Source organism: Lolium perenne, chromosome 1, assembly GCF_019359855.2.
Source record: "Lolium perenne isolate Kyuss_39 chromosome 1, Kyuss_2.0, whole genome shotgun sequence".
Taxonomy (NCBI): Eukaryota; Viridiplantae; Streptophyta; class Magnoliopsida; order Poales; family Poaceae; genus Lolium; species Lolium perenne.
In genome coordinates this window covers 240,411,432-240,483,230 of record NC_067244.2, presented here as the reverse complement: position 1 = coordinate 240,483,230, position 71,799 = coordinate 240,411,432, and the positions used below count along the sequence as shown (strand labels likewise).

The following is a 71,799-nucleotide window of genomic DNA, read 5'->3' as shown; positions in this document are numbered from 1 at the left end:
GTGACAGCAAAGAAATCTGTTTCTGTGCAGTAATCCAAATCTAGTATGAACTTTTCTATCAACGACTTTACTTGGCACAACAAAACACTAAACTAAGATAAGGAGAGGTTGCTACAGTAGTAAACAACTTCCAAGACACAAAATAAAAACAAAGTACTGTAGGTAAAAACATGGGTTGTCTCCCATAAGCGCTTTTCTTTAACGCCTTTCAGCTAGGCGCAGAAAGTGTGTATCAAGTATTATCAAGAGACGAAGTGTCAACATCATAATTTGTTCTAATAATAGAATCAAAAGGTAACTTCATTCTCTTTCTAGGGAAGTGTTCCATACCTTTCTTGAGAGGAAATTGATATTTTATATTACCTTCCTTCATATCAATGATAGCACCAACAGTTCGAAGAAAAGGTCTTCCCAATATAATGGGACAAGATGCATTGCATTCAATATCCAAGACAACAAAATCAACGGGGACAAGGTTATTGTTAACGGTAATGCGAACATTATCAACTTTCCCCAAAGGTTTCTTTGTAGAATGATCAGCAAGATTAACATCCAAATAACAATTTTTCAGCGGTGGCAAGTCAAGCATATTATAAATTTTCTTAGGCATAACGGAAATACTTGCACCAAGATCACATAAAGCATTACAATCAAAATCTTTAACCTTCATCTTAATGATGGGCTCCCAACCATCGTCTAGCTTTTTAGGAATAGAGGCTTCGCGCTCTAGTTTCTCTTCTCTAGCTTTTATGAGAGTATTTGTAATATGTTGCGTGAAAGCCAAATTTATAGCACTAGCATTAGGACTTTTAGCAAGTTTTTGCAAGAACTTTATAACTTCAGAGATGTGGCAATCCTCAAAATTCAAACCATTATAATCTAAAGCAATGGGATCATCATCCCCAATGTTGGAAAAAATTTCAGCAGTTTTATCACAGGCAGTTTCAGCAGTTTTAGCAGTTTCAGGTAGTTTCTCGCGCTTTGCATTAGAAGTGGAAACATTGCTAACACCAATTCTTTTATTATTAATAGTAGGAGGTGCAGCAACATGTGTAGCATTAGCATTACTAGTGGTGGTAATAGTCCAAACTTTAGCTACATTCTTCTCTTTAGCTAGTTTTTCATTTTCTTCTCTATCCCACCTAGCACGCAGTTCAGCCATTAGTCTTATATTCTCATTAATTCTAACTTGGATGGCATTTGTTGTAGTAACAATTTTATTATGATGATTTTCATTAGGCATAACTTTCGATTTCAAAAGATCAACATCGGCAGCAAGACTATCGACTTTAGAAGCAAGTATATCAATTTTCCCAAGCTTTTCTTCAACAGATTTGTTAAAAGCAGTTTGTGTACTAATAAATTCTTTAAGCATGGCTTCAAGTCCAGGGGGTATGTTCCTATTATTATTGTAAGAATTCCCATAAGAATTACCATAGCCGTTGCTATTATTATAAGGATATGGCCTATAGTTATTACTAGAATTGTTCCGATAAGCATTGTTGTTGAAATTATTATTTTTAATGAAGTTCACATCAACATGTTCTTCTTGTGCAACCAATGAAGCTAATGGAACATTATTAGGATCAATATTAGTCCTATCATTCACAAGCATAGACATAATAGCATCAATCTTATCACTCAAGGAAGAGGTTTCTTCGACAGAATTTACCTTCTTACCTTGTGGAGCTCTTTCCGTGTGCCATTCAGAGTAGTTGATCATCATATTATCAAGAAGCTTTGTTGCTTCACCAAGAGTGATGGACATAAAGGTACCTCCAGCAGCTGAATCCAATAAATTCCGTGAAGAAAAATTTAGTCATGCATAGAAGGTTTGGATGATCATCCAAGTAGTCAGTCCATGGGTTGGGCAATTTTTAACCAGACATTTCATTCTTTCCCATGCTTGTGCAACATGTTCAGTATATAATTGTTTAAAATTCATTATGCTACTCCTCAAAGATATAATTTTAGCAGGGGGATAATATCTACCAATAAAAGCATCCTTGCATTTAGTCCATGAATCAATACTATTCTTAGGCAGAGATAGCAACCAATCTTTAGCTCTTCCTCTTAATGAGAAAGGGAACAATTTTAATTTTATAATGTCACCATCTACATCTTTATATTTTTGCATTTCACATAGTTCAACAAAATTATTAAGATGGGCAGCAGCATCATCAGAACTAACACCAGAAAATTGCTCTCGCATAACAAGATTCAGTAAAGCAGGTTTAATTTCAAAGAATTCTGCTGTAGTAGCAGGTGGAGCAATAGGTGTGCATAAGAAATCATTATTATTTGTGGTTGTGAAGTCACACAACTTAGTATTTTCAGGGGTAGCCATTTTAGCAACAGTAAATAAAGCAAACTAGATAAAGTAAATGCAAGTAACTAATTTTTTTTGTGTTTTTGATATAGTAAACAAGATAGCAAGTAAAGTAAAACTAGCAACTAATTTTTTTGTATTTTGATTTAGTGCAGCAAACAAAGTAGTAAATAAAACTAAGCAAGACAAAAAACAAAGTAAAGAGATTGGGAAGTGGAGACTCCCCTTGCAGCGTGTCTTGATCTCCCCGGCAACGGCGCCAGAAATTTGCTTGATGCGTGTGGTTGACACGTCCGTTGGGAACCCCAAGAGGAAGGTCTGATGCGCACAGCGGCAAGTTTCCCTCAGTAAGAAACCAAGGTTTAATCGAACCAGTAGGAGTCAAGAAGCACGTTGAAGGTTGATGGCGGCGGGATGTAGTGCGGCGCAACACCAGAGATTCCGGCGCCAACGTGGAACCTGCACAACACAACCAAAGTACTTTGCCCCAACGAAATAGTGAGGTTGTCAATCTCACCGGCTTGCTGTAACAAAGGATTAACCGTATTGTGTGGAAGATGATTGTTTGCAGAAAACAGTAGAACAATATTGCAGTAGATTGTATTTCAGTATAGAGAATTGGACCGGGGTCCACAGTTCACTAGAGGTGTCTCTCCCATAAGATAAACAGCATGTTGGGTGAACAAATTACAGTTGGGCAATTGACAAATAAAGAGGGCATGACCATGCACATACATATTATGATGAGTATAGTGAGATTTAATTGGGCATTACGACAAAGTACATAGACCGCTATCCAGCATGCATCTATGCCTAAAAAGTCCACCTTCAGGTTATCATCCGAACCCCCTCCAGTATTAAGTTGCTAACAACAGACAATTGCATTAAGTATTGCGCGTAATGTAATCGGTGACTACATCCTTGAACATAGCACCAATGTTTTATCCCTAGTGGCAACAGACATCCATAATCTTAGAGATTTCTGTCACTTCCCAGTTCACGGAGACATGAACCCACTATCGAGCATAAATACTCCCTCTTGGAGTTACAAGCATCTACTTGGCCAGAGCATCTACTAGTAACGGAGAGCATGCAAGATCATAAACAACACATAGACATAACTTTGATAATCAACATAACAAGTATTCTCTATTCATCGGATCCCAACAAACGCAACATATAGAATTACAGATAGATGATCTTGATAATGTTAGGCAGCTCACAAGACCCGACAATTAAGCACAATGGGGAGAAGACAACCATCTAGCTACTGCTATGGACCCATAGTCCAGGGGTAGACTACTCACACATCACTCCGGAGGCGACCATGGCGGCGTAGAGTCCTCCGGGAGATGATTCCCCTCTCCGGCAGGGTGCCGGAGGCGATCTCCTGAATCCCCCGAGATGGGATTGGCGGCGGCGGCGTCTCTGGAAGGTTTTCCGTATCGTGGCTCTCGGTACTGGGGGTTTCGCGACGGAGGCTTTAAGTAGGCGGAACGGCAGGTCAGGAGGCGGCACGAGGGGCCCACACCACAGGGCCGCGCGGCCAAGGGGGGGCCGCACCGCCCTAGGGTGTGGCCACCTCGTGGCCCCACTTCGTCTCCTCTTCGGTCTTCTGGAAGCTTCGTGGCAAAATAGGACCCTGGGCGTTGATTTCGTCTAATTCCGAGAATATTTCGTTACTAGGATTTCTGAAACCAAAAACAGCAAAAAACGAATCGGCACTTCGGCATCTTGTTAATAGGTTAGTTCCAGAAAATGCACGAATATGACATAAAGTGTGCATAAAACATGTAGATAACATAAATAATGTGGCATGGAACATAAGAAATTATCGATACGTTGGAGACGTATCACAGCTCAGGAAAACGAACAGAGTCCTAGACGGACGCGTCGCAGTTAGTCAGTTCGGGTCGCTCCCGGATCGTGGGCTATCTGTAACCAACTCGAAACGTTCGTGCGACGTGGGCGTGGCCCACGTTGCCTAGGGTTTCCCGAGCCTATATAATCTCTTGCCCGGCTACCACAGAAATATACTGAATACACGAGTTAGGGTTCCCACCTCTCTCTCTGCTTGCGCCGCCATCGTAGCCTACTCCATCCCGCTCGCCGGCGTGCATCGGCGAACGGGAGAGCAGGTCTCCGGAACCACTCATCCTTGCGATCCTGTACGGGAGAGGGCGAATTAGGTTTTTGGGAAGCGCTCTGTGACAAGGTATCAACTTGTCAATGCCTATGGATTGTAGGCTAGGGTTTAATTGGAAGTAGAGGGTAAGTAGATCTCGAAGGTTTCAGCCGAAAAATACTCGACGATTATGAAAACTAGGATTTGTAAACAATGATTCGATGATCTCCTCGTCCCTCGACTCCCCCTTTATATAGGAGGCGGAGCCGAGGGATTCGTGCTGTACAAGTTACAGAGTCCGGGATGGTTTCTAATTCATCCCGTAAGATTACAAATAACACTTCCTATTACAACTCTAGCTTTCCTTAATAACATCTTGGGCTTCCGAATCTTCTTATTCTTCGGGTAGTGGGCCTTCAGTAAACCCCGGGTACTATCTTCGGCAGGCCCATTTGGGATGCCTATGTCAGTAGCCCCCGAGATTTTGCTTGAATCGTAGGGTCAAGGAAAATCTCCACTGTTTATTTTTATTCGACAGCTTTAACTTTTCTCTATTTTTCCTCATTGACATCTATATTGTACAGGGATAATGGTAATTGGGGCTAGTTCATCTGACGGATCAGGTACTAGTTAACTGCTCTAGTGGCAATCCGCAAAAACCTACTTCAAAATCACGTCCCTGGACATGATCTCGGGATACCGGTGTAAACTTCGACAGGTGCCGCTTAAGGTCTTACCATTCTGTCGAGTCCCAGTAAAGTTTATCGGGTACCTAACGCGTCCGTTAGGATTTTTCTTCGTATCTGTTGATACGGATAAAAGTAGCAGAGCGCAGTCTTCGGCGATGCCACGCCCAGCAGAACGGATCTGGGGTCTTACCTTCGCAAACTTGCGGCATTCAGAAATTTATCGCAACTTTGGCGTTCTGAGAATATATTGTCGAGTGCTTCTTCGGCTGTTTGAATGGCACATTTTATCGAGTCAAAGATGATTTATATTGCTCTCCCGATGGGAGTATATGTAGAGTTAATTATAACAGCGTTCCCGATGGGAGTAGCCCCCGAGGCTACAACCAAGGACTTGTACTTGGGTGTAGGCTCCACGCCTTATGCCGACATATTTCCTTTTTTTCTCCTGAAGTTTTATAATTTCTCGGGTGCGCGAACAGCGCTCCCGATGGGAGTAGCCCCCGAGGCTATGAACAAATATTTGTATTTGGTCATAGGCTCACGCCATTTCTATTTTGTCTTTCTAGATCTTTTTCTTTTTTCCAAAGTAGCCCCCGAGCATTTGATCAGAAACTTGTATTTGATCAAAGGCTCAATCATTATTTTTCCGTGTCGCCTTTTATGAAGCTGTTGAGTCGAATTTTTTCTTCTATCAAGATGACGTTGTTGCTGACGATAGCCACGATTGCCTGTCAAAAATTTGCGACAAGCCTTTTCTCGCTGCCATGTGGGCCCAATTAATCCACTATCTTGACACGTCGTGCAAGTGGGGGACACACGTCCTCCGCTTTTCCTGGCGCACGCACCGTAACTTCCGCAACGTTGAATTACTTTTTTACCCTTGATGCCACGTGGCTATCATCTGTCACACATTTTCCTTATCCAACGGTTCGTCGTTTCACCGCACCCCTATATAAGTTCGTCTTCTTCCTCCTTGGACACTTCCGCCCGCGCCGTCTTCCTTCTCTCAGCTGCAAATTTCTCCTGCGATCCACAGCTTCCTAAGCTCTTTGCCTCCCTGCTGTGAATCCTGCTCCATTGTTGATGCCACCTCGTCGCTTGACAAGGCATAGCACGCCGGAGTCCTCCATGGCCGCCGTGGATCTTGGAACGGCGGAGTGGGAAAGATCCAAAATTTCCACTCAAGACGTCAATATGCTGAAGAAGCTGGGGATCAGCAAGAAACCCAAGGCATTGTGCTTCCCCAGTGAGGAGAGCTACCCAACCCCTCCAATGGGGTACCGGGTAAGTTTTATCGACCACCTCATCCGCGGTCTTTCCGCCCCTATTCATCCTTTTCTCCGCGGACTTCTCTTTGTCTATGGTTTGCAACTCCACCACCTCACGCCGAATTCAATCCTCCACATCTCCATTTTCATCACTTTGTGCGAGGCCTTCCTTGGCGTCCAGCCTAACTGGGCGCTATGGAAGCGCATTTTCTTCTGCCGCCGCAATGGCTCGCCCAATGTCGCCTATAATATAGGCGGCGTTGTAATTTCTGTTCGACCCACTGTCGACTACTTCGACGTCAAGCTTCCTGACTCAGTTCAAGGATGGCGCAAGAAGTGGTTGTACATTCAGGAGGAGAACCATGGATGTGCGGAGGACAACATCCCTCCTTTTGATGGCGCCGAAAAAATCTTTCGCCGCCGCTCATGGGACGCAGAGGCCACCGAAGAAGAAAGGGCGTCGACTGAAACCTTGATGGCTCGTATCCACGAGTTGCAAAATACTCGTGGTAAAGAATTATCGGGTATTCAAATCACTGCATACTTTCTTAGGACTAGGGTGCAGCCGCTTCAGGCTCGCAAACATCCTCTCTGGAAATATGCCGGCGACAAGGACGTAGATCGGCTGTCGGTGAATTTGGAGGTCAAGGATTTAGAGAGACTTGTCCGAAAAATTTCATCTCTCAGCAAAAAAGATGCTGTCCCTTCTTCTTGTCGAGTGACGCCATTCAGCGCCGCCAATCCACTTCCCGAGGTAATCTTTGTCTATTGTCTTGTTGTTGCTTTGCTATATTTTTGTAACTTTATTTCTGATATCGGTCCCTGTTTTTATTTTGCACAGAATCATCCAGACCTTGTCTCGCTTCCTCCTCTCCCTGAAGGTGGAGAAGTCGAAGAAAGGGCCATTGTCACTGATGACAATCAGGAAGCTCCATCTTTTGTGAATGAACCCGTGGATTCTCGAAAATCTGCGGGTTCTTCCGAAGGTACTGCGTCGGCACAATCTCCTCCTCCCGCTGTCTCCCCGAAAGGCAAAAGGAAGAGGAATGATGTCAAAGATTCCGGCACTTCCAAAGCCGAAGAAGTTGATCCTTCACATCAGAAGGCAGCTTATGATCCTTATCTTGAATCCCTCGTCAGCTCGTAAGTCATTTTTATTTCTCCTTATTCTGTACTCGAAATATTTGTCTTGTCTTGCTTTTTTTTTATGCTGTCGATTCTTATTCACAGTGATGACGAGGAAGAAATACCAACTGTTGACGTGGCTCCTCGGACGAGCACGTCACATACTTTACTTGCCTCGGATACACTAGTTGAAGGAGAAGAATCCTCGCCTCCTCAACGAAACGTCGTCACCACTACTCCGCCATCAAGCCCCCTTGCTCCTTCGCCAAAAAAGACAAGGGTTGAAACGATCATTGAGCCTGCTCCTCAGTTGGGTGGCTCTTCTACTCTGCTTTTGGATGATGTAAGTTATTTTTAATTTCTTGCCGATATCTATATTTCTTCTATTTGCTTTTTGACGCCTTCACTTTTTTTTTATACCGATGTTTCTCTTTCTTTGTTCTTCTTTGGCAGCCTATGATCAAAGAGCTTATCTGCATCGGCTCCCAATTCATTGGGTACCGTGAGTATGCCAGCAGAACCGAAGGTAATAACTTTTTTGCTGTCGTTGTTTTTGACTTCTTGCTCCTGTCATTTGTCGCAACTTTTTTGACCTTTCTTTTTTATTTCGACAGAGAAACTTGCAGAGGCCAACAATCGTGCCGACGCACTTGCTCAAAAACTGGAGCAAAGTGAAGCGGCCCGCAAGAAAGCCGAACTTGTTGCTAGCGAAGCCAAAGCAGAGGCTGATGAAGCCAAAGCAAAAGCTGCTAGTGTCGAGGAACTGCAGAAGAAACTTGAAGATGCTGAAACTGCTTTAAACGAGCACAAAGCCGCACAGGCCACTCGTGAGCAGGGGATCATCAAGCGCCTGAAATCGCAAAGTCGACGCATTCAGGGTAATGTTATCGATCCCTTCTATTTTTTATGGGACCTGCTTTTTCCTTGCTTTTGACCGGCGTTGATTCCCTTTTGCAGGTCAAACAAACCAAGAGTTTGAGCTAGAGAATCCCGACAATGATCCTCTCCTAGACGCACTTTCTTATCTGGAGCTTCATGGATCCGAAATTCGTGAAGGCGTGGCGAATGCTGACGCGGGACTGTCGACGCTGTTCCCCTACTTCTTCCCGAAGAAAGAGGAGCCCAAGACTTTCCTTGCCCTTGCCCAGAGCTTCAATTCATCAGAGGATCTTGGACTGAAGATGCGCCAGGAAAACATGAAGATTCTTTGTCGAAATCTTGTTGCCACAGTCGCTGACAGCCAACAAACTGTTGATTGGATGAAGGTTGGCGACACCGATCAGATAGAGCAGTCAAGATGGAGGTCGTTGATTAAGGCAGCCAAGCCCAATACGAAGAAAATCCTGGCCTATCTCGGGATCAAACCAGCTTCAACTCCTAGCTCATCAAGGCCGGAGGTCTAGTTGCATGCCTCTTTGTTTTTTCTTTCTCTGTTTCTTTTGCCCTTGTCGCCAATTTAGCTGTGGCGACAATTATCCTGGTAGTCCTTTAGGAGAAACTTCTTTTGTAATGCCTATGTAAATATTTCTAGAAATTAATGAAATTCCCTCTGGCACTATCATTGATCCTGGCGCTTTCTTTTCCAGTTAATATTTGACAACTATTCGACCAATCCTTGCTCTGCCGATGCTTCTCCTGCTTCTTCCTTCTCGAAGAAAATGCTAATCGATGATAACCCCCTCGAAGGTTCTTCAAGCAAACATTCGTCAGAAGATTTGCAAGAACTTCGACAGCAACTTCAATCCATGAAGAAACAAACTCTTGCGATGATGGAACAGTCTCGGAAAGCATCCGAACAAGAAAAACTTGCTCTCCAACAAGCCAAAGAGGCTATGGCTGCCAAGGATACTGTTGTATTGGAAGCAAAAGGAGCCACTACCCGAGAAAATAGCATGCTCGAGCTAATGTTGGAGGCTAGCACTGATATGTTAGGTATGTTTTTTCCAACCTCGCAATGCCTCCTCTTTGTTTTGCTGTGCCCCCCTTTCAATTTCTTGCCTTGTCGCTTAATAGGCTCGGTTCTTGATGCTGCCGCCGAAGATCTAAGAGTGAACGAGAGAACAAATCTTCTCGTCAATCTTTCCCTTAACCACGGCTCTTTATTCTGGGCCTCCCCTGAACGAACCCAGCAAATTGTCAGGTTTCAAGATCGTGCTTGCCAAGTGCGCGAATTTCTCAATTTTTGAATGACAACATTAACCCTTGTTTACAAAACTTTGTTTCCTCGGAATGAAATTCCCAAGACTCTTCCTGAATTGCTGGAGGTTTTCAGAGATGCTCCCCGCATTCATAATTTTGTGCGAGCTCAGTTGACTGCTGGAGCAAGGTTCGCCATGATTATGATAAATATTTGCCATCCAAAATTAGACCTGACGAAGATTGTTGCTGATTGCCTGGCCAAGAAATCGCGGCGAAAAAATGATATTGACTCAATCAATGAGATGGTAACTCCTGTGGCTGGGTCGATGATAGATGAACTTCTTCGGATGGACTCAGAATTCTTCGTCAAGGGGTCCTATGCTGAGCATAAAACAACCAGAGGCTTGTCCATAGATAGTATTTTAGGTTTTGACTGATTTGTACTATATTGGACAACATTATGTCTGTATCTTTTTTGATTTCCGAAGAAATTTGTTGTATATTGTAAACTGCTCTATATTGTTGGAGCCCCCGAGCCTTCTGGCTAGAGTTGTACTGTTTTTTCCATCTCGAAGACTTTTCCTCTTGCCGTGAGGAGATATCCTTACTTTTTTCACCGAATAGGTTGTAAACCTTCGAGTATCTTTATGTTGAAGTTCTATATTTTTGTTGCGAGGTATCTTGGACCAAAGCAATAAGTTTTTTGACGTGTACACTATGTTTATAATTTTATTAGCTTCCGATATTTGGCGAGGTATTTAGTGTACCAAGGCGAAATATTTTGGTAAGTCTAATATGTCTATATTGTACGTATTTTGAATCTTGAAGGCGTTGAGCCCCCGAGCGTGTCGAAGAATAAGAAATATATCTTCACTATCTTTATTATATTGCAGCACCGCGAGCCCGCCTCATTAAAAACCTTTCCGGCTCCACTCGGTGCCCCGAAAAGGAAAAGAGTGCGTCTGAAAACTCGCGGGCGTTTCAGTACATTGTATTTTTACAGAGAAGGACTATATTTCGACTCTAAGCGTAGAACCGCCTGAGCTGTGCTACGTTCCAGGGGTTTTTCTCGGGAACCCCTGTCTTCTTGTCTTTTATCCTGTACGCTCCTCCTTCAATTACTTCCGTTATGACGTAGGGGCCAAGCCATGGCGACTCGAGTTTTTCAGTGCGCTCTTGATTGAGTCGCAAAACTAAGTCTCCGACTTGAAAAGATCTTGGTCTCAAACGTCGACTGTGGTAATTTTTCAGGTCCTGCTGATATTTGGTTACCCTTGATAATACTTCGTCTCGAGCTTCGTCGAGTGCGTCGACGTCGTCTTCCAATGCTTTCCTGGAAGCTTCTTCATTATACTCTGTGACTCTGGGGGAGTCGTGCTCTATTTTTATTGGCAGTACTGCCTCTGCTCCATGGACAAGGAAAAACGGGGTCTCCTGTGTCGCTGTATTTGGTGTTGTTCGGATGCTCCATAACACACTTGGTAGTTCTTCTGGCCAGGTATGTCGAGCTTTTTCCAGTGGTCCTAATAGGCGTTTCTTGATGCCATTGCAGATGATGCCATTGGCTTTCTCGACTTGACCATTGGTTTGAGGATGTGCAACTGACGCGAAGTGCAATTTGGTGCCTACCTCTGCACAGTACGCCTTGAACTCCTTTGACGTAAAGTTGCTGCCATTGTCTGTGACGATGCTATGAGGTACTCCAAATCGAAAAACGATGCCCTTCATGAATTTTATTGCTGATGCTGCATCTGGTGAATTTATCGGCTTTGCTTCTATCCACTTGGTGAATTTGTCGACAGCAACCAGCAAGTACTCATATCCTCCTGGCGAAGCTTTGTGCAATTTGCCCACCATATCAAGTCCCCATTGGGCAAAGGGCCACGACAATGGTATTGGTGTTAATTCCGCCGCTGGAGAGTGAGGTTTGGCGGCGAATCTTTGACACGCGTCGCAAGTTCTTACTATTTCCTTGGCGTCCTCGATTGCTGTCAACCAGTAGAATCCTGCCCGAAAAACCTTGGCTGCAATAGCTCGACTACTTGCGTGGTGGCCACATATTCCTTCGTGTACATCCTTCAGAATTATTCTTCCTTCTTCGGGTGTGACACACCTTTGCAGGACGCCTGAAATACTTCGCTTGTATAATTCCCCTTTGATCACCGTGAAAGCTTTGGATCGTCGAATCACTCGCCTTGCCTCAACTGGATCATCGGGTATTTCTTTCCTGAGGATGTATGATATATATGCTTGCATCCAAGGAATTTGTACCATCATCACAAGCTCTTGGTCCTCTTCATCCTCCATGGTTTCTTTGAGGGGTGTCGAAGTTTTCTCTTCTTTTGCTTTTTTCTGCACCTTTTTTGGCTTTGTGGATCTCTCCGCTATTTCTTCCCAAAATACTCCTGGCGGGATTGGGAGGCACTGCGACCTGATGTTTGCGAGAACGTCGGCTTCATCATTGCTCAATCTACTGATGTGATTTACCTCGCATCCATCAAACAGCTTCTCGAGCTCATTGTACACCTCCTTGTATGCCATCATGCTATCATTGACGGCGTCACATTGGTTCATAACTTGCTGAGCCACCAATTGTGAGTCGCCAAAGATTTTTAGTCGAGTTGCACCGCAAGCTTTCGCCATCTTCATCCCATGTATGAGGGCTTCATATTCTGCTTCATTGTTGGATGCGTTAGGGAATGTCATCCGAAGGACGTATTTCAACTTGTCGCCTTCAGGTGATATAAGTACTACTCCTACGCCAGCTCCTTCTACTCTCTTGGACCCATCGAAGTTCATGGTCCAGGTTCTCGACAAATCTGGGGGTCCCGTATTTTGTAGCTCCATCCACTCTGCAATGAAATCTGGCAGAACTTGCGACTTGATTGCTTTTCTTTTTTCATACGTGATGTCCCGAGGGGAAAGTTCTATTCCCCAAAGGGAGACACGCCCTGTAGCTTCTGGATTGTTCAGTATATTTGAGAGAGGTGCTTCATTGACTACTATTATCGGGTGTGCCGAAAAATAGTGGCGCAACTTCCTTGCCGTTGCAATTACTCCATATGCTAGTTTTTGGTACTGCGGGTACCGCTGTTTAGAAGGCGATAAAACTTCACTGATGAAATATACTGGCCTTTGCACTCCATGGAGTTTTCCTTCTTCTTCTCTTTCGACAACTAGCGCCGTGCTAACCACTTGGGGCGTGGCTGCAATATACAGCAGGAGAGGTTCCTTTTCCTTCGGTGCCACCAAAATTGGTGGTGTCGAGATTGTGCGCTTCAAATCCTCGAAAGCTCTGTCGGCCTCTTCGTTCCACTGAAATTTATCTCCTTGCTTTATTAAAGCGTAAAATGGTAACGCTTTTTCTCCCAGCCTGATGATGAATCTGCTCAAAGCTGCGACTCGCCCAGTTAGCTGCTGTATTTCTTTCAACTTTGTTGGCTTCCTCATTGTTACGATAGCTTGTATTTTATCGGGATTTGCTTCAATCCCTCTTGGTGAAACTAGAAACCCCAGAAGTTCTCCTGCTGGGACGCCAAAAGAACACTTCGTCGGGTTCAGTTTGAGGCGGAATTTGTCAAGGTTGTCAAAGGTTTCCTTGAGATCCTCGATCAGCGTTGCCCCCTTTTTCGATGTTATGACGACATCGTCGATGTATACTTGCACGTTTTTCCCAATCTGTGTCGCCAAACACTTCTGCATCATCCTCTGATATGTTGCTCCCGCATTTTTTAGACCAAAGGGCATTGTTCTGTAGCAAAACACGCCGTAAGGTGTAATAAACGCTGTCTTTACTTCATCTTCTTCTTTCAATCTGATCTGGTTATAACCAGAATATGCGTCCAGGAAGGAAAGACGTTCACATCCAGCCGTGGAGTCGATAATTTGATCGATCCTCGGGAGGGGAAAGTGATCCTTTGGACAATGTTTATTGAGACACGTAAAGTCGACGCACATGCGAAGGACCTTAGTGTTTTTCTTCGGCACCAACACAGGATTTGCTACCCATGTGGCTTCTGTAAATATTTCTTTGATAAAACCAGCTTCTCTTAGCCGATCGATTTCTCGATAAAGATGGCTTTGCGGTTTGGTTCGAAAACGCCGCAAAGGTTGTTTGATTGGTCTCGCTAATGGATCCAAGTTTAGGTGGTGCTCGGCAAGTTCCCTGGGTACTCCTGGCATGTCAGCTGGACACCATGCGAAGATTTTCTAGTTCTCACGGAGGAACTCGACGAGCGCGCTTTCCTATGCGAGGTCCATGTCGTTTGCGATGGGCGTCGTCTTTTTCGGGTCTGTCGGGTGAATCTGCACCTCCTTAGAATTTTTCTCGGTGTTGAAAGTTGATTCTTTATTTGGCCTTCCAACGTCTGGCAGTACATCATAATCAGTCATACTCCGTGACGCCAGATACTCAGCTTGCATCCCGAAAGTCTCTGATATCCGATGAAAATACTTATCGCATTTATCGGCTAAGGCGAAGCTTCCTTTGACTGTGATTGGTCCCTTTGGTCCAGGCAGCCTCCACAACAAGTATGTATAGTGTGGCACCGCCATGAATCTGGCATATGCTGGTCGTCCCAACAGAGCGTGGTACTGCGACGGAAAATCCACGACTTCAAATTCTAGCCTCTCGATTCTATAATTCTCTCGGGTTCCAAATTGAACGTCGAGATTGATCTTCCCCAATGGATAGCTTGGTTTCTCCGGTGTGATACCGTGGAACCTTGTGTCTGTTGGCTTCAAGTTTGCTAGGGATATGTTCATCTTCCTCAATGTATCTGCGTACATAAGGTTTAAGCTGCTGCCGCCATCTATGAACACTCGAGAGACATCAAATCCCGCAATAACTGCTGGTAAAATAAGTGCTGACTGCCCTGGTCGAGGAACTTGCTGCGGATGATCTGCTATGGTGAAGCCAATATCTTGCCCTGACCAGTTAAGATACTCGACTGTTGGTGGAGGCATTTTTTCTGCCATGAACACCTGTCGTGAGATTACTTTCTGAGCTCTATTGGATGGCCTTCCCTTCTGAATCATCGACACCGCTCCGTTGGAGTTAGGATCAACATAAGGTGGTGGTGGAGGTGCTGCCGCTATTCTGAGCTGATGTCGATTGTCGTCTGTAATCGCGGGGGGCGGTGGTAAGTGAATCTCACTCCTGGGTTCTCGAGGATTTCTCTGTGCTGCCCGAGCGTTAGCGTGCTCTGCCCACCTTAGCATTGCCTGGAAATTGCGACAATCTTTCTGCAGATGTCCTGACTGTCTTTTTCCATTGCTGTCGAGGAAAAAATGCATCTGACACGGCCCATTCATCATCTCTTCAGGGGACACGAAAGGCCTCGGGAACCTAGGACCGCTATTTTGCCTGTTGTTTCGAGAATCGTCTCTATTATCGCCTCGCTGCTCATTGCTTCTCTGATAATCATCTCTGTTATTTCCTCCTGTGTTTGCCCGAAATCCTGCCGAAATTTGTCCTGGAGCATCATAATTCGGGTACTGCCGAGGAAATCGTCGCCTCGGTTGATAATTTCGACCACGGTCCTCCTCTGGAGACCTGTGTCGTTTGTTGTGGACAGCATCTTCTCCATCTGCCCATCTGTTTGCTATTTCCATTAACGCGGATACTGTCTTTGGGTTGGTCCTTCCCAAGTCCTCGACAAAATCTCCACGCCTGATTCCTGCGACAAACGCATCTATCGCTCTCTCGTCAGATATATTTTCTGCCGAGTTTTTGATGATGTTCCACCTTTGGATGTATTTTCTCATTGGCTCGTCCGGCTTTTGTCGACATGCTCTCAACTCCTCCAATGACGCAGGTTTCTTGCATGTGGACCGGAAGTTCTTGACGAACACATCCTCGAAGCTTTCCCAGCTGTCGATAGATCCTGGGGCAAGTTTCTTTATCCAAGATCATGCGGCTCCACTCAGATGCACCTGGATGCTTTGCATAGCTGTTGCTCTGGTTCCTCCTGTGAGCTTTACTGTCTCGAGATAATCAACTAGCCAATCCTCTGGATCTTGAAGGCCGTCGAATTTATTGAATTTCTCGGGTAACTTGAATCCTGAAGGGACTCGAGTTTTTCGGACTCTCCTCGTGAAGCACGGCAAGCCACACATATCTTCGTCGTTAAGCTCTGGGGATTGCCGATGTTCCCTTCTGCTTTGCCGCGCTCTATCGACCCTTGCTTGTGCTGCCGTGTCTCTTGCTCCGCTTGGTCCTTCAGGGGCTGCCGCTGTTGCTGCTGCAGGTCGTGGACTATTTTGCCTTGCCGCTCCTTCGGGAGGCGTTGATACAAACGCTGTCCCCATAGCTCCCACTCCTGCTATTGCCATATTGTATAGTGTTTCCCTTGGATCGCCTGGAGGTGGTTTAGATGCGAGGATAAAAGCATGTGTCGCCATATACCCAGCCTCTGGTGTCTTAGGGATGATGTTTCCTCTTGTATCTATCGACATAAAGGACATGTCAAGGTTTTGGACCAAATGCTCTCTTTCTGCTTCGGGTATATGTTGCAACCTTGATCTTGCTCTGTTCCGAGCCTCCCTGTGGCTATCATCCGAAGTTCTAGATTGTCGACTTAGATCTGCCCTTCTCCTGCTGGATGCAGAAGCTGCCTCCTTTCTCCTGTTTAACTCAGCTGTCTGTTTTTCCAATTCTCTAGCAGCTCGTGCGAGCCTATATTGATATGCTTGCAATTCCTCTGGCGTAGCTGTGGTGGCCATTGGTTCTGAGCCGTCCATAGCTCTCGCGGCTCTATCCCACGCTGCTTGCGAGAGTTGAACTCTGTCTCGCGGCTGTGGCTCGACGTACTTATTGCCCAGACCTCGTCGCAGATCGGAGGGATCGACGTATGGATTTCCCAGATCGTCGAAAGCCTCAGATGTTTCCTCTTGGTCTTCAATGGCATAAATTTGATGATATTTTGTATTCAGATCTATGTTGGGTTTGGTGACACCATCGTTGAGATTGATGAAGACCTTGCCCACTGTAATAGATTTGTCGATGAAGTCATAACTGTCGACACTGCTTGAGTCATCGCTTATATATGAGTCCGCAGATGACTCAAACGACATGTCGCTGAAGATCTTGGCGAGTTTTTCTCTTGCCCTGGTGCTGACGTATCGTGTCGACGAAGTTTCTTCTTCTCCTGATTCGGTTGACGATGTATAGCTTGAAAAATCAGAATCGACCGCCGACGATCCCGACGAAATCGGAATTTCGACACGATACGATCCTTCCTTCTCGACGCAAAAGCGAAACCTTCCGAATGTCATCTCCATAGGCTCCGCCAGATACGCATATGCATCCAAACGGGAGGGTGGGTGAGGAACAAAATCGACAGGACCAGCAGTGATCTGTTTACCTCGATCCATTGCGTTGCTTGCAGTTGATGATGTCAAAGATCTTGAACGTGCCATCGAGATCAGATCCTTACGCCTCTAGTCCCCACAGTCGGCGCCAATTGACAAGGTATCAACTTGTCAATGACTATGGATTGTAGGCTAGGGTTTAATTGGAAGTAGAGGGTAAGTAGATCTCGAAGGTTTCAGCCGAAAAATACTCGATGATTATGAAAACTAGGATTTGTAAACAATGATTCGATGATCTCCTCGTCCCTCAACTCCCCCTTTATATAGGAGGCGGAGCCGAGGGATTCGTGCTGTACAAGTTACAGAGTCCGGGATGGTTTCGAATTCATCCCGTAAGATTACAAATAACACTTCCTATTACAACTCTAGCTTTCCTTAATAACATCTTGGGCTTCCGAATCTTCTTATTCTTCGGGTAGTGGGCCTTCAGTAAATCCCGGGTACTATCTTCGGCAGGCCCATTTGGGATGCCTATGTCACTCTGCGCGACTGCTCAAGCTCTTCATCACGGGTCGCCTTCCGTCCAAGTCGGGCGGTGCTGCCTACCGTCGTCTTCAACGCCGTCTACTTCGGCCCGTCGTCCCCGTCGTCAACAACGTTGTCATCAACAACGTTACTGCCGCGACATCTTCTGCTACACCTCCACCGCCACCTCCACCAGATCGGTACGTGCGACATATCTCGATCTGTTTAGCGATGGATGTTGTACTGTTTGCTCACATCGTTCATGTTGATCACTACATCTAGTATGTTCGAGTTTCACATGTTAGTAGTTACTGTTGTCATGCTTAATATTCTGGAATTAATCATGGAAATTGTGCCTAATTATCCAACAATCCAAAAACCTAATTGTAGGCAATTTCCTGAGTTAACAATGGCTGGTTTTGCTGATGCACTGAGGCCGGATAAGTTTACAGGTGTGCACTTTAAGAGGTGGCAGTATAAGGCCATGCTCTGGCTTACTCATCTGAAAGTGTTCGAAGTTACTGATGGTTTACCTGAAGGAACTATATCTGACCAAGATCAGAACAAGTTCAAGGAAAACAATAATCTCTTCGTCGGATGCGTTCTAAGTATTCTTGCTGATCGTCTGTGTGATGTGTATATGCACATAACAGATGGTAAAGAGCTCTAGGATGCACTGAATGCTAAGTTCGGTGCAACCGATGCAGGCAGTGAACTGTACATCATGGAGAGCTTCCATGACATCAGGATGGTTAACAACCGTTCTGTAGTCGAACAAGCTCATGAGATACAGTGCATTGCGAAAGAGCTTGAACTCCTTAAGTGTGCCTTACCTGACAAGTTTGTGGCTGGATGCATCATCGCTAAGTTGCCCCCTTCATGGAGGAACTTTGCCACAACTCTCAAACACAAGAGACAGGAGATATCAGTTGAAAATCTGATAGCATCTCTTGATGTTGAGGAGAAAGCTCGGGCTAAGGATAATACTGAGAAAGGAGAGGGTCAGTCTAGCGCCAACATGGTGCAGAAGAAACCCTGCAGCAAGAACAAAGGGAATAACAAGCCCTCCTTCAATAAGCCTATGAAGACTACAACCTTCAAGAAGAAGATGATAAACAAAGCAGATCTGAGCTGCTTTACATGTGGAGAGACTGGCCACTTTTCTAAGGATTGTCCAGAGAGGGCAGACCGCAAGAAAAAGGCGAGGCAAGTCAACACGGTGACCGCTAGCAATGCTGATGGGTACGGTAATCTCTTTACTGTTCTTTCGGTATTTCCATCTCCATGTTGGTGGATTGATACAGGTGCTAATGTTCATGTGTGTGCTGACATATCCATGTTCACTTCTTACCAGGTCGCCCGGGATTCTTCCGTCTTGATGGGGAATGGGTCACATGCTTCTGTTCGTGGTGTTGGCACGGTAGATCTGAAGTTCACTTCGGGGAAGATCGTGCAGCTGAGGAACGTGCAGCATGTCCCTACTATGAACAAGAATCTCGTTAGCGGCTCCCTTCTATGCAGAGATGGGTTTAAGGTTGTTTTAGAGTCGAATAAAGTAGTTGTTTCCAAGTTTGGACAATTTATTGGTAAAGGCTATGAGTGCGGAGGCTTGTTCCACTTTTCGCTTTCTGATTTCAGTAATAAGTCTGTGAACCATATATGTGGAAATGTTAGTGATGATACCAGTGTTTGGCATTCTCGTTTATGTCACATTAATTTTGGTTTAGTGTCTCGGCTATCCAGTTTAAGTTTAATTCCGAATTTCACCATTGCCAAAGGTTCTAAGTGCCATAGTTGTGTGCAATCAAAGCAACCTCGGAAGCCTCACAAGGCGGCCGAGGAGAGAAACTTGGCACCTCTAGAACTCATACATTCTGATCTATGCGATATGAATGGTGTGTTGACAAAAGGTGGAAAGAGATATTTCATGACATTGATTGATGATGCGACTAGATTTTGCTATGTTTATTTGTTGCGAACTAAAGATGAAGCTTTAGACTACTTTAAAATTTATAAGGCCGAAGTTGAAAATCAACTAGAGAGAAAGATCAAACGTCTTAGGTCAGATCGTGGTGGCGAATATTTTCCTAAAATCTTTGATGAATTCTGTGAGGAACATGGCATTATTCATGAGAGGACGCCTCCCTATTCACCCCAATCAAACGGGGTTGCCGAGAGGAAAAACCGCACGCTGACTGACTTGGTGAATTCCATGTTAGCCACTGCTGGTTTATCAAAGGCATGGTGGGGGGAGGCTTTGTTGACTTCATGTCATGTCCTGAATAGAGTTCCTAACAAGAATAAAGATAAAACCCCTTACGAGAAGTGGGCTGGGAGAAAACCATCACTTTCGTATTTGCGCACATGGGGATGTTTGGCGAAAGTCAATATTCCAATTACTAAGAAGCGCAAACTTGGACCAAAGACAGTGGATTGTATCTTTCTAGGTTATGCTCCTCGGAGTGTAGGATATAGATTTTTAGTAGTTCAATCCGAGGTACATGATATGCATGTTGATACTATTATGGAATCTCGTGATGCAACATTTTTTGAGAATATGTTTCCTATGAAAGATATGCATAGCATTGCTAGAATTTCTACTGAGATAATTCCTGAGTCCAGTACATCTAATGAGTATTTTGAACAATCACATGAGAATGTTACTGAGAAGGATGACAATGAAGCTCCTAAACGGAGCAAGAGACGAAGGATTGAAAAATCCTTTGGTGATGATTTCATTGTGTACCTTGTGGATGATACTCCCACGTCCATTGCAGAGGCATATGCATCTCCAGATGCGGATGACTGGAAAGAAGCTGTCCATAACGAGATGGACTCGATCCTTTCTAATGGAACTTGGGAGCTATCAGAACGACCCCATGGATGCAAGCCTGTGGGCTGCAAATGGGTGTTCAAGAAGAAGCTAAGACCTGATGGTACTATTGAAAAGTACAAGGTGCGGCTTGTAGCGAAAGGCTACACACAGAGAGAAGGCGAAGATTACTTCGACACCTATTCACACAATCGCTAGACTTACCACCATTCGAGTACTACTATCCATGGCTGCCTCCTATGGTCTTATCGTTCATCAAATGGACGTAAAGACAGCTTTCCTTAATGGAGAGTTGGAAGAGGAAATCTATATGGATCAACTTTGATGGGTTTGTAGTAAAAGGTGAAGAAAGAAAGGTGTGCAAGTTGCTGAAATCTTTATATGGCCTGAAACAAGCACCTAAGCAATGGCATGAGAAGTTTGACAGAACTTTAACTTCTGTAGGCTTTGTTGTCAATGAGGCTGACAAGTGTGTTTACTATCGCTATGGTGGGGACGAAGGTGTTATACTATGTTTGTATGTGGATGATATTCTGATCTTTGGTACAAACATGAGAGTAATACACGAGGTCAAGTCTTTCTTGTCAAAGAGTTTTGATATGAAAGATCTGGGAGAAGCTGATGTGATTCTGAACATCAAGCTGATTAAGAACGAGAGTGGGATTACTCTAATCCCATTATGTTGAGAAGATTTTGAGCCGGTTCGGCTATATTGATAGCAAGTCTTCTCCAACACCTTATGATCCCAGTGTGACACTACGCAAGAACCAGAGGATTGCCATAGATCAATTGAGATATTCTCAGATCGTTGGCTCACTCATGTACTTAGCGAGCGCGACTAGACCCGACATCTCTTTTGCTGTTAGCAAGTTGAGTAGGTTCATGTCAAACCTGGGTACTGATCATTGACATGCACTTGATAGGGTTATGCGCTACCTATGTGGTACAATGAGTTATGGGATTCACTATTCAGGGCACCCAGCTGTGCTTGAAGGATATAGTGATTCGAATTGGATCTCAGATGTAGCTGATCTGTACGCCACAAGTGGGTATGTATTTACCTTTGGAGGTGGCGCAATATCATGGAGATCTTGCAAGCAAACCATATTGACGAGGTCAACTATGGAAGCAGAACTTACTGCTTTAGACACAACCACTGTTGAATCAGAATGGTTGCGTGAGCTCTTGATGGACTTGCCTGTGGTTGAAAAACCTGTTCCGGCAATCCTTTTGAATTGTGACAATCAAACTGTAATTGTCAAAGTGAACAATTCTAAGGATAACGCGAAGTCATCAAGACACGTCAAGCGACGTTTGAAGTCTGTCAGGAAATTGCGAAACTCCGGAGTAATAACTGTTACATATATTCAAACAGACAAAAAACCTGGCAGATCCCTTTACAAAGGGACTATCACGTAATGTGATAGAAAGTGCATCGAAGGAGATGGGTTTGAGACCCGTTGATGTTACACCATAGTGGTAACCCAACCTTTGTGATCGGAGATCCCGTGAATTAGGACCTGGGAAGAACAAACTAGTGGTTTAATTGAGGAGAGTATTATGTAACCCTCTCTATGTGAAGATGCACAACTCTCAATTGCTGTAAGGCAGGTTGGCAACAAGCCTTAATATGTTTATGCTGGCTATATTAGCAATAATGCTGTCCTACAGAGCATTCTTGAAATAACACACCTATATGAGTCCGATTGTTAAACGTCGCAATCTATGAGATTTTGGGTGATCTCTAGTAAACTCATGAAGAGATCACGAAGTATGACGCATATGCTTCACCCGCGGGGTAGGCTACTGGCAGCCATGTACTGGTCATGACTTTGAGTGAAACCCTGTCCACGCAAAACTTGCAATTCAAGGCTTAGTCCATTGTTCAAGTGTGAATGGATGTAGCTTAAGGCTCTAGGCGGAAGTTCAACTTAACAGTCTCCGCTGAAACACTGGTATATAAACAAGCAGCGAGTATTGGTAAATCTCTAAATGGGGATTTGAGATCTGGTGGGGGATTGTTGAAATATTGGGCCTACACTTAGTGGCCCATACTAGATTTCAGATTTTCCTATAAATCTCAAAGCCCACATAATGGAAGCCTTGTGAGTTTGAGCCCAAGTTGGTGGCAGCTCACTAGGGAGTGGCAAGAGGTGGGAAGTTTAGTCCCACATGGAATGTTGGGAGGAAGTTAGACCACCTTATAAGGTGGGTTGTTCCACCACTAGTAAGTGAGTGAGAATAGGAGTGCTACACGCGCGCGCTTCCTCCTCCTCGCTCGTCTCGACTCGACTCAACACGTCACGACGCGCGCGCCGCGCTCGTGGTGAGTGGATTGAGCCTCGAGCCGAGACTTTCCTTACTTTTTGCAGCTCAGGAAAACGAACAGAGTCCTAGACGGACGCGTCGCAGTTAGTCGGTTCGGGTCGCTCCCGGATCGTGGGCTATCTGTAACCGACTCGAAACGTTCGTGTGACGTGGGCGTGGCCCACGTTGCCTAGGGTTTCCCGAGCCTATATAATCTCTTGCCCGGCTACCGCAGAAATATACTGAATACACGAGTTAGGGTTTCCACCTCTCTCTCTGCTTGCGTCGCCATCGTAGCCTACTCCATCCCGCTCGCCGGCGTGCATCGGCGAACGGGAGAGCAGGTCTCCGGAACCACTCGTCCTTGCGATCCTGTACGGGAGAGGGCGAATTAGGTTTTTGGGAAGCGCTCTGCGCGACTGCTCAAGCTCTGCCTTCCATCCAAGTCGGGCGGTGCTGCCTACCGTCGTCTTCAACGCCGTCTACTTCGACCCGTCGTCCCCGTCGTCAACAACGTTACTGCCGCGACATCATCTGCTACACCTCCACCGCCACCTCCACCAGATCGGTACGTGCGACATATCTCGATCTGTTTAGCGATGGATGTTGTACTGTTTGCTCTGCTACTGTTCATGTTGATCACTACATCTAGTATGTTCGAGTTTCACATGTTAGTAGTTACTGTCGTCATGCTTAATATTCTGGAATTAATCATGGAAATTATGCCTAATTATCCAACAATATGTTGGGTCGCTGGAGATATGCTAGGATTATTTTGCCTTTAAAGAAAAAGCTAGGGAGATCACTGGAGATGGAGATGGAGGAAGATCGGAGGGGATCGCGCGAGGTTTGCGTGGGTCAACCCTGTAGAATTTGTTTGGCCTGTTTCGGTTGGGTACGATCTGGACCACCTGATCACGACGATCCGGCGACGAGGATGGCATGCATTTTGAATTGTACTAGGCGCTCCCACGCGGAAGCTACATAATTCACGATGCCAGTGACGTGTCAAACAAATCTACGGAGTATTCATGATAATCAATGGCAATTAAGCTACTCGTCGGTAGTAGTAGATGGCAGGCAGGCAGGCAGGCGCTGAATGATGCAGCGGCCATGCCCATCCAAGTCAACAGTTGGACGTAGAGTACGCTAAGCAAAGCAAACCAAAAGGCCAGCTAGCGACGAACGCCCAGCCAGCGACGAACGCGCTGGAGAAGAATATAAATCAGCGCAGATTTTGCACACGCAAAACCCAGGCACGCACGCATACATAATTCCGGGACAGCGCAGATCTGGATCCGCATCGTCTTCCTCCTCGCGATCTCCCGATTTTGTTGGACTCCACCACCAATCCACCATAGCAGCAGTACTCCGTATAGAATACTGTTCCGGAGTTGCCAGTTGCCGCGGCGGGTCCCTCTCCGAAGCTGGATGCCATCGCCATCTCCATCCCCTGAAATAGTCCTCCCTCCCACGTAGCCGTCGCCCCCCAAATTCCTCCTCACTTCGGTCCCTACTGGTCGCTCTCCGCCGATTTCGATCTCTGCTTAGTCCCCACCCCGCGTCCCCAGCTGTTGAGGCGGGCGCAATGGCGGCGGCGGTGAACGGCGCGGCGGGCGGAGACACCAAGGCGGCCTTCGCGCGGATCTACGACGCGCTCAAGGGGGAGCTGCTCAAGGACCCCGCCTTCGACTTCACCAACGAGTCGCACCAGTGGATCGACCGCGTAATGCTCCCTTACCCGCTCTCCCTTCCTCCTCCTCTGCTTTCCTTTGTTTGATCGATCCTGCTGGAAACACCGCGGCGCGCACGCTTCCTTGCTTTTGCTGGGTTTTCCTGGTTGGGTAGATTCGGTGCTGAATCAGCGGACAAGTGCGGGATCGGGGGTTTCCTTGATGGGCGCGGAAGCGCAATTAATTTTGGTTTAATTACGTGCGTGCTCTGTGATAATCGTCCTCGTTAACGGGAGTCTCTTAATTAACACAGCCTATTTAGTAGTACGCGTTTTGGAATGAATAAACCTGCTTAAGCTCCTGCACACTTAGTTTTACTTATTAAATGCTTTCCAATTTTATCATCTGCCTAACTTGGCCGAGTTAAACATGATGCTCAGAGGTTTACTATACTCGAAATTTGAAATACTCTAGTATATGTGATCGTTGAGGTGAAGTAAATTTCTTCCAAGGGGATCACACTCCCAACTGAGCAAAGCTACTCATTCATTATTAACTTCTGTTAAATCACTGACTGAGTAGGCGTTAAGTTGGATCTTAGATGGTTGGCAGAGCTACATGTTTTTAATTCTAGTATGCTAACAACTCTTGTTAAAGTACTCCCAACACTGAATGCACAATAATAGAGTAGTAATAATCTTATTAGTTCAGTTCTGCTATTTTAACGATTTTACATTCTCTTTTCTTGGAGCAGATGCTGGACTACAATGTTCTTGGAGGTGAGCAGATGAATCCGACCTATATGTTTTCTTTTCAACTATTCATTCAAGAAGCTACCGAGTTTCTAATCCATTGTTTCTGCTAATTACAGGAAAGCTCAACCGTGGGCTCTCCGTGGTCGATAGCTATAAGCTGTTGAAAGGTGCCGATGATCTGAGTGAGGAGGAGATGTTCCTCGCCAGCACTCTCGGCTGGTGCATCGAATGGGTAATTATTTTTTTCTTCTTCTTCTCAGTGTTACTCTGCTGAATGAATTCAAAGATTGCTCCCTTAAGCTTGCCGCTATCTGTTGTGCAGCTTCAAGCCTTCTTTCTTGTGCTTGATGATATCATGGATGACTCGGTCACTCGACGTGGCCAGCCTTGCTGGTTTAGAGTGCCTCAGGTTGGTGAAAACGAGATTGCTGTTCTTTCCAGCTACCGTGTTTGAAAACTTTGTGTGACAACATTCTTTAGTATACCTTATTTCCACTTGTTACCAGTTCAAATTATCCCTAACGCTGCCCTTTTGTAACAAAACAAAATAGGTTGGCTTCATTGCTGTCAATGATGGGATTATCCTTCGTAACCATATTTCGAGAATGCTCCGGCTTCACTTTAAGAAGAAACCTTACTACGCTGACCTCCTCGATTTATTCAACGAGGTAATCATATATGTTATGTTTAACAAAAATGTTCAGCATGAACTTGTGGATCATTACAGGTAATGATTACCCTGTCTTGTTTTCTAGGTTGAGTTCAAGACAGCTTCAGGTCAAATGCTGGACCTGATCACAACTCACGAGGGAGAAAAAGATCTAACGAAATATAACATAGGAGTGTAAGTTAATATTGTGATAAACTTCTTTGCCATGCTTTCTTCTGTCTAATTTTAGAGGCATAAGTCTTCCTTTTTGTGTCTAATAGTCCTTGTACTAATCGATTTGAGATGCACCCTTTGTTTCTTGTTGATTAAAAAAAATCTAATATTCTTGCAGTCACCGCCGGATTGTTCAATACAAGACAGCCTACTATTCATTTTATTTGCCGGTAAAAGCTACATTCTATCTTTTTAATCATATATTATATTTCCTCTTTTTGCAATTGATACTGGATTCAAGGGGTGCTGATATGCTACTTTATGAAAGGTTGCATGTGCACTGCTGCTCTCTGGTGAGAATTTGGAAAACTACAGTGCTGTAGAGAACATCCTTGTTGAGATGGGAACATACTTTCAAGTCCAGGTAACCTGTCTTTTCTGTTGCTACACATTACAATACGAGTCTTTTGCTACAGCAACAATTATCGTCTTTAGCACTAATATGCTTTTTCTAACAGGATGATTATCTAGATTGTTATGGTGAACCTGAATTTATTGGCAAGGTTAGTACATAACTGCATTTACCTGTTGTAGCAGCTTGTGGGATATCATTTCTTATATTGATAGATTTTCTGTAGCTCTTTCGATTTGATCAATGTTAAGTCTTATCATAGATTGGGACTGACATTGAAGATTACAAGTGCTCCTGGCTAGTTGTTCAAGCTCTTGAGCATGCTAATGAGAGCCAAAAGAGTGTTCTATTTGTAAGTCCCCTCTAGTTTTTTACTTTTCAATGATATGAAGGTTGTTGTCTAAACAGTTTATGCTCCTACAGGAAAATTATGGAAAGAAAGATCCAGCCAGTGTGGCAAAAGTGAAGACTCTATACAGAGAACTTGACCTAGAGGTTTGTCTTCACTCTTATGATGTTAGTACATCTTATACGTGGACCGTAATGCTTTAGTAGGATTACCATGAATGTAATTTTCAGGATACAGATTAATATGATGCATCAAACCCTTCCATTTAACCCTTGTGTCAAATATTTCGACCAAAACTTAACTTGTTAAGTTTTTCATGCGGATTCCCTGGAGAATTTATTGCTCGTCCTATCAAAATAATCTACGGAGTACTTGTGTCTCTTATGATAAGAACTACTGGATTCTCCTAGTCTGCAAAATATGGCACATCTAATCACAATTTTAAATATTGTTGATCACAGGCGGTATTCCATGAGTATGAGAGCGAAAGTTACAAGAAGCTGATCGCGGAAATTGAAGCTCAGCCAAGCGTTGCTGTCCAAAAGGTTCTGAAGTCCTTCTTGCACAAGATCTACAAGAGGCAGAAGTAGTTTGCCTCTTGAACCAGGGAGCTGTTCCACTGTTTGCATGCTTGATAGATTCCCCAAGTGGTGTCTATTCATGATTTAGTGGTTCATGATGTATGCTGCGCCTTGCTTGCTCCCGATAATAATGATGCAAGGCGCTATTTCGGGTTTGATGAACCGCTTGATGTAGAGATACATCAATAGTTCTGTAATTTGCATCCTACCCTTTTCTTTGATGTTTTTTCTTAGTTGCGGTAGAGAAATGAATTGAAGTTGTATTTTCATTGTATTTCATAGAAATTGAAGGTGTATTTCCATTGTATTTCACAAGGTTATTGTGAAGGAAAATTAGTGCTAAAATGATCAACTGGTGTAGAGGTTATTGTGAAGTTGTTATGGTCAGGCTACAGTATGCACGGAAGAGGTCCGACCGAATTAAGGGCTTAGCCAAGTTATCTAGGGTTTCGAGTAGCTAGCCTATTATATAAACACATGTACCCCTTCGTTTTATGACAAGCAATAAACATATTTGTTGTCGTCTCCCTTAGGAGACGGGATCCCTAAACCCTAGCCGCTGCCTCCAGTGCACCGCCGCCTTCCTCCTCACGCGCGCCATGGCGTTGAGTCGCCGATGTCCGCGCCTCCAGCCTTGCAACCCTCCCTTTCACCCATATAACCTCCGCTCTAGACCTGGTAGAACCGTAGCGTCTACCAGAAGTAGTGCTTGAATAGACTTGATCAACTAGAATATTTTGGATTCATGAAGAATTTGTACAGTTTTTCTTTTTCGCATAGAACTGAATGTCACGCATCACACAAAGGCATTCCATATCTCACAGTTTATTAGGCGTGCACGCACCCCTAGGTTCCAAATTTATTCAAGTTAGTATTATTTATATGTTATAAAAATTATATCATTAGAAAGTTTAGATGTTCTATTTTCTAATGATATAATTTTTGCATTATATAATTTAAATTATATAGATCAAACTGCCGACCTAGGGATATGAGGAAGACTAGTAAACTGAGATGGAGGGAGTAGTATAGAAGAATACACAAGTTGATGTAAATGTTTGTCACAAAAAGAACAGTTTCATTCATTGGGCTTTCGGAGACAAGTAAGAAGTTATTGAACAGCTAAATCCTGCACCATCTCAAGAAATCAGAGTCTGAATACTACACTCGTGTGCCTCCACTTGTACATCTTTGGATAGAACAAAATGCAGTGGTGAGGAGGCACGCACATATGATAAAGAATATCAGGAGATCTGGGACCTTTAGCTATAAAGTACTATAGTACTGTACAACTTATACTGTAGACCAAAAGAAACTGGAATAATTGGCCAGGTTTTCAATGCATATAAATGTACTGGAGAAGAGCCCACAGGAAACATTTCGTGCGAAAGCAGGCAAGTGTGCACCGTCATACATAAAAAATTAAAAGGGGCAGTACAAGGGAATCGCAAGTTCCCAACACTATTTCCACAGATGATGATAAAGCAAGTCATACTTATACATTATGCCTGTTCTGGAAAGGAAAGAACAGGTTACAGGTCTGTTAAGTTAGCATATTCGGTGTTCCATCCTACTTTCTCGGGGACCTAACTCGAATTGGATTCGTTGGGAATCCAGAAAGTGAGCGCAGTTGATGCAGTTGCAAACATGGCTCGACGAGGGGCCCATTTCAAAGCAGTGATAGGCCCAATATGACTGTTCCAACAAGCAATCTGCAACCAAAAAATAAAAGTAAGACAAATAACAACACACAATATTATAAGCAAAATTTGAGAAATAGGTACCTCTTGTACTGTATTGATGTTCCAAGCATGCAAGTTACCATCACCAGATCCTGCAAAATCAACGCAGACATATTTTCTAGAATCAGCTTTTTCCACAAAATCTGGGTCGTTGTTTTACAAAAAGCATTCTAGTAATAAATTTGGAATTTCCAAGTTTCAGTCTATCTTTACATGAGCATGCATATATAAGCGCTCCAGAATTCTGAATGGGAAGCATACCAGCATATCAGACATACCAGATGTGAAAACATTATAAGACTACTAGCTAAGTGCCCGTGCGTTGCTACAGAGTGGAACAATGCACGCCCAAAGACATTATCATGTCCGGTGATGTCGAAGTCGGCATGCCCGTCGCCACAGCCCAACCTATTCTTTGTGGCCCAGTCGTTCGTGCACATCCCTTTCGTGGGCATGCCCGACAAAGATGGCCCAGGCATAGACATTTTTCATGTCCATTGTGTCAAAGTGGTCATGTCTGTACTATCGATTCTCGTTCAGGTCATGTCGTGTCCATGCCCTCCGGTGCCACGATCATGGCCATGAGGACATGGTTCTGTAGTTGGCCAACATGCATTTGCTGTTGCCCTCGGAGGAGTTGCCCCTGACCGTGTGACAGCCAAACCGTGGCTTCTCCGTCATGGGTGCACAGAATAAAGCCATTCCAGCGCCCGCATTGTGTCGAGTAACCCGTGCGTGGATGAGCAACGGCGGTAGTCGGTGTAGGATCAGGTGGAACACCATTGGAGAGAACGGACGCAATGGCGACCATGTACACATGCAATTTAATACAGTAAAGTTCTTATTTCTCTCTTAAACTCTCACAGTGCAGTGTTGTAGCCCTGTCACTCACGTTGATAAAATAGCCATACGCAAGTTGAAGGTAAAGAGCATATTGATGAATTATTGCAAGTTCTCTTCTCACAGTAGAGGCAAAAAATACAAAAGGCAAATGTTTGAGATAATGTAAGATGCCAAGGTTTAGTTACAGGGAAACATGTTGGTAATTTTTTAAGAGCTACTATGCATCAGAGTATCCTAAGAAACTTGCATGAAAAGTAAAAACGAAGATATTACCTGAAATTACATATTGACCATCTGGAGTGAAAGCAGCTTCAGTTGCTATGTTGCGAGATGGCTCCAAACTGAAACCACACTTCTGCAAAATTACAGAAGAAGACGAGTTAGTAAAGATTAGGGAGCAAGTGTGATGCTGTTAACAGCAAGTACAAAAGTATGTAATAAAATATAATAATCTGAAGCAAAATTCTGAAATGATACCGCAAACTGACCTTCTCCCCACCATATGCATCCAGAACATATATATGGTTGTTAGTTGTCGTCAAAAGCACAGACTTGCCATCATTGCTGAATTTAATGTCAGACACTTCAGCAGTATCTCCACCGACCAAGAAAGTGTCGAATGGACCCTGAAAGTGGTTTTGTTTTCCAAGATAAGAATTTCCCATGTTTTTGCTTTATACAAATGTGATGTCCAGATTTATGTTCAATACAGACCTTGTCATATGACCGAGAATCAAATAGCTTAATAGCGCCTCCCTCCATTGCTACGGCAAAAACAAGTCCCTGTTGATCATATGCAACAGAAGGCCTACCTCGCAAACGTAGTATACCCTGAATGCAAAACGTGTAAGCATGGAAAACACTCAGAGGATAAATATAAACTGTTCAGATTTAATTGCTTTATTGTCGAATAATAGGAGTCTTGTATGGGATTAGTGAGCCAACCTGACAAGCATTTACACGGAGGTCCCATATTCTGACACTGTGATCAAGTGAACCAGACATAAAGCTATCATTGGCAGGCGACATACATAGTGAAACAACCCTGGAATGAGATAAGAAGAAAGCAACATTAAGCACCTGTCCCTTAAAATTGTTACTACAACAGGGAGGCAATGAAAATTGTATTGAAACCTGTCTTTGTGTCCTTTGAAATATCTCAAGCAACGGTTGTCATACAATGACAGATAGCGAAGTGATTCTGCTGGCTCTAGATTGAACTTTGATGAACATAATATGGAGCTCGGATGATGAGTAAAACAAATCCGGTCAGCACCATGTTTCTTATGATATGTTGTCTTCAATAACCTAAAACAACAGTCCATGTTATAGCATTCATTAACTTAAAGAGCAGAAAAGTTACACAATGGAACTTAATATTCAGTGCCTCAATTACATGAAACAAGGCAAAATTCCAGCACTCATGCTGGGCTTTACTTTACAATGATTTAAATCAAACAAATAAAGAGGAAAGACTTGAGTAGGGGTGGAAGTAGACCGTGATATACAGCATAACCAAGAGAAAATACTGTCAGTGCAAGACGAAAATTGTGGCTAATGGTTAATAAATAGAAAAACAAACAGACCATTTAAAAGGATCCACAAAGTGAATACTACCAAGCAACACCCAAGATCAGGTTACTAGGGGCAGACATCACCAATAGGTAATTGCATTGCACTTATCAAGTAAATCGCCACGACATTAACACAACCAAACAAACATCAGCACAAGTTACCACTGAAGAATTCTGGTCCCTAACAGCAGAATCCACAATAATTACACACCCAACACGAAACTGATCACTAAAATGTCACTCGTATCTGTAGGCCAACAACCAAAAAATGCAGTATATCCCACACTTGTCCCATCTAGACGCTGTACCTCTCTACCACACCGAGGTCTAAATTAATTACTGCTACAGAAGCAATACAGAACATATGTGCTAGAAAACGAGCGGGCTGGGAGCACTCACGTGGCGGTGGTGGTGTTGTAGAGGCGAACGGAGTCGTCGTCGCTGGAGGTGACGAGGAGGTCGTCCTTGCGGTGGAAATCCAGGCAGTTTATCTTCCCGGCCTGCCATCAATTTGGGTGAGTGAGAGACGAGCACAACAGAATTAGGCGTGGTAATAAATTGGGGGGTTCACGCGGCGGGACTCACGTAGTCGGTGAAGACCGCGCCGATGGACATGCCGCGGACGGTGCCGTCGTCCAGCTGCGACAGCGCGGCCGCCATCTTCTGCTCGACCGCGCCGCCGCCCGCCCGCCCGACTTTTGGATCTCCTGCTCCGGGTGGTGGAGCGGTGGCCTGCGCCGGCGCGGGTGGGGGTGGTGGGGTTGGCGCGGCGGCTGGGAGAGGAGGCGGAGGGGTTATGAAGCTGCGCGCCGTCGGAGGTCGAAGGAAGAAGAACCCGAGCCGAGTCCGGAGCAACTCTAGAGTGTCTCGTGGAGAAGAAGGGCTGATGGGCTGGGCTGGGCTGGGCTGGTCTGGTGTAGTCGAGCCAAAACATGACCCCGAGCCGGAACATGGTTCCTTTTGTTAATTTCTAGAAATAGCAGTGCTGTGGATGACTACAAGGGGCTTGTTGTAATTTTGTACCTGTTAATGCAGCTTCTTCGCCCTTCGGGGCATTTTCTGTTCAAAAAAAAAAAAATCCAAATCCAAACAGGGTAAATAGGTTAAATCGGTGGCCTTGGACTATTCCTGGTTTTCTTTACCACGAGGACCAAGCATATAATTGCACTTTTCATTTTGCAAAATCCGCAAGTTCATAGGCTACTCGTCGCCTCATCGGTCATATGAACCCGTTCAACTAGAGGACACAATCCTGCAATATAAGAAATTAAAATTAACTAGGACCTCCGCTCAAGCCTGCCGTTGGGTAGGCATGGACATACCCACGCCTTCCCACACCCAAATCACCAAGCTTTCCACACATTCTCACCCTCCCCGTTTCTCAATTACCCATCTACAATCTAATTTACCCATATCCATTGGATAATTTGTGTGCTAAGTAGAACAAAACAAATCTAGTTTTTCCGGTAAACAAAATGGCAGTAGGTTGTACGGATTCGTTGGCGCGTGCTCTCATGGCTAGTCGGCCGGCCGCCTGGTCCGACTGCCAATTGGACGGCATCTCAAGCGCACCAGAGGGAGTCACCTACAAGGGTTGGTGCGTGAGTTGGTCCAAGATGGGGGCTGGTGGAGTGTGCCACCCGAGGAAGGCATGATGGCTGTGGTGGCACGGAGGAAGATGCCTAGTACCTAGTACCTAGGCATCTGCCCTCCGCGTGGCCCTTCCACCACCATTTTGTTATGTTACTGGCGCAAAGAAACCCTCCTCGCTGAGTTGATGCCGATCATGTGAAGAAGGGGCAAGAGATTGGATAAAATGGGGATTCCCCGTACCCTACCCAATTATGATGGGCAAACAAATCGTTGCCCATACCTACCCGTTTTGCGTTGGTATGGTCATGGGGAATGGATGTGAATACCCAAGGGCAAGCTTATCTCCGCTCTCGAAAAGGAGGAGTGGTGTGAGCATAATTTCACCTTGACAGTTAAACACGATGGCCACCCCGATGACACATCTAGGAAAGAGCTTCCTTGTGTTTACCTTGAAAGAGTATATTCCAATTTGATGTCATGCATACAATAATGCTGCTTTCTTTCGAGCATGAGCTCGATTATGCCTACTACATGAGCGGGTTTGGTTGAACCAAGCCCAGTGGGACAGACGGCACGGCACAGAACTGAACCGCCCGCGATCCGATCCGATCCGATCCGATCCGACACAACACAACCCACCGCCGTCTTCAGTCCCGGCTGCCGCCTCCGATCTCTCCGTCCCGCACTCAAACACGCCGCGCGCCAGCACGCACACCAGCTTTCCCTATCCGGCGGCCCCAGCGGCCGAGCCTAAGCCGCCCGCCCGCCCGCAGCGCCGCCCGCCGCCGACAACCCCGACGGTTAGGTGCGCGTGTCGGCAGATCCAGATCCACCGGCCTGCCCGCGTGCCGGCGGCATGGCGGGGGCGGTGTCGGCGCTGTTCCTGCTCGACATCAAGGGCCGCGTCCTCGTCTGGCGCGACTACCGCGGCGACGTCACCGCGCTCCAGGCCGAGCGTTTCTTCACTAAGCTGCTCGACAAGGAGGTCTGTCACTTTCAGCCCCTCTCCTCCCCGCCACTCTTAGATCTGCACAATTGCGACTTGACGCTCTTTCTTGCCGTGATCAGGGCGACGCGGAGGTCCACTCGCCCGTCGTCCACGACGGCGCCGGCGTCTCCTACACCTTCATCCAGCACAACAACGTCTTCCTCCTCACCGCATCCAGGCAGAACTGCAATGCCGCCAGCATCCTCCTCTTCCTCCACCGCCTCGTCGACGTTAGTCGCCCCCCCGCTTTCTTTGCACCTTTAACATTGCGAGCGAGTAGCAACCGGAATTCTGCTCACGTGTTCTCCTTCCGCGCGCAGGTGTTCAAGCACTACTTCGAAGAGCTGGAGGAGGAGTCACTGAGGGACAACTTCGTCGTCGTGGTACGTGGTGCGTTTCTGCGTTGTACATGAGTTGTGTTTTGGCCGAGTGAGAATCACAGGCACTGATACTGCCCTCTGTCACGTCGCGTGCAGTACGAGCTGCTCGACGAGATGATGGACTTCGGGTACCCGCAGTACACGGAGGCGACCATCCTCAGCGAGTTCATCAAGACGGACGCGTACAGGATGGAGGTCACGCAGAGGCCGCCCATGGCCGTCACCAACGCCGTGTCCTGGCGGAGCGAGGGCATTCGCTACAAGAAGAATGAGGTAGTGTCGACATTACAGTACACCTCTGCGCTATTGTTTGTTTACTCTGGTCCACTTGGATGGTTATGTGATGGAAACAATTGTTGGCTTTGTGTGTCTTGGCAGGTGTTCTTGGATGTGGTTGAGAGTGTTAACATTCTTGTTAACAGCAATGGGCAGATCGTCAGATCTGACATCATTGGTGCGCTCAAGATGCGGACGTTTCTCAGGTAACTCCATGATAATTCTAACATAGTTAGTATAACTCAGCTGCTTGTACTGATAAATTTTATTGAATCACATTCATGCAGCTCTGTATAGATTTAGCTTGATTATGTATCCAATACATCCCTGTAATAACCTTTATAAATTAAGTGTGTATGACACAGTTGGAACATATTGAGAGTGATGAGTAAAGTATTGCAACTGTGTCTTGGACGAGTACAGCTCACTTAGTTCTCTTGTAGGTAATAGCATCAAGTAGTACCTGATAATTTGAACTGGATTAAGTATGCTACGAACGCTCAGTGAGCTTTGCCTCGAAGCAACTCATTTCAACTTCCTTTTTTAGAATAAAGCCACTTAGGCTCTGCTCTATATTGAAAGCAAGTGGTCTGGTTTTGTTGCAACACCTGGGGTTTCATCCAGTTTACAGTAAAAGCAACCACATCTAAGAAAAGCACCCTATTAGCAGGCCAAAAAGCCTCAGAAACAAAACGTTCCCTGCCCGAACACCAGACACTAGCTATAACCAGGTCCAGATACACAACAGGAATTATGCCACCGCCAGCACAACGATAGACCAGACTAAAGATTTCCAAGAAACTGATGCAGAACTCCCAAAAACATAAACAGCATCATACAGGGATGAAGACGGAAATGACATATCTTCCTCTTGCCTTCGCTAATCGGTAATCGCCAAGCATGTCCTGAATTTGAGATCCAATAGAGGTCACCAGTTCTGCAAAAGGGTTATATCGCGAAACATAGCATCAGCTGGCTGTCAAGGACTTTGCCTTCAAGGGTCCAGATAAACCACAACGTAGCAGCAATGCCCATCAAATGCAAAAGAAAAGTATCCCCACGCCCAATATTTCGTCAATGTTAGAATCTCAAGAACAGATTGAGCTTGCAGGCCAATTTAAAATATCTCTTATCACAGTGCAGATGAAGATAGCCAGCGGACAGTGAAACAGAGGATGACCTAAAGTTTCGAACTACACACATAATTGGCATTTACCATCAGTTGGGCCATGTCTTGTCAGAATTTGTTCTCTAGTTGGGAGTCGACATGAACCACCTGCCACAAAAAGAACTTATTATTCATAGTAACTTTCAGCTTCCATATCTTCTGTAAAACAGGATCTGACACTACCCTAACCTTTTGTACATCGACTTAACAGAATACTCCTCTTTTTCTCAAAAGCCCATCTAATTCTGTGTTGCTGGTCTGATATATAGATCTGCTGCACTAAATCCATCAAGGACTGACAACTCATTTCAACTTCTAGTCTTTTGGTTAACATTCTTAATATAATCTGAGTATGTTTTTCCAGTATACCCTGCGGAATTTGTTCATCATACTAATATGCATGCATTTGTAACAGTGGAATGCCCGAGTGTAAACTTGGGTTGAACGATAGAGTTCTTTTGGAGGCTCAAGGCCGAGCAACTAAAGGAAAAGCTATAGATCTTGATGATATCAAATTTCATCAGTAAGTTTGCACGATTACTATAATTTTTTGATCATATTAATCACAGTATTCTATATTGACCAATCTTTTTATAGGTGTGTACGGTTGACCAGATTTGAGAATGATAGGACTATATCATTTGTTCCTCCAGATGGAGCTTTTGATCTAATGACCTACAGACTTACCACACAGGTTTGTCCTTTGTGTCTTATAACCAGAAATCATTTGGTGACATATCAAATACAAAGTCCTGACACGCGCCTGACTTTAGTGCATGAGTGCATGACCCATCTTCCTTTGTCACCTCCTGCAGGTGAAGCCTCTGATCTGGGTAGAAGCACAAGTTGAGAAACATTCAAGAAGCCGGATAGAGATCACGGTGAAGGCAAGGAGCCAGTACAAGGAAAGAAGGTGCCTTTTCTATCAATTATGTGCCTCTAGTGGTATTGATGGACAAGCTATCATAGTATTTTTTTCTCTCATTTCCAGCACCGGAACAAATGTAGAAATCGAAGTACCTGTGCCTTATGATGCCACAAACCCAAATATAAGGACTTCAATGGGTTCTGCATCATACGCACCTGAAAGAGATGCAATGGTCTGGAAAATAAAATCATTCCCTGGTGGCAAGGTATGTCCTGATCCATTTTGATATAAATAATTTGGCTTGCATGCTGAAGCGCTCTAATCCTGGAATTATTACTCTATCAGGAATATATGTGCAGAGCAGAATTTAGTCTTCCCAGCATAACCTCAGAAGAAGCAACCCCTGAAAAGAAAGCTCCAATACGTGTGAAATTTGAGATACCATATTTCACTGTTTCAGGCATTCAGGTACCCTATTAGCTTTTGTTGTAGATCTGTTTAGCTTTGCTCCGGACTTTTACTGGCATCCTGCTCAAATGCCATCTTATACTTTTCAGGTACGCTATCTGAAAGTCATTGAGAAGAGTGGATATCAGGCCCTTCCTTGGGTTAGATACATCACAATGGCTGGTGAATATGAGCTGAGGCTTATTTGATCGCTGATCTGGCCATTAAGAATTGAACAGTTTGCTAGGTTCCGAGAACGGCATGTAGTCCTGCACCAGATCTATACCGGCTGTGCATGTAACATTTACAAGCTGGTTGGAGGATCTTTCCCCTAAAGCTCCAACCTTCCATTATGCAGAGTTCTGTCAGTGTTTTTACCCATGTTTGCTGTAAGCTGTACATGAGTACAGTTCCCTAATTGGAATCGTATTTTCTGTTTCTTTCTTGGTTGATATCACTTGTATCATATTTATTGATTTTCTCCATTGATGCCGCAAGTTGAACTCTGTTTCTATTTTCCTTTCAGCATAACTTTAAGGGAAGGTACAGTATATGAACCTCTCCTGTCTTACATCAGTATAAACTAATTGGATCCCTGCTCCCTCTGTATTGTATGCGAAGCATCTGAAACTACCAGTACCAGTGCGAATTTGATGAGCATTGAACGTTTTTCTCTAAAACTGTTGGGAGCTAAGTTAAACAAGAAGAGAACATGCCACTTGCCCATCCTTGAACTGTTAGCTGGTGAGTCAGCAATCACGTTTGTTTCTGTTTCGAGAAACTGCAAAATATTTGGTGCCATCGTTGTCGATTGCTTTATTGCTATACTTCTTTGACTAGAACAATATCTCCGCCTCATAATGCATGTTTTCATGACGAATAAATCCTAACACAAACGGGTGTAAGTCTACTCTGCGTCAAGTTTTGGTGTGATATCCAAAACCGAACATCATATAAATGCTTGGACGCAGGGTAGCACATGTGGGTCTCTAGCAATCACGTTTTTGTCGGGACAATGTGAAACTTCAAAATATGCAGCGCCATCGGTGTCGATTGTTATAGGAGAGCTATGCTTGTTTGGATAGCCTATAACACAACAGTGTCTCCATTTTTTTTTCCCGAAACCAACAGTATCTCCACTAGACCACCTCATCATGCATGTCGAATAACTTCTAGCACAAAATCATGTAAACCGAGTCTACAAGTTTGATAACCAAAACAGAACATCAAATAAATGCCTCGAGGCAGGATGGCACATGGGGGTGCACGTTGCCTGAGCATTGCCTTGCCGGTCACAAATCAAAATTTAGAGCGACATATCATCACAATGCATCCAAAATTGACAGTAGGAGCGCCAAAAATAACCAAGGATATGCATGCAATGATGGTAGTTCTTTGTGACTATTAATAGATTTTCGCTCAAAGAAAACTTTACCAGGATGCACATTTTTTCTGGCAAATAATGTGGCGCTTTATGTATTGTAGAAGAACACCCAATGTACCCTCCTTGCCATAATATAGTGTGTATTGGTTTGCGCAAAAGTAAAACTTCACTAACATTGACCAAGTTTATTGAAAAAATTATCGATATCACAATATCAAATGTATACCATAGTCCATACTGAAATATACTTCGTGATGAATCAAATGGCATTGATTTGATACTCTAGATGTTAATGTTTTTTGGTACAAAATTAGTTAAAATTCACACGGTTTGACTTCCAAAAAATATTATAGGCACTATATTTTAGCAGAGGGAGTACGACATAAAGAAGCATGTTATGGATTATGGTATTTTCCATTTGAAAATTGAAATACTATTAACGAGGTCAACCTGCTTGCCGTGTTAGCAGTACATATACTAGCACTACAAACTTCCTCGATCGAGCCTTAATTGTTCACATATATAGTCTCAAGTGCTGCATACAGCACACCACCTTTTACAATCGCAAGAAGAGCTCACACTAACACGTACGTACGCGTGCTAGCGTTTTGCACGTACGATTTGTGTCCGTTCAGAGGTTCTTGCTGGTGGCGGCGACGCCGAGGGCGACGGAGACGGCCTGCGCGGTGTGGCGCTGCACGGCCTCGTACGGCGAGGTGAGGCTCCGCTCGCTGTACCAGTTGTCGCAGTCGGTGGCGTAGGTGCTGGCGGCGGTCATCTTGCTGACGAGGTCGCCGGTGTTGCCCTTCTGCAGGGACCGGGTGACCTCCTCCAGGGCGCCCACCAGGTCGTCGTAGTTCTTGTCGCAGGACCCGAGGATGGACGCCATCGGGTTCCCCGTCTTGGCCGTCGCCTTGGCCGTGTCGAACGTCGCCTTCAGCGCCCTCGCCCGCCCCAGCGCCACCCGTACCGCCGTCTCCAGCAGGGTCCGCGGCGTCGTCACGCCGGCAAGCTTCGCGATGGTGTAGCACACCTTCTTGTTCCCGTCCAGCTGGTCGCACGCCTGCGTTGGGGTCACGGTGCCGGCGAGCTTGCGGGCCAGGATGTACTCGTCGGTGTTGACGCCCTTGTGCTGCGGGACGCTGACGGTGGTGCCGGCGGAGACCTTGCGGCCCTGCGAGAAGATGTACATGGCGGTGTTGGCGCCGTTGTGTTGCGGGACACGGGCCTCGGTGGCGCCGGCGGCGACCAGGAAGAACGCGACGGCGATGGCGGTGATGGAGAGCCGTGCCATGGTTCGTGCTCTGCTTCGATCTCTTCTCGACCGCCCCCGGTGAGGTGTTTTTATTGGTGGGTGAGGGTGTGCGGAGGGCAGGCCAGGTGAAGAACGAGAGAGAGCAGGAGGGAGGCGACGGCTCCGAGGTTCTTGCTGCAGGTTGATGGCCTTTGCATCCTGTGTCGGATCGGGTTATATAGAACAAGTGGAGGGAATTTAACCTGAGAGCTTGGCGTCCATGGCCAGGCGGGCATGGCTTTTCTTAGGTTTGGTGGTTAGTTGGTTGCGCGCCATGGCTCGCCTTCGTTTTAGGAGGTCCGAACTTAGCTTAACAGTGGTTTTTTAGCACCTGGGGAATTGCTTGGTGTGCAGGGGATTCCGCTTTGGTCTGTAAAAATCGCCCAAACAGGCAAACACCATCAGTTTGCTAGCTAATGGTGTTAATATTGTGACTATTTTGTGATCTCTCAGTAATTTTCATTTCATGATATTATTTTATTTGCAAATCCACATAAATGACAGGGTAGCGGAAGAAATTGAAGCTAGGCATAGAATGAAAAACAATGAAATTCTTAATTCAATGCTCCAAAATTTCAGGTATGGTGATGCGAATCCACAGAAAAAACAGTTACTATTGCTCGCGTTTTATTTTCCTTAACTATAACGAATTTCGACATGAAATTCGATCCCTTAATTTGAATAGATTTTTTCCCAAACAGTTCCTTCTCTGGTTCATGAACTCCTTACATTTTCTTCGTCTCCACGAAGACATCTTCTCTTAACCCTTCACATCATCTAGAGAAGAGGTAGCTATACACTGTAGAATACATTATCTCTTATTGTCATCTCTTACAATAAATTAAATAAAATTTATTTATAAATTATGTTGCTGAGAATAGACATGTTATATACAATGGTAAAAATTGCCTTATCTTATTTTCCAAGTCCCTTACCAAAGAAAAGACCATTTCTTACTCTATTCTTTCTTCCAACTCAACAAAAATCTTACGCCTATATAACACAAGGCTAACATCACCGTATTGTACATGTTCTAAGCTTTTTTTGTAAAGGAAATATATTAATACCGAGACATAACAAGTACACCCAACCTCTGCAACATCGCAATACCATAATAGCAGTACGGATGCACACAACCAAAAGAAAAATTAAACTAAGAAAAAAAGCCTCTCTACGGTGTTCAGCCCTAGCAGCAATAATACATCCACCACTAAGACAACACCTGAACTCCAGACTTTCCAAAAGCGGAACCTCCAATAAGGAAAAAGTGCACAAGCGCCGCGCTCGACCGCTCAAAAGATCTTAGGTTTTCACCCTGAAGATAGTCTCCGCTCTCAAAACAATGCCTTCAAAAAGGTCATTGATAGACACAACCAATTAAGTCCAGATCTTGGATTATCACCCTAAAAGGTAAGACTCTGAACTTCACATGTGTTGCCGCCCCCATTTGCATGCTGCCGTTGAAAAACCCAGAACACCAAGCAAGTCCCTCAACATCACAGAGACTCGAACCTTGCTAGTCCCCCAATCCGGCCGTCATGATATTCTCCGTCTCTAACTTTACCATGGACCAAAAAGTCACCTGATGGCAAGAAAGAACAGAGTTTTGCGTCGCTCCCTCCATAACCAAACGGTCGGAATAAAAGCATGAGTGCGCACGACCGAATACTACATGATCCAGCAAACTCCAGGCATAACATGCACTGTTGCATTCACCGGCGGAGCCTTCCGAAACTCACCACTCTGGCCAGATGAAGAAGGACTGGCCTCGGGAAGGTCACCATCTTCGCATAGAGGAACCCTAGGACAGCCACCTTTATTTGGCAGATCGGTAGGGTCCCACGCCGCCGCCTGTCGGTCGGCGGAAGAGGAGGCCGTCACCTACCATAGACCCTTCGACGAGTCATCCGCCACCACCCCCAACACCGAAGTAGGCCACCAGCGTGAACCGCTGGGAGGGAGAGGCGCAGAGGACCCACCGGCCACCACTAGGCAGGATCACGCCGCTGTAGACGTTGGATTCACAGTCGTCAGGGTCACCCCCGCCGCCGACCGCGCCAAAGCATCACCCCGACCGCTGCAACCCTTCCCAGGGGCAGCTAAGCGCGATGCACCGTAGAACCACTGCTCGAGGCCACCACCCCGGATCCCTCTGAGGACCCCACCACGCTGACCCCCGACTAGCCCCACTACTGGCCGGTGATCACCGTCACCGATCCCGCGCCTGCTCTACGCGCATGATGCGAGAGCGAGGCCTGCCACCGCCCAGAGCATCACGGGCTTTAACTCAACACTTCAACAACAAGTGAAGGAAATCGCCATGCCATATCAAAGAAGGTTCATTGAAGCAAAGATTCTTGTCCAATGAAATAGAGGTTATCCTCACCTCAACGGTAAAAGTTCATCACCCTTGCTTTAATCAATCTTAGGGAGGTAACCACTTCTCGTACTCTCTTTTGAAAAACTGCATTTTCTCTTTTATTTTGGTGATCTATTCAAGTTTGGTTCTTGCAAGAGCCTAGCTTGGGGAAATTACTTTAGCATGTGTAGGGTCATGTGCAATACTCTCATTCAATAAAGATTTAAACAAGCATGCATCCCGGTGCTTTTTAATGACTTGTTTGAGTAAGTTATGTTTCGTACTTATATAAGGAATGTACTTGCTTTTTGTTGGTTTTCATAAGAGCTGAGTTAGAGCTTTGATGCACTATGTTCAAATCTTTATCCAGCTTGAGAAAAATATTGTTATCCTCTAGAATACATTGCCATGATTTCTACACTTGATAACATCAAATATAATAAGAAAGAGTTTCTAATGATGACTTGTGTAATGTTCAACTGTCTTAAGAGTTTAACCATGAAAATATTTAACCCCATAGATATTATGATAGGCTTGATAGTACTTTTTGAAAATATTTGTTTGAAGGAAATGAAGTTTAGTGGTAATTGAGATGCATGCCCAAATTAAATTTTTTGATTCAAAAGTATGATATTGATTAAAGATTGTCTACAAACGGTGGTGCACACTCTTGGGATGCTAACAACTCCGATGGCTTACGAACGATTTGCGGATTCAAAATCCCAATTTCAGCTAATGGGTTGAATGCACGGGTAGCGAGCTACTTGTGTGCAACCATTAGTACTCTTGAGTTGTGCAAAATTATTGCAATGGAAACTATTATGAAATCCAAATGAATCACCTAGAAAGTTTTGGCATGATCTCGATACTATTAGATGGAATTTATTGAAAGACAATGAATATAAAAGATGTGTTTTAGCCTTGATTTATTGAGTGTTAATGAAACACTCCATTTTATGTTTCTTTTGACATGATCTCTTACTCTTAATATACGAACATAAAAAGGAGCAATAGGAGGATCACAAATTTGATTTCAAGGTAGATTTACTTTTGACATGAGGCACATAAACTGTAAGTGATCTCTTATGGACTGACATAACTGAACTGGTGTTTCCTTGTATGATTATGTTACATCTCACTTCTAGCATGAGGAAGTATAGGATATCATCTCTTACTTGTGAGTTTGTCTACCCAAGTTCATTTCTGGCTATGCTTCTTTTTCACTTTGTCGCTCGAGGGCGAGTAACAACTAAGTTTGGGGAAGTTGATAGCTCGAAATTTTGCACTATTTTACTAAGATTTTGAAGTATACTATTACTCATATGGTCACTCATTTCATGCTCCAGCTAGATACACCTATGCCTACTTTGTATACTTACGAGTTCTTGTTCACTTTCATATGAGCATCACATATTTAGTATTTTTAGTAGGATTTTATTATGTTTCTCTTGTCTTTTACATGTATTTAGGTGTTCTGGACAATCATGGGAGAAAGGGAGGAAAAATGACCAAGAGGGTGCAATATGGGAGAATTACCAGCATCAAACTTCGCTATGTGAGGTGTGAGAAAAGTGATATTTTGTCAACATCTTATATTTAATATATAAGGCCATGGTGTTGTAGCCCTTGTCCATACGAGTTCAATGAGCCTAAGAACACCTAAATCGGTGTTCGTATGAAGAAATTACGTCCAATATACGAAAGTCCAATAACTTTAGCGACCATATGTACGGGCAGAGCCCGTCCGTACCGTACGGCCATACGGGGCTCCCGTCGGCTCCGTTTTGTCAAATGGAACAACATTTCTAAAGGCCCGATGGGCATATTCGGCCCCTATCTCTGTGGGTTCGTGAAACCGACCTGCAACGCCTATATATATAAAGATGGGAGGAGTCAAGGGAAAGGCACCATTCATCCACGCCCTAGGGTCGGAGCCCTGCCGCTTCACCGCCACCGCCTATCCACAGCCGCCACGCCATCACCATCTCTACCAACACAGAAGAGGAGGAGGATACTAGGATCTTGAAGGCCAACGCATCAATCTCCATCATCATCAACGTCTCCAACACCGATCCCCTTCGTATACTTGGTTGTAATCCAAACCTTAGTGTGGTTTTTCACTTGTATTCGATTGTACTTTTATATCCCATCCATATTATTGTCATGATGTTGACCCCCTTCATGTATGAGTAGTTCCTTTGTTCTTGGGGAGATATGGAGAAACCTTAGTAATACTATGATGTGAAATAAATATGATCTACAACTTTGTATTATGATTATGTGTTAGTTCTCCTCTTGATGTTATGTGAAGTGCATCACATAATATTGGCCTCCGGGACAAGAGAGGGAATTACCCTGTGTACGGCGGAAAGTGATATACTTTGTGCGGTGCACTACCATATGGAAAAGGGGGATAAGGAGGGACTCATTATGCTTGCGTTGATAACCATGGGGAAACCCTTAATTGTGATGGATCAATAGGTGGCTTGCCGAAGGTCATTGCGGTGGTTATTAAAAGATGTACTAGTACATCTTATTACCGAGCTCTCCCCATTCATAACGTACACAAATACATAGTTCATCCTAATCATAAGTAGTACCAATACTAGTGATGAAACCTACACTCCTTGAGAACCCCTGAACCATATCACAAACCCACTCCATAAACACTCTCTAGCTTTAGTTTACATTTTTTTTTATTTACTTTGCTCTTATTTACTTAGAACTCTCAAATATTTTCCATCTTAGAAACTTATAGTATAGGCAATTTCCAAACCACGGTTTACGTGCGAACGTGGCTGTACCTGACAACGCAGTTGCGGGATTGTGTTTATAGGCATTTACAAAACTTCTTAGGGACGAACTTAAATAAATAATATTTGCTGCTACAAGTACTGCAACAACCCTATTGTTGATCGCATGAACCCAGTCATCAAGTTGGCGTCATTGCAGGGGAGCATAGCGCTTGGTTATTACCTACCCACTTGCACATAGTTTATTTCCGTTTGTTTCTATTTACTGCTTTTACTTATTTGAAACGAACAAAAAAAATTATAAAACCAAAAACTATAAAAACTGTTTCTACTAATCGTGTCTTACAAGATGTATATTCGAGGTAGATGCAACTTGCAATAGAGGAGAAGGGATACGAGGAATTCATACACATAGCTGCTCAAGAAGAGGACAATGTCTACAACGAAGAACAACACATAACTAGTGGTGAGGCACAGGTAAACAACATGTATTATCAAGTGAGATATGTTGTGCTCACTGATGCATGTAAACATGAACTTTATCCTTTATCACATTGACTTCCCATATATTTGCAACATATATGATGATAATACAATGTTTTTTATATTGATTTATGGGGATTTACCAATGATCCCCTTTATTTGGTTTATAACTCTGCAGAATAGGAATGTCCTATTTTGTGTATTTTTTTTACTTTCAGAGACCTACAGAGTCAAATTGAGATGGGAATTTTGGAGCGTCATTATTTCATCGGGAGAAGCACCCTAGCACATGGAATCACACCTGGAAGGGCCTGAGGCCTGATACGTCTCCGACGTATCGATAATTTCTTATGTTCCATGCCACATTATTGATGATATCTACATGTTTTATGCATACTTTATGTCATATTTATGCATTTTCCGGCACTAACCTATTAACAAGATGCCGAAGAGCCAGTTGCTGTTTTCTGCTATTTTTGGTTTCAGAAATCCTACAAAGGAAATATTCTCGGAATTGGACGAAATCAACGCCCAGGGTCCTATTTTGCCATGAAGCTTCCAGAAGACCGAAGAGGAGACGAAGTGGGGCCACGAGGCGCCGCCACAACAGGGCGGCGCGGCCTGGGCCTTGGCCGCGCGGCCCTGGCGTGTGGGGCCCTCGTGTGGCCCCTTGACCTGCCCTTCCGCCTACTTAAAGTCTCCGTCGCGAAAACCCTACCACGTTCGACGAAACCAGAGAAAACCTTCCAGAGCCGCCGCCATCGCGAAGCCAAGATCTGGGGGACAGGAGTCTCTGTTCCGGCACGCTGCCGGGACGGGGAAGTGCCCCCGGAAGGCTTCTCCATCGACACCACCACCATCTTCATCAACGCTGCTGTCTCCCATGAGGAGGGAGTAGTTCTCCATCGAGGCTCGGGGCTGTACCGGTAGCTATGTGGTTCATCTCTCTCCTATGTACTTCAATACAATAATCTCATGAGCTGCCTTACATGATTGAGATTCATATGATGATGCTTGTAATCTAGATGTCATTGTGCTAGTCAAGTGGGTTTTACTTATGTGATCTCCGGAGACTCCTTGTCCCACGTGTGTAAAGGTGACAGTGTGTGCACCGTGTGGGTCTCTTAGGCTATATTTCACAGAATACTTATTCGCTGTTATGAATGGCATAGTGAAGTGCTTATTTATATCCCTTTATGATTGCAATGTGTTTTGTATCACAATTTATCTGCGTGCTACTCTAGTGATGTTATTAAAGTAGTTTATTCCTCCTGCACGGTGTAATGGTGACAGTGTGTGCATCGTGTAGTACTTGGCGTAGGCTATGATTGTGATCTCTTGTAGATTATGAAGTTAACTATTGCTATGATAGTATTGATGTGATCTATTCCTCCTTTCATAGTGTGAAGGTGACAGTGTGCATGCTATGTTAGTACTTGGTTTGGTTATGTTGATCTGTTATGCACTCTAAGGTTATTTAAATATGAACATTGAATATTGTGGAGCTTGTTAACTCCGGCATTGAGGGTTCGTGTAATCCTACACAGTTAGTGGTGTTCATCATCCAACAAGAGGGTGTAGAGTCTAGCATCTATTTATTTATTCTGTTATGTGATCAATGTTGAGAGTGTCCACTAGTGAAAGTATGATCCCTAGGCCTTGTTCCTAAATACTGCTATCGCTGCTTGTTTACTATTTTACTGCATATTTACTTCCTGCAATATTACTACCATCAACTGCACGCCAGCAAGCACTTTTCTGGCGCCGTTACTACTGCTCATATTCATTCATACCACTTGCATTTCACTATCTCTTCGCCGAACTAGTGCACCTATTAGGTATGTTGGGGACACAAGAGACTTCTTGCTTTGTGGTTGCAGGGTTGCATGAGAGGGATATCTTTGACCTCTTCCTCCCTGAGTTCGATAAACCTTGGGTGATCCACTTAAGGGAAACTTGCTGCTGTTCTACAAACCTCTGCTCTTGGAGGCCCAACACTGTCTACAAGAATAGAAGCACCCGTAGACATCAAGCTATTTTCTGGCGCCGTTGCCGGGGAGGAAAGGTAAACGGCACACACACACCGGATACCGGCAACGAAGCACTTTTCTGGCGCCGTTGCCGGGGAGGAAAGGTAAAAGGCACTCATACTCCGGTCCCAGGTAACTAAGTACTTTTCTGTTGCCGTTGTGTGTGTGCTCGAAGCTATTTCCTTTAGATCCTGCAATTGCATCTTTTTGTTTCTTGTTTACACTAGTTAGGCATAATGGACAACAATGAGCTTCTTATTCTATTTCCTGATTTAAGACATGGATGGTTTGATGCGAAAATTAAAAAACCTATGGAACATATTAGTACGAACGCTTTGAACACCATTGTTGCTAATGATATGGAAAATTCTAAGCTTGGGGAAGCTGGCTTTGATGAGCATGATATTTTTAGTCCCCCAAGCATTGAGGAGAAAATTTACTTTGATGATACTTTGCCTCCTATTTATGATGATTATAATGATATTGGTCTTTTAGTACCGCCTGTTATGCAGGATAAATTTGATTATGATTACAATATGCCTCCTATATTTGATGATGAGAATAATAATGATAGCTACTTTGTTGAATTTGCTCCCACTACAACTAATAAAATTGATTATGCCTATGTGGAGAGTAATAATTTTATGCATGAGACTCATGATAAGAATGCTTTATGTGATAGTTATATTGTTGAGTTTGTTCATGGTGCCACTGAAAATTATTATGAGAGAGGAAAATATGGTTGTAGAAATTTTCATGTTACTAAAACACCTCTCTATATGCTGAAATTTTTGAAGTTACACTGGTTTTATCTTCCTATGCTTGTTACTTTGCTCTTCATGAACTTGTTTATTTACAAGATCCCTATGCATAGGAAGCATGTTAGGCTTAAAATTTGTTTCATACTTGCTTTTGATGCTCTCTTTTGCTTCAACTCTTATTTCTTGGGAGTGCATCATTAAAACTGCTGAGCCCATCTTAATGGCTATAAAGAAAGAACTTCTTGGGAGATAACCCGTGTGTTTATTTTACTACAGTACTTTTGTTTTATATTTGAGTCTTGGAAGTTGTTACTACTGTAGCAACCTCTCCTTATCTAATTTTATTGCATTGTTGTGCCAAGTAAAGTCTTTGATAGCAAGGTTGATACTAGATTTGGATTACTGCGCAGAAACAGATTTCTGTCTGTCACGAATCTGGGCAGAATTCTCTGTAGGTAACTCAGAAAAATCTGCCAATTTACATGCGTGATCCTCAGATATGTACGCAACTTTCATTCAATTTGGGCATTTTCATCTGAACAAGTCTGGTGCCATTTTAAAATTCGTGTTTACGGACTGTTCTGTTTTGACAGATTCTGCCTTTTATTTCGTATTGCTTCTTTCGCTGTGTTGGGTGGATTTTTTTGTTCCATTACCTTCCAGTAGCTTTGGGCAATGTACAGAAGTGTTAAGAATGATTGTGTCACCTCTGAACATGTGAGTTTTTGATTATGCACTAACCCTCTAATGAGTTTGCTTTGAGTTTGGTGTGGAGGAAGTTTTCAAGGGTCAAGAGAGGAGGATGATATACTATGATCAAGAAGAGTGAAAAGTCTAAGCTTGGGGATGCCCCGGTGGTTCATCCCTGCATATTTCAAGAAGACTCAAGCATCTAAGCTTGGGATGCCCAAGGCATCCCCTTCTTCATCGACAAATTATCAGGTTCCTTCTCTTGAAACTATATTTTTATTCGGTCACATCTTATGTACTTTACTTGGAGCGTCTGTTTGTTTTTGTTTTTGTTTTTGTTTGAATAAATGCTTGTGTGGGAGAGATACACGCTCCGCTGGTTCATATGAACACATGTGTTCTTAGCTTTTAATGTTCATGGCGAAGGTTGAAACTGCTTCGTTAATTGTTATATGGTTGGAAACGGAAAATGCTACATGTAGTAATTGGTAAAATGTCTTGGATAATGTGATACTTGGCAATTGTTGTGCTCATGTTTAAGCTCTTGCATCATATACTTTGCACCTATTAATGAAGAAATACATAGAGCTTGCTAAAATTTTGTTTGCATATTTGGTCTCTCTAAAGTCTAGATAATTTCTAGTATTGAGTTTTGAACAACAAGGAAGACGGTGTAGAGTCTTATAATGTTTACAATATATCTTTTATGTGAGTTTTGCTGCACCGGTTCATCCTTGTGTTTGTTTCAAATAACCTTGCTAGCCTAAACCTTGTATCGAGAGGGAATACTTCTCATGCATCCAAAATCCTTGAGCCAACCACTATGCCATTTGTGTCCACCATACCTACCTACTACATGGCATTTCTCCGCCATTCCAAAGTAAATTGCTTGAGTGCTACCTTTAAATTTCCATCATTCGCCTTTGCAATATATAGCTCATGGGACAAAATAGCCTTAAAAACTATTGTGGTATTGAATATGTACTTATGCACTTTATCTCTTATTAAGTTGCTTGTTGAGCGGTAACCATGTTTTCTGGGGACGCCATCAACTTTTTACCTTTGTTGAATATCATGTGAGTTGCTATGCATGTTCGTCTTGTCTGAAATAAGGGCGGTTTTCACAATCAAATGGTTTGAGTATGCATACTGTTAGAGAAGAACATTGGGCCGCTAACTAAAGCCATGAATCATGGTGGAAGTTTCAGTTTGGACATAAAACCTCAATCTCTTATGAGAATATTATCTGTTGTTGAATGCTTAAGCATTAAAAGAGGAGTCCATTATCTGTTGTCTATGTTGTCCCGGTATGGGTGTCTAAGTTGAAGAATGATCAAAAGCGAGAAATCCAATGCGAACTTTCTCCTTAGACCCTTGTACAGGCGGCATAGAGGTACCCCTTTGTGACACTTGGTTGAAACATATGTTATGCAATGATAATCCGTGTTAATCCGAGCTAATTAGGACAAGGTGCGGGCACTACTAGTATACTATGCATGAGGCTTGCAACTTGTAAGATATAATTTACATGATACATATGCTTTATTACTACCGTTGACAAAATTGTTTCATGTTTTCAAAATAAAAGCTCTAGCACAAATATAGCAATCGATGCTTTCCTCTTTGAAGGACCTTTCTTTTACTTTTATGTTGAGTCAGTTCACCTATCTCTCTCCACCTCAAGAAGCAAACACTTGTGTGAACTGTGCATTGATTCCTACATACTTGCATATTGCACTTGTTATATTACTCTATGTTGACAATTATCCATTAGATATACATGTTACAAGTTGAAAGCAACCACTGAAACTTAATCTTCCTTTGTGTTGCTTCAATACCTTTACTTTGATTTATTGCTTTATGAGTTAACTCTTATGCAAGACTTATTGATGCTTGTCTTGAAAGTACTATTCATGAAAAGTCTTTGCTTTATGATTCATTTGTTTACTCATGTCATTACCATTGTTTTGATCGCTGCATTCATTACATATGCTTACAATAGTATGATCAAGGTTATGATGGCATGTCACTCCAGAAATTATCTTTGTTATCGTTTACCTGCTCGGGACGAGCAGGAACTAAGCTTGGGGATGCTGATACGTCTCCGACGTATCGATAATTTCTTATGTTCCATGCCACATTATTGATGATATCTACATGTTTTATGCATACTTTATGTCATATTTATGCATTTTCCGGCACTAACCTATTAACAAGATGCCGAAGAGCCAGTTGCTGTTTTCTGCTGTTTTTGGTTTCAGAAATCCTACAAAATAAATATTCTAGGAATTGGACGAAATCAACGCCCAGGGTCCTATTTTGCCATGAAGCTTCCAGAAGACCGAAGAGGAGACGAAGTGGGGCCACGAGGCGCCGCCACAACAGGGCGGCGCGGCCTGGGCCTTGGCCGCGCGGCCCTGGCGTGTGGGGCCCTCGTGTGGCCCCTTGACCTGCCCTTCCGCCTACTTAAAGTCTCCGTCGCGAAAACCCTACCACGTTCGACGAAACCAGAGAAAACCTTCCAGAGCCGCCGCCATCGCGAAGCCAAGATCTGGGGGACAGGAGTCTCTGTTCCGGCACGCCGCCGGGACGGGGAAGTGCCCCCGGAAGGCTTCTCCATCGACACCACCGCCATCTTCATCAACGCTGCTGTCTCCCATGAGGAGGGAGTAGTTCTCCATCGAGGCTCGGGGCTGTACCGGTAGCTATGTGGTTCATCTCTCTCCTATGTACTTCAATACAATAATCTCATGAGCTGCCTTACATGATTGAGATTCATATGATGATGCTTGTAATCTAGATGTCATTGTGCTAGTCAAGTGGGTTTTACTTATGTGATCTCCGGAGACTCCTTGTCCCACGTGTGTAAAGGTGACAATGTGTGCACCGTGTGGGTCTCTTAGGCTATATTTCACAGAATACTTATTCGCTGTTATGAATGGCATAGTGAAGTGCTTATTTATATCCCTTTATGATTGCAATGTGTTTTGTATCACAATTTATCTGCGTGCTACTCTAGTGATGTTATTAAAGTAGTTTATTCCTCCTGCACAGTGTAATGGTGACAGTGTGTGCATCGTGTAGTACTTGGCGTAGGCTATGATTGTGATCTCTTGTAGATTATGAAGTTAACTATTGCTATGATAGTATTGATGTGATCTATTCCTCCTTTCGTAGTGTGAAGGTGACAGTGTGCATGCTATGTTAGTACTTGGTTTGGTTATGTTGATCTGTTATGCACTCTAAGGTTATTTAAATATGAACATTGAATATTGTGGAGCTTGTTAACTCCGGCATTGAGGGTTCGTGTAATCCTACACAGTTAGTGGTGTTCATCATCCAACAAGAGGGTGTAGAGTCTAGCATCTATTTATTTATTCTGTTATGTGATCAATGTTGAGAGTGTCCACTAGTGAAAGTATGATCCCTAGGCCTTGTTCCTAAATACTGCTATCGCTGCTTGTTTACTGTTTTACTGCATATTTACTTCCTGCAATATTACTACCATCAACTGCACGCCAGCAAGCACTTTTCTGGCGCCGTTACTACTGCTCATATTCATTCATACCACTTGCATTTCACTATCTCTTCGCCGAACTAGTGCACCTATTAGGTATGTTGGGGACACAAGAGACTTCTTGCTTTGTGGTTGCAGGGTTGCATGAGAGGGATATCTTTGACCTCTTCCTCCCTGAGTTCGATAAACCTTGGGTGATCCACTTAAGGGAAACTTGCTGCTGTTCTACAAACCTCTGCTCTTGGAGGCCCAACACTGTCTACAAGAATAGAAGCACCCGTAGACATCAAGCTATTTTCTGGAACTAACCTATTGACGAGATGCCGAAGGGCCAGTTGCTGTTTTCTGCTATTTTTGGTTTCAGAAATCCTAGTAAGGAAATATTCTCGGAATCGGACGAAACCTTGGTAATAGGATCTAGGGTTTATATTTAGGTGGTCCTACTAGATCATCTAGGTTCTATTAATATGCATACATGGACTACCAATTTATTTGTGACAAGGGTTCTACATTTTATGTGAACATGGATATGCATTTAGTTGCTAATTATGGGTCTATGAATGAAAAGAAAGTATTATGATCACATGTTATAACCTAGGGTTTAGGTTTAGAATTAATTTAGGTTCACGTGAAATAAAGGAACTAGGGTTCCTAATGGAATTAGGGTTTTAGAGATTCACATGAAATTATGAAGTTGTGATGTCATACATAATGGAACTAGGTTTTGATATTTATGATATAGTTCTTATATTTAACAAATTGATTTTCAAGTTGAACTTATTGTTAACTTTGAAATAAAAATAATAGTGGTATAAGTATTTTTGTTATTTTTAGAGAATTAATAATTAAGATAGTTATTATTCAGGTTTAAATCCCACTAATAAGGATTTAATAAGATAATGATAAAGGAAAATTAGTTTGAACGTTTTCCTTATTTTATTACTGGTTTTTATTTATTTTAGAAAGTTTTCCTAATCATTGGATTTTTATTGAATTAAGAATAAAAGAAAAGGCTTAAATAATAAGTGTTAAACAATTAAATTTTTATTTAAAATAAAAATTTCATATTATATTTTTATTGGATAGAGTCTATTTTTATAAGAATTTTGATATCTTATTTATATTTTTCTGAGTTAAAATGAATTTTCTATATTCTTGCAAAGTTTCAGATATTTTCTGGATTTTTATTTAAACGGAAAATACTACAACTACCCGGAAAGAATACACCCACAGTCAATGACTGGTGGGGTCCTGGCCATGTCACATGCCACGGTGGCTTTGACCGAGGTCAAAATAGCCGACGTGGCATGGTTCACGGTGGCTGGCGGGCAGTGGACGACGACGACGACGTTAGGCTAGTCCCGTGGACGAGATACTAGGCCTAATCGGCTCAGCGTTGCGTGGTGAGTAATTTGGTGGCGGCGCCGCTCCGATTAGGTCACCGGAGCGTGGCCGGCGGCGTGGTACCGCGACGGCGGGGACAGGGACACAGTGCGGCGACGCTATGGCGTGATATTAAGCAAAGCGAGCATGCTATGGGCTTCAGCGGCTCACCAGGATCACGCTGGGCTTGACGGCGAGGTCGATGGAGGCCGGTATCGTCGAAATTGCTAGATGCTGGCATCGGAGAAGACGAGCTCGGTGGCGATGCTCTGGGAGGCTATGGCTCGATTCCTCCCGCCAGATGAACGAGCCGAGCATGGCGGTGACAATGGTGTCCACGGCGTGGCTTGGGGCTGCCTCAATCAATGGTGATGATCGGAGGCCGAGCGAGCTAGGGTTTCGACAAAGGGAGAGAATGGAGCAGAGAGAGGGAAACTGGAGGGCTTCCGCGTGTTTTATACGGCCTCCGACGTGCGCTGGCGGTCAACAACGGCAGCGGCGACCGTGAGACGTGGCGCTGGGCGTCTCGGTGGCGAGCTCCCGTGCATCGTCGATGGCGAAGACGAAGACGAAGACCTCGTCTTCGATCTTATCCGAGCGAAGGGGTATTAGGCTGGCGTTGGGCCGTGGTGCTGGGCTGCTCTGCAGGCTGCTTCTGGGCTGCGTGGCCAGGTAAGCCTTTCTCCATTTTTTTCTGGTTTTTTTCTTTCTTATTTTCTGTTTTGAATTCCCATTTGGTTTTCCATCTATTTTGCAGGATTTTGAATTGTGTAACTTCAGACAAAATTTGAAGATATGAGCTCTTGGTCAATTACTTGTTAAAATTATTCCTGGTCAATTAAAGTTGGTGTTATGTTTGGTTGCTTCTTAATATTCTGAATGAGTATATAATTAGAATTATTGTCCTCCTTTCTTTATTTCATTTTGAACTTAATTATGTATGTGTTATTTACATTTTTAAATTTCTTCACCAAATACAGTAGATATACATATGAGGTTCTGGTTTATGGTGGACATATAGTTTGGGCATTTGTATATTTCATTTCCAATTGTTATTTTGGTAATGGTGAAGATATTGTTATTTTACTTGCAAAATTATCAAATGATAATTAGGGTTTTTAGTGGCATTCATTTGAAAGTAAGTTATTTGAAAGGGAAAACTTATTGTTTGATTTCTTATTTGAGAATGTTGCCAGTTGCCTATTATTTTATGTGCATACCTATGTGCTAATGAATTGTAAATTCTACTAGAACTCCTTCCAAGGTTAGCACTATTATTATATTTTCATAACACCTTGAAATACCTAGAGTAGATATTACTCTCATCATGGTTTGGTCTTGGTTATGAGGATAAGTGGTTGATCATCACACAGGGGTTTAATTATAGGATTTAGCACTAGGTGTTTCTTATGTTCAATAATTGAAGCATAAGATTTAACTAGTGAGCAATTCTAGGGTTCTAATTATATTCACCTAATGGCACATGGTTTGAAACTCAAATGTGGACTAGGTTTATAGTTGTGATCGTCCAAGTGATGCACAAACTAATATTGAGATATAGGCCTAGGTTATAGATATGAATGGATACCATAATGGACTAGCTAGGGTTTGGTTCCCCCTCACTATTAATAGAGTGCTTGTATCAAAATACTTATAAGGTTGGCATAGCTAATTGACTAGGAAAATTCTTAGTACCATGTTATTACTTCTCTACTCATGATATTAACAATGGTTTTAGGGTTGCTACTGATATCCCTATGATTTCATGTGGTGGATTATATCTATTTAACCTACTAAGGTTTAACTGGTAATTATATATCTCCAAAGCATGATCATGCATTAGACATGATCAACTTATTATTTACTAACCTCTCCTCATTGTCTTCCTCTCATCATACTTATTCTAGACCTTAGGGTTTTATGATCAACACCCACTTTGTGGTGATCATAGGTTGGCTTCCTAAAGTAGCATTAGTGGAATATGGTCCTCATCTCCAATATCAAGTATTGTCTTGATCAACTAGGTATAGTACTTCTCTTATTATTTCTTGGATGGGACATGGCTATGGTTGCCTCAATAGTTTATATCCCATGGAAATGTCTGAGATAATACTTAGAGTTCTTCTCAAAGAATGATGATATAATCATCTGGATATATGCAATAGTTATCTCCCTAAAATTCAAGTGTTGGCTGATACGTCTCCGACGTATCGATAATTTCTTATGTTCCATGCCACATTATTGATGATATCTACATGTTTTATACACATTATATGTCGTATTTATGCATTTTCCGGCACTAACCTATTAACAAGATGCCGAAGAGCCAGTTGCTGTTTTCTGCTGTTTTTGGTTTCAGAAATCCTACAAAGGAAATATTCTCGGAATTGGACGAAATCAACGCCCAGGGTCCTATTTTTGCACGAAGCTTCCAGAAGACCGAAGGGGAAAGGAAGTGGGGCCACGAGGCGCCGACACAACAGGGCGGCGCGGCCTGGCCCTTGGCCGCGCGGCCCTGGCGTGTGGGGCCCTCGTGTGGCCCCCCGCGTTGCCCTTCCGCCTACTTAAAGCCTTCGTCGCGAAACCCCCAGTACCGAGAGCCACGATACGGAAAACCTTACTGAGACGCTGCCGCCGCCAATCCCATCTCGGGGGATTCTGGAGATCACCTCCGGCACCCTACCGGAGAGGGGAATCATCTCCCGGAGGACTCTTCACCGCCATGGTCGCCTCCGGAGTGATGAGTGAGTAGTTCACCCTTGGACTATGGGTCCATAGCAGTAGCTAGATGGTCGTCTTCTCCTTATGTGCTTCATTGTTGGATCTTGTGAGCTGCCTAACATGATCAAGATCATCTATCTGTAATGCTATATGTTGTGTTTGTCGGGATCCGATGGATAGAGAATACTATGTTATGTTAATTATCAATCTATTACCTATGTGTTGTTTATGATCTTGCATGCTCTCCGTTATTAGTAGAGGCTCTGGCCAAGTTTTTACTCTTAACTCCAAGAGGGAGTCTTTATGCTCGATAGTGGGTTCATGCCTCCATTAAATCTGGGACAGTGACAGAAAGTTCTAAGGTTGTGGATGTGCTGTTGCCACTAGGGATAAAACATTGATGCTATGTCCGAGGATGTAGTTATTGATTACATTACGCACCATACTTAATGCAATTGTCTGTTGTTTTGCAACTTAATACTGGAAGGGGTTCGGATGATAACTTGAAGGTGGACTTTTTAGGCATAGATGCATGCTGGATAGCGGTCTATGTACTTTGTCGTAATGCCCAATTAAATCTCACAATACTTATCATATCATGTATGTGCATTGTTATGCCCTCTCTGTTTGTCAATTGCCTGACTGTAATTTGTTCACCCAACATGCTATTTATCTTATGGGAGAGACACCTCTAGTGAACTGTGGACCCCGGTCCTATTCTTTACATCGCATACAATCTACTGCAATACTTGTTCTACTGTTTTCTGCAAACAATCATCTTCCACACAATACGGTTAATCCTTTGTTACAGCAAGCCGGTGAGATTGACAACCTCACTGTTTCGTTGGGGTAAAGTACTTTGGTTGTGTTGTGCAGGTTCCACGTTGGCGCCGGAATCCCTGGTGTTGCGCCGCACTACATCCCGCCGCCATCAACCTTCAACGTGCTTCTTGGCTCCTCCTGGTTCGATAAACCTTGGTTTCTTTCTGAGGGAAAACTTGCTGCTGTAGGCATCATACCTTCCTCTTGGGGTTCCCAATGAACGTGTGAGTTACACGCCATCAAGCACTTTTTCTGGCGCCGTTGGCGGGGAGATCAAGACACGCTGCAAGGGGAGTCTCCACAATCCAATCTCTTTACTTTGTTTTTGTCTTGCTTTATTTTATTTACTACTTTGTTTGCTGCATTATATCAAAACACAAAAAAATTAGTTGCTAGCTTTACTTTATTTATTGCCTTGCACTCTATATCAAAAACACAAAAAAATTAGTTACTTGCATTTACTTTATTTAGTTTGCTTTATTTACTACTGTTAAAATGAATACTCCTGAAATACTAAGTTGTGTGACTACACTAGTTAGGCATAATGGACAACAATGAGCTTCTTATTCTATTTCCTGATTTAAGACATGGATAGTTTGATGCGAAAATTAAAAAACCTATGGAACATATTAGTATGAACGCTTTGAACACCATTGTTGCTAATGATATGGAAAATTCTAAGCTTGGGGAAGCTGGCTTTGATGAGCATGATATTTTTAGTCCCCTGAGCATTGAGGAGAAAATTTACTTTCATTATTACAATATGCCTCCTATATTTGATAATGAGAATAATAATGATAGCTACTTTGTTGAATTTGCTCCCACTACAACTAATAAAATTGATTATGCTTATGTGGAGAGTAATGATACTTTTATGCATGTGAATAAGAATGCTTTATGTGATACTTATATTGTTGAGTTTGTTCATGATGTCTCTGAAAATTATTATGAGAGAGGAAAATATGGTTGTAGAAATTTTCATGTTACTAAAACACCTCTCTATATGCTGAAATTTTTGAAGTTACACTTGTTTTATCTTCCTATGCTTGTTACTTTGCTCCTCATGAACTTGTTTATTTACAAGATTCCTATGCATAGGAAGCATGTTAGACTTAAATGTGTTTTGAATTTGCTTCTTGATGCTCTCTTTTGCTTCAACTCTTATTTCTTGCGAGTACATCATTAAAACTGCTGAGCCCATCTTAATGGCTATAAAGAAAGAACTTCTTGGGAGATAACCCATGTGTTTATTTTGCTACAGCAATTTTTTTTTTGTTGAGTCTTGGAAGTTGTTTACTACTGTAGCAACCTCTCCTTATCATGTTTTTGTGCCAAGTAAAGTCTCTATGGTAAAGTTGATGCTAGATTTGGATTGCTGCACAGAAACAGCATTGCTATCTGTCACGAATTCGCGCAGAAGTCTCTGTAAAAAAAATCAAAAAAATCTGCAAATTTACGTGCGTGATCCTCAGATATGTACGCAACTTTCATTAGTTTTGAGTTTTTCCGTTTGAGCAAGTTAAGTGCCCCTTCCTGGTTCATCTTTACGGACTGTTCTGTTTTGACAGATTCTGCCTTTTATTTCGCATTGCCTCTTTTGCTATGTTGGATGAATTTCTTAGATCCATTAATGTCCAGTAGCTTTATGCAATGTCCAGAAGTGTTAAGAATGATTATGTCACCTCTGAACATGTTAATTTTTATTGTGCACTAACCCTCTAATGAGTTTGCTTGAAGTTTGGTGTGAAGGAAGTTTTCAAGGGTCAAGAGAGGAGTATGATATACTATGATCAAGAGGAGTGAAAGCTCTAAGCTTGGGGATGCCCCGGTGGTTCACCCCTGCATATTCTAAGAAGACTCAAGCGTATAAGCTTGGGGATGCCCAAGGCATCCCCTTCTTCATCGACAACATCATCAGGTTCCTCCCCTGAAACTATATTTTTATTCAGTCACATCTTATGTGCTTTGCTTGGAGCGTCTTTTTGTTTTTGTTTTTGTTTTTATTTGAATAAAATGGATCCTAGCATTCGTTGTGTGGGAGAGAGACACGCTCCGCTATTGCATATGGACAAATATGTCCTTAGGCTTTACTCATAGTATTCATGGCGAAGGTTGAATCTTCTTCGTTAAATTGTTATATGGTTGGAATCGGGAAATGCTACATGTAGTAATTCTAAAATGTCTTGAATAATTTGATACTTGGCAATTGTTGTGCTCATGTTTAAGCTCTTGCATCATATACTTTGCACCCATTAATGAAGAAATACATAGAGCTTGCTAAAATTTGGTTTGCATATTTGGTCTCTCTAAAGTCTAGATAATTTCTAGTATTGAGTTTTGAACAACAAGGAAGATGGTGTAGGGTCTTATAATGTTTACAATATGTCTTTTATGTGAGTTTTGCTGCACCGGTTCATCCTTGTGTTTGTTTCAAATAAACCTTGCTAGCCTAAACCTTGTATCGAGAGGGAATACTTCTCATACATCTAAAATCCTTGAGCCAACCACTATGCCATTTGTGTCCACCATACCTACCTACTACATGGTATTTCTCCGCCATTCCAAAGTAAATTGCTTGAGTGCTACCTTTAAATTTCCATCATTCGCCTTTGCAATATATAGCTCATGGGACAAAATAGCCTTAAAAACTATTGTGGTATTGAATATGTACTTATGCACTTTATCTCTTATTAAGTTGCTTGTTGTGCGATAACCATGTTCCCGGGGACGCCATCAACTACTCTTTGTTGAATATCATGTGAGTTGCTATGCATGTCCGTCTTGTCTGAAGTAAGGGAGATCTACCACTTAATGGTTAGAGCATGCATATTGTTAGAGAAGAACATTGGGCCGCTAACTAAAACCACGAATCATGGTGGAAGTTTCAGTTTTGGACATATATCCTCAATCTCATATGAGAACACTAATTGTTGCTACCTGCTTATGCATTAAAGAGGAGTCCATTATCTGTTGTCCATGTTGTCCCGGTATGGATGTCTAAGTTGAGAATAATCAAAAGCGAGAAATCCAAAATGCGAGCTTTCTCCTTAGACCTTTGTACAGGCGGCATGGAGGTACCCCTTTGTGACACATGGTTAAAACATGTGTATTGCGATGATCCGGTAGTCCAAGCTAATTAGGACAAGGTGCGGGCACTATTAGTATACTATGCATGAGGCTTGCAACTTGTAAGATATAACTTACATAATACATATGCTTTATTACTACCGTTGACAAAATTGTTTCATGTTTTCAAAATAAAAGCTCTAGCACAAATATAGCAATCGATGCTTTCCTCTTTGAAGGACCTTTCTTTTACTTTTATGTTGAGTCAGTTCACCTATCTCTCTCCACCTCAAGAAGCAAACACTTGTGTGAACTGTGCATTGATTCCTACATACTTGCATATTGCACTTGTTATATTACTCTATGTTGACAATTATCCATGAGATATACATGTTATAAGTTGAAAGCAACCGCTGAAACTTAATCTTCCTTTGTGTTGCTTCAATACCTTTACTTTGATTTATTGCTTTATGAGTTAACTCTTATGCAAGACTTATTGATGCTTGTCTTGAAGTACTATTCATGAAAAGTCTTTGCTTTATGATTCATTTGTTTACTCATGTCATTACCATTGTTTTTGATCGCTGCATTCATTACATATGCTTACAATAGTATGATCAAGGTTATGATGGCATGTCACTCCAGAAATTATCTTTGTTATCGTTTACCTGCTCGGGAGCTTGGGGATGCTGATACGTCTCCGACGTATCGATAATTTCTTATGTTCCATGCCACATTATTGATGATATTTACATGTTTTATACACATTATATGTCGTATTTATGCATTTTCCGGCACTAACCTATTAACAAGATGCCGAAGAGCCGATTCTTTGTTTTCTGCTGTTTTTGGTTTCAGAAATCCTACAAAGGAAATATTCTCGGAATTGGACGAAATCAACGCCCAGGGTCCTATTTTTGCACGAAGCTTCCAGAAGACCGAAGGGGAAAGGAAGTGGGGCCACGAGGCGCCGACACAACAGGGCGGTGCGGCCTGGCCCTTGGCCGCGCGGCCCTGGCGTGTGGGGCCCTCGTGTGGCCCCCCGCGTTGCCCTTCCGCCTACTTAAAGCCTTCGTCGCGAAACCCCCAGTACCGAGAGCCACGATACGGAAAACCTTACTGAGACGCCGCCGCCGCCAATCCCATCTCGGGGGATTCTGGAGATCACCTCCGGCACCCTGCCGGAGAGGGGAATCATCTCCCGGAGGACTCTTCACCGCCATGGTCGCCTCCGGACTGATGAGTGAGTAGTTCACCCTTGGACTATGGGTCCATAGCAGTAGCTAGATGGTCGTCTTCTCCTTATGTGCTTCATTGTTGGATCTTGTGAGCTGCCTAACATGATCAAGATCATCTATCTGTAATGCTATATGTTGTGTTTGTCGGGATCCGATGGATAGAGAATACTATGTTATGTTAATTATCAATCTATTACCTATGTATTGTTTATGATCTTGCATGCTCTCCGTTATTAGTAGAGGCTCTGGCCAAGTTTTTACTCTTAACTCCAAGAGGGAGTATTTATGCTCGATAGTGGGTTCATGCCTCCATTAAATGCAGGACGATGTGAGAAAGTTCTAAGGTTGTGGATGTGCTGTTGCCACTAGGGATAAAACATTGATGCTATGTCCGAGGATGTAGTTATTGATTACATTACGCACCATACTTAATGCAATTGTCTGTTGTTTTGCAACTTAATACTGGAAGGGGTTCGGATGATAACCTGAAGGTGGACTTTTTAGGCATAGATGCATGCTGGATAGCGGTCTATGTACTTTGTCGTAATGCCCAATTAAATCTCACAATACTTATCATATCATGTATGTGCATTGTTATGCCCTCTCTATTTGTCAATTGCTTGACTGTAATTTGTTCACCCAACATGCTATTTATCTTATGGGAGAGACACCTCTAGTGAACTGTGGACCCCGGTCCTATTCTTTACATCGCATACAATCTACTACAATACTTGTTCTACTGTTTTCTGCAAACAATCATCTTCCACACAATACGGTTAATCCTTTGTTACAGCAAGCCGGTGAGATTGACAACCTCACTGTTTCGTTGGGGCAAAGTACTTTGGTTGTGTTGTGCAGGTTCCACGTTGGCGCCGGAATCCCTGGTGTTGCGCCGCACTACATCCCGCCGCCATCAACCTTCAACGTGCTTCTTGGCTCCTCCTGGTTCGATAAACCTTGGTTTCTTTCTGAGGGAAAACTTGCTGCTGTGCGCATCATACCTTCCTCTTGGGGTTCCCAACGAACGTGTGAGTTACACGCCATCATTGGCTCAACTAACTTGAGTGTAACACCATAGCTTGAGCTCTCTTATATAGTAATGGGCTATTCTAGGGTTTATGGTGTACTCACAAGATCTCATTGGTATGAAAAGGTTAAGTCTCCACCTGGATAACTTAGTTGAATTAGTCTCTACTTTACTTCATCAATTTATGGATAGGATCTTATTCCATTTGATATTTGGTCATCTCACCACTCCAAGATGAAATGGTTTATCTCCTAATACTTTAGTTCAAAGGTTGTCCTTGATTCTTAAATAGGTAAAGCTAAGGTTGACATCAATGGTTTCTCTCACTTGGGAATGACTTGAATAATATCTCAAGGTTATGCTCCAAATATAATGATGTGGTCCCCAATATCTATGGTTAACATAAATGGTTTATCTCTCTAGGAAATGTATTAAATAATATCCTAGGGTTCTTCTTAAAGATGATGATGTGATCATGTTGATATTTATTCAAGGGTTTGGCTCAAGTGTTTAACATTGCTTCTCTATTAGATTGAGAAATCCCTCTTCTCTAAATTTATATATATATTGATTTGGATAGAGAAGAATATATTATATGGAAACTAGGGAACAATATTAGAGTTGATCTCCTTGTCATGAATCCAATAATAAAGTGGAATGATTACCATGAGGTTCATGGTAGGAGCATAGATTAGTTTAAGACATGGAAAAGATGAGTTAAGAATAGTTTCTCCATTTTATTATTACTTGATTTGTAGTTGAATAGATGTTCATATATTATGGCAAGGAATACCATATTAGGATCTTTTATAAGGTCAAGCAATTGATCATTGATTAAAGTGTTGTTGTGTTGGTTTTAGTTCCATTTGATCTAACCCCTTAGATCAAATCATCTCTACCCAAAACAAGGTTTTAGAAAATGTCACATTGAGGTTTATAGCACTTGGCTTGATGATCTACTTCGATTCCATCAAGTCAAGTGAAACTTCAGTTACTGTGACATGTTTTACTTGAAAACGTGAAAATTCCCCGGATTTTCTATGCATGAATGCAATTCGCACATCTGTTTCCTCTCTTTTTGTAACCCCAAATCTTAGGATATTACAACAACCTTCTAGTAGCCAACAAGCTTCAAATCAACCTCCAAGCCAACAACATCCTAGCCAACAAACTCCAAGCCATGAAAGTCCAAGCCAACAAGCTTCTTCGCAACACGCACGAAGACAACAAGCTCCAAGGAAACAAGCGTCAAGGCATCAATCACAATGGCAACAAGCTCCAAGGCAACCAAGGATCCATGTAGGGCTTACTAGAGGTCACCATGGTGGACGTCGGGGTGCTAGTATGCTAGGATACCTAGCGGGGCCTTTTTCGTATGTGTCTCCAATATATTAATTGTATTGTACTTTCTATTTTTCCAATTCCGTGACTCACTTTGTTTTTCCAATTTTTTCCAGGTATGGCAACTCAAACCATCAAGGGGAAGGCGGCGTAGGAGGGAAATGACGAGGAGGAGTCCATTTGGGAGGAGGCTTTGAGGATGGTGCAGGCGAAGGAGAAGGGCGAAGTTGAGAGGAAGAAGAAGGAGGAGGAAGCTAAGAAGAAGGCCGAACGTGACCGTATGCAAAGGGAGTACGAGGAATACATGTGGCGCGAGAAGAAGAGGAATGAGAAGCTCCTGGCCGAACGTGACCACGCATGGAAGGCCGAATTCCAGAAGAACTGGCAACTTGCGCGACTAAGACGGGAGAGGGCCAACAGGATGCACCTAGAGGAGGTGGCTAAGGAGGCTGACCGCATAAGGGAGGAAAGAGCTCAAGCGTAAACTTCAAAGATGGAGGAGATCCATCATTTCTTCGACTCGGTGGTTCAGCTGGCTCGTGACATAAGGGAGAAGGAAGAACTGGCTGAAGAATCGAGGAAGAAGAAGGCGAAGGGGGAGGGAGCATTGGCCATGCAGTGATGTCCGTTTGGCTAGCCATATGTGCTACGAACCTTGATGTTGTGGAACCTTGATGTTGTCGAACTTGATGAACCTTGATGTTGTGCTATGATGTGTGCTATGTGTATGATGTGTGTTTGAAACTGCTGTATGAAATTGCTATTGATATGAATCTGTCACTTTGCAACCAAGCCAAGGCAATTCTCTGTTTTTTATACACAAGTCAATGTGTGGCGCCAATGCCATGGGCGCCACACTTCACTTCGTGGCGCCGATGCCATGGGCGCCACACTTCACTGCGTGGCGCCGATGCCATGGGCGCCACACAAACCTACTGTATGTCAGCCCGCCCGGGACTTAGCCATTTTGGCGAGGTTGTATGTGTGGCGCCGATGCCATGGGCGCCACACTTCACTATGTGGCGCCGATGCCATGGGAGCCACACAAACAGTCTCGGCAAAACGGCTAAGGACTAAGCGTCCGGAGCCCCTGGATGTTTTTGAGTTAAAAGTTCTATTGTGTGACGCCCATGACATTGGAACAGTTGCGCCCTGTAGACAAACCGGGGTGTGAAGATCGTCTTCATCTGAGCATAGTTCGTGACCGGGGTCCCGACGTACTGACGATGCCTCGTGTATCGCTGCAATCCACAAGGAACGATTGTTAGTGTGGACGACATTCACATACTTTCAGATCTATGAACGAACTCAATGAGGCTTCCTACCTAAATGTACTCGTCCGCCGTCTCTTCATCAGCACCATAGAAGCAGCAACCATCTTCGCTCCAGTCCAGAATGTGATCTGTTTTCATCTTCAATATAACGGTCCACTTGGTCCTCCAGTTTCTGATGTGGTTGTAGAGCTGAAGATTGGTCATATGTATGCCAACGAATGCAAGAACATCAGTAAATAGCTTCTTCATCTGCTTTAAATCCCATGTTAAAACAGACGCCGCTACGGACGAGCTGAACCAACCGGTTGAGCACAAACTCTGAAAGCTCAGGTTTCCAAACCATGGAAGGTTTGATTGAAATCAGACATGGGTGAGCATTGACAGTAGGAGCAGACAGATCAGGGGAGTCTAATGGTACGATCGCCTACATGACAAATACTAGCAGATGAGCTACCACTACCACTACCACATCCACATCCTTAAGCACTACCCCATCAATGATCTGCCCCTACCACATCCACATCCTTAAGCAGCACCACATCAATGAACTATCACTACCACTACCACATTAATGAACATCAAGATAAGTAAGAGCGGCCTTACAGACAAAGGAGCCACACGCAGCACCGAGGTCGGGGAAGCAGGGGTCCCTGGCAAAGATGCAAGCAGCACCACCGTCCCAGTGGAAGAGTCCGATGCAACAGCGACAACCGTCCCCGTGGTAGAGTCAGATGCAACCTGGACAACCTCCACAACCTCGACCGGCAACGAAGGAATGTCCTACAATGGATTCGTTCAGACCCCCCTTGTGTACCCAAAAGATCTAGATCTAAGGCTAGGGTTTGAAGAAGTTTACCACAACCTAAGTCATCGACGCAGAGGAAGAAGACGGCCATCCGCGGCCAGTAGCCGCCGCCACATCCACCGTCACCGCCGCAAGCCTCGCCGACCGTGCGGGTGAGGAAGAGCCGGCCATGTCGCTAGATCGGGAAGGGTGGATGGTCTCAAAATGGGGGAAATTGGGGATTGGGTTTGCCGGTGAGAGAGCCGCCCCTATATACAGTGGAGAAAATTCAAGCGCGGTGACCGAATTCATCCCGCCGAGATTTGGCAGTCTCGGGTGAGCTCGCGCCATCTCCTGCGGTGACTCTGCGGGAACGCGACGTTCTCGAGTTTTGCGGAAACAGGGGTGGCTCGCTAGAAACGGCCGAACTGGACGTTTCTCTAGGGTCTGGCCCGAGGGTGCTTTGAGAATCGGTTCCTACAAGAACACGGGCGAAACAGATAACCAAACGGGCCGAAAATAGTTGGCCCGATGCAAGACCAGGCTACCAAACGCTTCCTGGGTGGTCAAGATTGAAAAACGTGCCCCGGGCTGCCTGGAACTTGGAAAAGCGCTCTCCTCAACCTAAACTTGGGCTCGCCTTTGGATCTCTCGGCGCTGCCCGATCAGTACAGCAGCGATATGCAGTCAGGATCTCCCGCCGACGACGCTGGATCGCGCATGAACCACCACCATTGAGGCACCGCCGTCTCTTCTGTTAGTCTCTACCGTTAAATTTGTTTATGTTGGACCAGTTTACCCCTTCCATCAATCGATATGGAACTCCTGGGGATGGTGCTACCCGTGCCGCTCGTGTCAGGGTGGAGCAGCACGTGCCGCTCGTGTCTGGACACCCAGGAGCCCAGGACGCGAGTCCGCGACGGCCGGCGAGGCGACGACAGGCGTGTCGTATGGCGGCGAAGCAAGGCAGCAGCTAGGAGCGACCATCTGTTAATGTTGTCTTCAGGGAAAAATATACTAGTAGTTAAGTACCGTACTAGCTGTAGGCTACTAACACAGTAACACACGCAGAACTTATATACTTTAAAATAATCGATCGACGTAAGAGATAAGACCATCTGTTAATCCTTCACTGCTGCTTGTAGGTTGTACAGTCTAAATTTTTTATGCTCTGGTTTATTCCAACTCAGCTGATCCATGTTCCGTGACTGGCCGACTAAATGTATGGGTCTCATTTGGTCATTAAACCATGACCAATTATGTCATAGTACAATTGCTTTGTCTTATATAATTCTTTTGTTCTTTTGCGAAAATATATAATTCTTGGTGCGCCACTGCTACATTGTCCATTAGTGATGCGCCACTTAGCGGTGCGCCACTGCTGACGCACCAGAAAAGTGGTGCACCACTAGTCCTTTTTCTAGCAGTGGTAGTGTTAAATAAGGAATTCTCTAAACCCCCCCCCCCCCCCCCCCCCCGCCCCGCTCTGGGCCCGGGGTGCGGGTGACCTGCACCACCGGAACATTTGTGTGCTGCTTAAGTTTGTTCACAAGCTAGCCGAGGGCGATGTCACACCGTGGACGCGACGTCTCTGCCCGACTAACACTCCGACCACTTGGTTATGGTTTGATCCTCCTTGAAATAGACGTTCACCCCACTTTATAAATAAAGAAACAACACCATACAACAATTTGAACCGAGAAAAAACGCTCGGGCAACAGCAAAAACATGCCCAACAAAACAATGGTGCCCCTCAATCGTGACACCATCCGAAGATGTCCCACCACGTTACAAGCACTCCAGATCATCAAGTACCAAAGCAGCCCATTCAAGAAGGGATTCGACATGGACACGACCCTGCTGCCCGGACCAACGAATTGGACATAGGGTTCCCCCCCATACTTGGAAGGAATAGAGATAGGGTATCCACGACACCCTTCAAGAAGGAATGGCGACACCGGCAGACGTCACCGCATTGGTGCTGGACGATGTTGGAGATATGCCCAAGAGGCAATAATAAATTAGTTATTATTATATCTTAGTGTTCATGATAAATATTTACATCCCATACTATAATTGTATTAACCGAAACATTGATACATGTGTGTTATGTAAACAACAAGGAGTACCTAGTAAGCCTCTTGAATAACTAGCTTGTTGATTAATAGATGATCATGGTTTCGTGATCATGAACATTGGATGTTGTTAATAACAAGGTTATGTCATTGAGTGAATGATATAATGGACATACACCCATAGTAAGCATAGCATGAGATCAAGTCATTAAGTTCAACTTGCTATAAGCTTTCGATTCATAGTTACCTAGTCCTTCGACCATGAGATCATGTAAATCACTTACACCGGAAGGGTACTTTGATTAAATCAAACGCCATTGCGTAAATGGGTGGTTATAAAGATGGGATTAAGTATTTGGAAAGTGTGAGTTGAGGCATATGGATCAATAGTGGGATTTGTCCATCCCGATGACGGATAGATATACTCTGGGCCCTCTCGGTGGAATATCATCTAATTAGCTTGCAAGCATGTGACTAGGTCACAAGATGACATACCACGGAACGAGTAAAGAGTACTTGTCGGGAACGAGGTTGAACTAGGTATGGAGATACCGATGATCAAACCTCGGACAAGTAAAGTATCGCGTGACAAAGGGAATCGATATCGTATGTAAATGGTTCATTCGATCACTAAGTTATCATTGAATGTGTGGGAGCCATTATGGATCTCCAGGTCCTGCTATTGGTTATTGGTCGGAGAGGAGTCTCGACCATGTCAGCATAGTTCATGAACCGTAGGGTGACGCGCTTAAGGTTCGATGTCGCATAAGTAGATTCAGAATATGAGATGAAGTCCGAAGTTTGTTCGGAGTCTCGGATGGGATCCAGGACATCACGAGGAGATCCGGAATGGTCCGGAGAATAAGATTCATATAAGGAAAGTTGATTTCTAGGTTTCGAAAAAGTTCGGGATTTTTCCGGTGATAGACCGGGAAGGTTCTAGAAGGTTTCGGGGGTCCCACCAGTGGGCCCATGACCCTAGGAGGCCTAGCATGGGCCGAGGGGATGCACCCTAGCCTAATGGGCCAGGGGCACATGCCCCTCAAGGCCCAGGTCGGCCACCCTTAGGGTTTTCCCCAAAACCCTAGGGGTGATCAAATTGGGGGGGGGGGGGGGGGGGAAGAATTCCCCCTCCCCCGTTTGGCCGCTGGCCCTAGATGGGTTTGGGGCATTGGGGGGCCACCCAAACCGACCTCCCCCTTATATAAAGAGGGGAGGGGGCAGGGGGCGCTCACCCCATCAGACCTAGCTCTGGCCGCCCCCTCTCTCCTCCATAGTGTTGTACCGGCTTGGCGAAGCCCTGCAGCTTTTCTCCTCCACCACCACCACCACGCCATCGTGCTGCTGGGATTCCGAGGGGATCTACCACTCCTCTGCTGCCCGCTGGAACGGGGAGAGGACGGGCTTCATCGACACCGTACGCACGACCGAGTACGGAAGTGCTGCCGGATTGCAGCACTGGATGATCGACTACATCAACAACGAGATCTAATCTCGTAGGTTTTGGAATCTTCGAGGGTTAGTCTCACATACATATCGTTGCTTCGATCTTGGTAGATTAGATCTTGCTTCTTCCTAGATTGGATCTTGGTTTTTGTTCATGTTCACGGTAGAAAATTTTTGTCCTTCAGTAGTATCAGAGCCGTGTCTATGCATAGATCTGTTGCATGAGTAGAACACAATGGTTTTGTGGGCGTTGATGCTTTTGTTGTCTTTAGTTATGTGTACTTTGATCTTGCGGGATGGTGGGATGAAGCGGCCCGGGCTAACTTTACATGACCACGTCTCATGAGACTTGCTCCACGCTTGACATGCAACTTGTATTGCATAAGTGGCTTTGCGGGTGTCTGTCTCTCTCACCATAGTTAAGATTCAATTTACTATTTCTATCGACAACACTAGTATCATCGTTGTGGTTCATGTTCGTAGGTAGATTGGATCTTACTCGAAAACCCTAAACCACGTAAAATATGCAAACCAAATTAGAGGCGTCTAACTTGTTTTTGCAGGGTTTGGTGATGTGATATGGCCATGATGTGATGATGATTATATTTGATGTATGAGATGTTCATTATTGTATTATGGCAACCGGCAGGAGCCTAATGATTGTCTTTAAATTTGTTAAGACTTGCGTGTCTATTCATCATGTAATAGCTTTATTTCAAGTAGTTGTTATAGTAGCTATAAGTGATGGACAACCATGAAGCGGCGCCATGGACCTTGGTGCAATGCTAGTGATGATGGAGATCATGCTCGTGTGTTTTGGAGATGGAGATCAAAAGCACAAGAAGAAAGGGCATATCATATCACATATTATGAATTGCATGTGATGTTAATCCTTTATGCATCTTATCTTGCTTAGATCGCGACGGTAGCATTATAAGATGATCCCTCACATTAATATCAAGATAATGAAGTGTTCTCCCCTCGTATGCACTGTTGCTACAGTTCTTCGTTTTGAAGCATCTCGTGATGATCGGATGTGATAGATCCTACGTTCACATACAACGGGTGTAAGCCATGTTGCACACGCGGAAATACTTGGGTTTGCTTGACGAGCCTAGCATGTACAGACATGGCCTCGGAACACATGAAACCGAAAGGTTGAACACGAGTCATATGGATGATATGATCAACATGTTGATGTTCACCATTGAAGCTACATCATATCACATGATGATCGGTTTTGGTGTAGTGGACATGGATCGTGTGCCATTAAAACAACTATGAGGGATGTTGTATTAAGTGGGAGTTCATTAGTAATTAGATTAAAACATGAACTAATTATCATGAACATAGTCTGAATAGTATTTTGGATTAAATTTGTAGAATTGGCATCCGTTATCTACCATGCGCTAGTCTTGTAATTGAGATACAAATACTGTTAAGTCTGACAAGTAACTTTACGGACTGGTACCGTATTGTTAAAGAATCAAGAAATGATTAAGTCCTATTGCAAACTTTTAGTAAATCTCACATTGATGATTCAAAGAGTAATGGCTTCAATTAGTACCTAAAATCATCTTGTCTCCGTGAAACTTGAAGTTCAAATCCATTTGAAAAGTAAGGAGCTGGAAATTTTGTTTTCAGAAATAAGCAAGGTATGAGATATATGTGATATATAAGACCTTATTGCAAGATGATAGAATATAATCTAGTGAGACTACATAAACTCATAAGTTTTATGGGAATGTACGAAGGTTGAAGACGCTAGGCGTCCCAATCCTCCAACTAGTTGAGCACTAACGATATTCGCATATCCATGAAGTGATCGTCCTTAGTATACACTGTTGCTAAGACTCGTCGTTTTGAAGCATCACGTGATGATCGGGTGTTATAGATTCTACGTGTGCATACAACGGGTGCAAGCTAGATTTGCACATACATGTACTAAGGTTAAACTTTACGAGCCTAGCATGTACAGACATGGTCTCGGAAAGTCGTCATGATTTGATGGATAAAAATTATGAGTGAAATTGTTCATCACATTAAAAGGTTACTAATAGTGAATCTGGAACACTTGTCATGTGATGATCAACTTCAAAGTAAGAACCTCAAGGTTATTGGTATTTGACCAATGGACCTAGGAGTTATTGAAGGTGAAGTGTTTTCTGAGAATGAGGAAAGCTAAAAGAGAAACTACAAAATATTTTTGGCAGAAAGAAAGAAAAGAC

At 43.7% G+C, this 71,799-nt stretch overlaps 4 protein-coding genes across 4 annotated transcripts; 2 read left to right on the top strand and 2 right to left on the bottom strand.

The window, feature by feature from the left end:
• The first annotated feature begins 23,897 nt into the window (after positions 1–23,897).
• Positions 23,898–27,618, top strand: LOC127327387 (farnesyl pyrophosphate synthase). The gene is made up of 12 exons (XM_051354155.2): positions 23,898–24,377; positions 25,079–25,103; positions 25,196–25,311; positions 25,402–25,488; positions 25,631–25,747; positions 25,835–25,923; positions 26,081–26,132; positions 26,231–26,326; positions 26,421–26,465; positions 26,577–26,666; positions 26,738–26,809; positions 27,125–27,618. The coding sequence occupies exons 1-12, from the start codon at positions 24,240–24,242 to the stop codon at positions 27,251–27,253; spliced, it is 1,056 nt and encodes a 351-aa protein (XP_051210115.1). The 5' UTR covers positions 23,898–24,239; the 3' UTR covers positions 27,254–27,618.
• Positions 27,619–28,603: 985 nt separating this feature from the next.
• LOC127327386 (protein ANTHESIS POMOTING FACTOR 1) lies at positions 28,604–32,272 on the bottom strand. Its single transcript, XM_051354154.2, has 9 exons — positions 31,989–32,272; positions 31,803–31,903; positions 30,964–31,137; positions 30,775–30,874; positions 30,544–30,660; positions 30,318–30,455; positions 30,103–30,184; positions 29,029–29,078; positions 28,604–28,956 (listed from the first exon to the last, which is right to left on the bottom strand). Exons 1-9 carry the CDS (start codon positions 32,061–32,063, stop codon positions 28,831–28,833), a joined length of 963 nt encoding a protein of 320 aa, XP_051210114.1. The 5' UTR covers positions 32,064–32,272; the 3' UTR covers positions 28,604–28,830.
• Positions 32,273–33,708: 1,436 nt separating this feature from the next.
• LOC127327384 (AP-1 complex subunit mu-2) lies at positions 33,709–37,563 on the top strand. The gene is made up of 11 exons (XM_051354153.2): positions 33,709–33,981; positions 34,065–34,214; positions 34,305–34,367; positions 34,461–34,637; positions 34,743–34,846; positions 36,224–36,331; positions 36,406–36,502; positions 36,624–36,721; positions 36,800–36,941; positions 37,022–37,144; positions 37,234–37,563. The coding sequence occupies exons 1-11, from the start codon at positions 33,853–33,855 to the stop codon at positions 37,330–37,332; spliced, it is 1,290 nt and encodes a 429-aa protein (XP_051210113.1). The 5' UTR covers positions 33,709–33,852; the 3' UTR covers positions 37,333–37,563.
• Positions 37,564–38,890: 1,327 nt separating this feature from the next.
• Positions 38,891–39,980, bottom strand: LOC127327383 (uncharacterized). The gene has a single exon (XM_051354152.1). The coding sequence runs from the start codon at positions 39,799–39,801 to the stop codon at positions 39,139–39,141; it is 663 nt and encodes a 220-aa protein (XP_051210112.1). The 5' UTR covers positions 39,802–39,980; the 3' UTR covers positions 38,891–39,138.
• Positions 39,981–71,799: the final 31,819 nt, after the last annotated feature.

Coding starts and splice junctions, on each gene's coding strand:
- LOC127327387 (XM_051354155.2), top strand. CDS start 24,240: ATGGCGGCGGCGGTGAACGGCGCGGCGGGCGGAGACACCAAGGCGGCC. Junction 25,748..25,834: donor TCCTCGATTTATTCAACGAG/GTAATCATATAT, acceptor CTTGTTTTCTAG/GTTGAGTTCAAGACAGCTTC. Junction 26,133..26,230: donor ACTATTCATTTTATTTGCCG/GTAAAAGCTACA, acceptor ACTTTATGAAAG/GTTGCATGTGCACTGCTGCT.
- LOC127327386 (XM_051354154.2), bottom strand. CDS start 32,063: ATGGCGGCCGCGCTGTCGCAGCTGGACGACGGCACCGTCCGCGGCATG. Junction 30,661..30,774: donor TCCGTGTAAATGCTTGTCAG/GTTGGCTCACTA, acceptor TTTTGCATTCAG/GGTATACTACGTTTGCGAGG. Junction 28,957..29,028: donor ACATCAATACAGTACAAGAG/GTACCTATTTCT, acceptor TTTTGGTTGCAG/ATTGCTTGTTGGAACAGTCA.
- LOC127327384 (XM_051354153.2), top strand. CDS start 33,853: ATGGCGGGGGCGGTGTCGGCGCTGTTCCTGCTCGACATCAAGGGCCGC. Junction 36,332..36,405: donor GATGATATCAAATTTCATCA/GTAAGTTTGCAC, acceptor ATCTTTTTATAG/GTGTGTACGGTTGACCAGAT. Junction 37,145..37,233: donor TCACTGTTTCAGGCATTCAG/GTACCCTATTAG, acceptor TATACTTTTCAG/GTACGCTATCTGAAAGTCAT.
- LOC127327383 (XM_051354152.1), bottom strand. CDS start 39,801: ATGGCACGGCTCTCCATCACCGCCATCGCCGTCGCGTTCTTCCTGGTC.